This window comes from Dermacentor silvarum, chromosome 3, assembly GCF_013339745.2.
Source record: "Dermacentor silvarum isolate Dsil-2018 chromosome 3, BIME_Dsil_1.4, whole genome shotgun sequence".
Classification (NCBI taxonomy): domain Eukaryota; kingdom Metazoa; phylum Arthropoda; class Arachnida; order Ixodida; family Ixodidae; genus Dermacentor; species Dermacentor silvarum.
In genome coordinates, this window is record NC_051156.1 from 220456501 (window position 1) to 220528589 (window position 72089).

A 72089-nucleotide genomic window follows, 5' to 3' on the forward strand; every position below is an offset into this window, starting at 1 on the left:
CATGGGCGTTATGAATTCGGCCCCACGCGCGCCCGTGGTGCTCGCGAACACCCGAAGCATTCGCGAATCTCGGTCGTTTCTCTTGCTTCCGTTTAAGTTTTATCTGCTTCTTATGTTCCATGCAGCGTGCCGCTGGCGATAAATTTCGTTGCCCTTGTCGGGTGGGGCTTGCGTTTGGCTGCGCGGAGTTGGGCTGAATCGCGCGGAGTTCCTCATCGCATAACATCCGAACGGCGTGTCTGTAGGCTGTAGCGTTACTTGCCAAGTGTGCCCGAAACTGCATTTGTTGTTTGTGGAAATCTGTCAACTTTCATCTTTAGTTCGCATCTCTTGATACATAGGGTGGAATTATATATATAGCTCTACCATTATATAGTGAAACGTGTGGTGAAGGCAGCCTAAACATATGTTGTGCATATTCCAGATCGAGTACACATTTCCAGTATAGTGCACTATTCGACTGCAAATACATCATAAATGGCTCCTGCAAGTCACTGCAATATAGCTGTCGTAGCACATAGCAATTTCGGTATGGCTTCCCAAGAGGCCGCCGTCGGTGGCCTACCAGACCATTGCGGCTTCGTCGGTGCTCCTTCAACTCTGTTATTCAACATCAAGGACGCCGGCTGACCTTCTCCGAGGAACCCCTTCGTGCTGAGACGAAGGCATCGTCGACGCCGGCCGCTTGTCAGTTGTCTCAATCTTTAAATGCGAAGCATTCTTTGCTTCAGTCTACTTTGCGGTACGTAGGTATAGGTTCACGTCTCGCACCACTATAATAACGAGAAATAATGTGTGACCACCAGCGCAATTGAACCTTTGCCGTCAAACACAGAATTCCGGTGCTTTAACGTCTAGGCCACGACTTTTTTATGGTATTTACTTCAAGCACGCATGATTCTTACGTGAAACGAACAGATAAACGAGCTAAGAAGTCTCGTCTAGTGGCACGGCGACGAATACACACAGATCACCACAGTGTTCCTCTTCATTCTTGAAACGTGCTGCTCAGGTTGCGGTCAATCTTCACAAGAAACACTAAGAGAGAGAAACGAAGAGGGAAGAGGACGTGCCCGGTTGGCTACCCTACACTTGGGGAGGGGGAAAGGGAAGCACTAGATACGAAGGAGAGAGAAGTAAAATAATAAAGAGTCAGTCATTCGCAGAGTCAGTTACAGACGACTGTCCGCTGTCACAAGCGTTCGTACAGTCCAGTAGCCTTCAAGAAGTGCAGAAGGGCTTTTGTGGCCTTTCGCATGCAAGAATGCATAGGTCATGGTCCCAGGATCTTTTCTTCCGAGAGCGCTCTATTATCTAACAGGTTGAGTCTAGGTTGTAGAGCACTTCGATTAGCTTCATAGGATGGGCAGTGACACGGAAGGTGCTCTAGAGCCTCATCGCACCCGCATAAATTGCGCGCCGCACTATTGGCCGTTCCTATTAGGAATCAATAGGCATTTGTAAATGCGACGCCCGACCACATGCGACACAATAAAGTTGTTTCGCGACGGGAGAGTCCAGGTGGCAGGCGAAGTCGCAAGTTAGGGTCTACTGAGTGCGAGCGTGAGTTTGTGAAACGCGGTGAATTCCATCGTAGAAATGTGATTTGGCGAGAAAGTGATTGAAGTTGCCGCGCAGCATCCGTTCTTGCGAGTGGTATAGGCACAAGCTGTTGTTTTTGATGAGCCGAGCGCGCAGCTTCATCTGCGCTGTCGTTGCCGTGTCCTCTGCAATGGACCTTGAGAGTATAATAAATAAATAGATTAATTAATTAATTAATTAATTAATTAATTTCAAAGTGGCTCGGTAACCATCGAAATACGTCGTGTCCTTTCTCGAGCGTGCCTTATTTCGTACACCAGCTGTTCGTGTAAACCATGACGTAGGGCAAACAAAATGGTGGTATAAGGATAAGCACCTTACCAATACAGAATACTAATCTATACGAAATTCGATTTGTTCGTTATAATTTCGGCATTTGTGGGCATTCGGAATTATAGGTTCGGCATTTCGATCTGACATGCGTTTATTCCACAGGCTATGTATTCCAATGAGTAGAAACATGTCACAGGCATGCTTCTCTCGTTCCAAAGACAGCCAGCTCTTTGAAACGCTCGGCGCATGCGCCCTGTGTCACTTCCTCGTCTTCTTTCCTATGTGGCACCTCACGCGCTGAGGCGCCGTGTTAGGCTGCACTATCTTCGAGACCGGTCCACTTTCTTCAGTACTTTCCTCGTAACACGCTATATAGAAATTGTGCGACGTTGTACCGACTTCATGATCACCCAAGTTAATTATGCTTTAACATTTCTTCGCCGGAGTACATGTAATCCTCGTTTTACATACACCACATGACATACCCGTAGATACGATTTCATAACAGGTATATTGTCGCTGATGACCTCACGATCTGTGTTTCTCTCGTTTACACTCATCCACTACCTATGTGGAAACCAACAATTATAACCATGCAAGCTCGCGTCGAAAGGCCGGTGTAGACATCATGCCGTTGCCGCCATACGATCGTATTCAACGTGGTCGTCGTCGTGCTGCAGCCGTCACAGGAACGTATACGCTCAGGAGCCACAGGCACAACTACTCAATTTTTAACGTTGGTCCACCCGGTATCGCTTTGCGATTTCCCAAACAATGCTATGGATAGCCAGGGACTTGCAAAATGCTTCGCAAAAAGTTCGTTCCTATAGTGCGTGTAGTGCGTTCCTATAGTGCGTAGTGCGTAGTGCACATACCCAACTAGCTCCACAGGACCATATCAACCCAATCTTCCTTTCTCGTCTTGAGTGCTCCTTACTGCTTCAGAGTGTATAAACGTCCCAGTTGCTCGACGATTATAACATGTGCAAACATCAAGGACATTTTCATGAAAACGCTGTTAGAACTGCACCGGCAGATGACAGGAGCGTAAAGACCGAGTGGCGCCGAGACCACCGTGTTAGTGGTCAGCGGCCACGTCAGAGTACGATGCTGTCGCCAACTGCGCCCCGAACTTCCAGCGGCACGCTCCGAAGAGGAGAAGCTGCGCACTCCGTTACACATACCGATTAATTTCCCGCGTTCTGCGCGAACTTAAAGCCAAGCGGGAAGCGAGGTCATTGGCCCGCCGTTTAAACTCGAGCGGGCTACTTACTCCAGTCTCGGGCGGGGGGGAGGAGAAAGCCGAAAATTAATCGAAAGCCCTCGTGTTGCGATGCCCCTTCAACTCTCTGGCTCTGGGGCGGGTGGTGTCGCACGCCGCGCTTTCGCTCTGCGCGCTCGCCACTTTTGAGCGGCGATCGAGCGAACAAGATGGGCCGTAAATCACGCCGCGCGCCCCGAGACAGACTCCCGTGCCCGGTCATCCAGAGTCATCGCGCGCGGGACTCTTCTTCCGCGTCCTCCCGAAGTGAAGCCGTCCGCGCTGCCCGCCTGCCTGGCCGGCTGATGTCCGATGCCTTTTGCCGCGCGGCGCTGCTCTGCGCTGCAGTAGAGTTCGCCGGCGCCATTTGTCGCTCGCGCACGAGCGGGCACGCGACGACGAGTGCGGCGCGCGGACTCGGGCCTTCGGTGCGGCCGGCTCTTCACTCTCACGCTCAACTCTCTGTGAAGCAGCGGCCGTTTTAGACGTGCGCGCGCGGCGGCGGCTGGCGCTGACCGGCGCGTTGAGGAGGGGTGTCTCCATCTCGCGCCCGGCGCTGCGTGGGAGGCTTCGATTCATAAATCAGGGCCCGCGATGACCGCCTGTCGCGGAGAAGCGCCCTCGCCGGACGACGCTGTGGACGGCGACGATTTCTGGGCCTGCTTCGCGCGCCTCTCGACGTGGCGCGGAACCGCGATAATTCTGTAATTGGATTTTGCCTCCCAGTGGAGAGAGGGAAAGAACCGATTCGTCGTTCACTCGCGCGTCAAACAACGCGACTGACCAGCCGGGGCGGCCGGCCTGCCTCCCGTGCGATCATTTTCGTCCTTTCTCGTTCGCATTTAACTGCAAATATATCCTCGTACCCGCTTTCTTTCGCAATTAGAAATCGGTTAGTGCCGAATAGCCGGGTGGCTGTTAGCGGAAGAGTCCGCGGATGATCGTACGTATTCCTCCTTTCCTTTCTTTCTTTTTTCTTCTTCCTTTTTTCAGCTGTTCTTTTCTTTTTGTGTCGAAGGAGAGCATACAGAACTTGCAACTCGGCATTGCCCAAGTTCGGCGCCGGAACGGCCTACGCAACAGCAGAAATAAGCTAAAGCTGGCACTTGTTAACGGAAGTTAAATCCAGCACTCAGTCGCATTTCGTTTATACATCTCTTGGCGGATATATGCAAAAGCCAACGTTTAGTAACGAGGTTTCGATTTAGTGACGCTGCCTCTGGTCACATTGTGCGTCGCTATCATAAAAGCTGCTGAAACGCGAGTGAACCACGAATTAAACTGTGGCGCTTGCCAGCGAAGTAAGTACAATCCATGCACGCTCCGTTGATGCCGCGCCAATAGCGCGTCGTGTTGGCGTCAATTAAACGTGCGCTGGCTAGGCAGAACCGAGATCCGGGAGTAAGACCACACGTGGCCCGGAAGTGGCAAAAGAAGAAGAAGAAGAAAGAAAGAAAGAAAGAAAGAAAGAAAAAAGAGCCAGAAATCTTCAGTCCGACTTTCGCGTTCCCCCCAGGTTCGGCCGAGGACACTGTAATAAGCGTGGCGCACGCGATAGTATACTCACCGTGTTTTAGGTTTAATGACACTATGATAAGCGACGCTGAATATGCGTGGCTGTATCTCCCAGTGTCCCGTGGCTGATTACCTCTGTTCCCATCGGCTTTTGTTTTCCGACGTCCAGGGGCCTTTGTTCGCGCGCTCTCATTGCGATTCGGGGGCATGCATGCAGCCCCGACGCGGGCCCCAATGTTGCGTGCAGTGACTAGCAGCGACACCCGTGGCGGGGACAGGAGTACACTTACTCGTATCACGTGACCGAATGTGTAGCGACGGCGCCAGGCTTCCTTTCTTGGGGATGCAGGGCAGCAGCCTTCCAGAGGGACAGTTTTCAAGCCGGTATTCAGTTGTCAGAAAGCTTCAAGGAGACATAATGAAACAAAGTACAGTTAAATCTTTATTTAATGAAATGTACAGGACCTGAGAATTATTTCGCTTAATAGAGGACTTCGTTAAGTTGCAATCACCTAAGGGACCCATGCGAATGACATTATATGTCTTAAAAAAAAAGAATCAGTGAGTGGTGATTTAACGGTAAATGTGAGAGAAATGCTTAAGCATTATTACGGCACACCTCGTTGAGGGCGCGGATCCATGATTTAAATGGCGTTCACAACATTGCGAAGTGTTGTTCTGGAGCTCACTCAAAACACGTCCACATACACACACATATATATATATATATATATATATATATATATATATATATATATATATATACTATGCTCCACAGACTGACACGTTTTCCCACTTTTACACTCCTAATGCTAACGCATTAAAAACGAAAAAAAAAAGACTGTGTACGCAAATATCACACACAGCGATCCCGCTAAGTGCGTCTTATGTTCCTTCATGGAGACGGAAAGCGTTCTTAAAAGTTGAATGGCGTGCGTTACCTAAATTGAAACCTGGCATACCACTGGTTCCCTCATATTTTGTTCGAGTCTTCCGTTGAGTTCACTTCCTTGCATCGCGAATTTCAAGTCATCTGGCTCTATGAATATGTGCTGGGCAATAAAAATGAATTAATCGATAATGTCGAGAAATCGGGTTTCGTTAAATCGAGGTTCGACTGAACAACGAGGAGCAGGACCACGGTTACTTTCAGCATTCGATTGCAAGTAGCGAGGTGATTAGAGGGTACATATAATCAGCGCAACAAATTGTTCATTGTATTTTGATGTTTTAACGGGAAGACGGTATATTTAGTAAACACTTCCATTCCTACCGTAAACTTACATGAGGCGCCCGAACAGTGGTTTTCGAGTAGCTCGATGTGATTGGTTGCATTTGCAAGTCACCGTTTCTGTGGCTTTAAAAAGATGCTCATGTGCTATATATCTTTTCTTTTCTTTTTTGAAGCTATAGACATTATTTTTCGCATATCTAAAACTGAACAAATACTACCCATGGATTGCACAGTCATTCATTGGCGATAGAGCGGTCAGCACCAATTTTAGGACAGATGCCCATCATCTCTCTCCCATCTCGAGATTAGTGCTTGACAACATATGAGCCGCAGCTTCAGTTGTCCCCACGATTGTGCCTTCAGTGCGAGAACTGCAAGGTGAACACCGTGGTCACCTTGTTTAACTGTTAATGATGTAGAGAGCTCGCAGAAGCACTTACACATGCTTACGAGAATAACCGTTGGCTTTATATTCACTGTGTCTCGAGAATTTGTTTACTTTCAATGAATATATATACATATATATATATATATATATATATATATATATATATATATATATATACATATATAGATATACATGAACAAGCTAGTAAAATGCAGTCTTACAGTTCATTTCGATTTTTTTTTCATTTGTAGCTTCGCGCAGCTAAGAGAAATAAAAGAAAGAGGTCACGGGTCTGTTGTCCAACTGGGACGGATGCATTCCGATGCTAAATGCAAAAAAAAAAAAAAAAAAAAAAAACACAGAGAAAAAAAAAAAACACCGAGAAAAAAAAAAAAGCGCCTTGTGCCGAGTTTCCAATGCATGATAAGGAAACCCCATGCGGTCAAATAAATTGTGGTGCGTCACAGCTCGCACCTACATGACTTCACTCTCGCGATTTGGTTACGTTATCTATTCCGAATTTTCCGGCTCGGAAAACCGCCGAAGGGAGTGCTTGTAAGCACAGTGTCGCGCAGACCTATAAAAAAGCTATTTTCATAGAATACAACAAAGGTGCACATAGTGAGGCGTTATTTCTGTCTCCTGATCGCCTGCAATGAATATAGTATTGATTGATTCATGGCGTTCAATGTGATCTAAAGTAACTACTAATGCCAACGAGATCAAATTTATCGAAAATAGGGGTGGAGGGACCAGGATAAGTTTTGACCGCCGAGGATCCCGTGACCTTGTACCTAAATCTAAGTACACACGAGTGATTTTGCATTGCGGCCCTTGGAAATGCGGCCGGCGCTGACCGGGATTAGAACCCGCGCCCTTGTGCTCTTCAGCAGGATGCCATATGTCCGACCCAGCCACCGCGACGAGTGAATGTAGCGCTGTTTTGCTGGGTTACTCTTATAATTTCACTGACTGTCTTGATTCGGTGGACGTGCGACGTCATCAAAACCGCAGATGAATGTGGTTTTGAGTTGGTAAGCTTACTGCGTGTTCGAACCGCCCGATGTGCATTCGTGCATCGAGCAATTCACACGAAATCAGAACGTAAGAATGGAGATCACACAGGGAGTCCACAAATATCGAGCCCCGCAAGTAAGTCCTGCTAGCGTTGTACAGCCGCGCGTTTGCCGCTGTCGTGCCGAGTGTCCTCGCGGAAAGCAGGCTCTCGCGTGCGATGTATGGAACTGCCGCCACGCAATCCTGCGGCCGCCTCAGTGTCGGTGACTCCGAGCTGCTCGGATCGCCCTCTCCACGTGCATGCAGGCAGGCATGGTCTAACGCCGCTGGTGTTCTGGATTAATGCCGTCCATTGTTACACGCTCGCCCCTTCATCTAGCAGACATCTTGCGTATACGCGAGAGTCCGTTCGTCACGCTCGACAGAGCGCGGTTCCCTCCCCGGCCCGTCGCTGGTGCACGCGCCTCCTCGCCTACCCGGCAGACATCGAGCCATCCTTGACCCTTCGAATGCAGGGAGGAAGGAAGAAGAAGAGCAACGAACAAACGGCGAGAAACGACGGCGATACGGAGGCACAGCGGGAGAGGAAATTACGCGCGCCCTGTCCAACGTTGTTTTAATGAATCTCCTCTCTCCGTGGGCTTGGCTGCGCCTGTGAAATGTAACCTGTTCGCGGTGTCATCTACGCTTCACCAACTGAACGCCAGATGGCGCAACGTGCGCGCGCGCTGACTAAGGCCTGTTTACCGCTGCGCCACAAGACATTATAGTTCACTGGCTTCTTTCGTTCTTCCTTATCGGGTCAAATATATAGGAAAGGTTAGTTTTATGCGAGGCGGAAAAACGAAATAAACGTATTAAGGACTGGACAACTTTTGAATCGGCGTTTAAGTTCCTGTTTTCGCTCTCTAAAGACAACTCTGATCGCACAATCAAGATTTACAATGTTCCTTCTTTTTTTTTTTCCCCTCAGGATTGTTTGCTTCCTCCTTACAGCTAATTGGAAATAAACTGTAGGATTTAACACCCAAAGCTGCTCAGTAGATTACGGGGGCCACAGTATTGGACGGCTCCGAGTTAATTTTGAGCACTTGGGGTTCTTCATAGGGCCGGAGGGGGGGGGGGGGGGTTACACAGCATGGTACACGGGCGTTCCTGCAATCCGCGCCCACGGAAATGCGGCCGCTGAAGGCCACTACAGTCGAACACAAGACGACGTCCATGGCTCAGCAACACGATGCCAGGGACTTTAAGCTATCCCGGCGGGTCTCACCAAAGTTGACAGAATAACAAGAAATTCGGCATTTGACATTTTGACATTTAATGGCATTTTTTTTTTCAATACAACAAGAACCATGCCTGCCCGCCGATTTCTTTCGCTGATTACTCGGAGAGAACATGAAAATAATAATAATTACTATATAATAATAATAATATAATAATAATAATAATAAAATACTAATAAGTAATAAAATAGAATATATAATATAAAATACTGCTTATTTCCATCTTGAAACGAAAACAAAGCCAGAGGAGCTACAGAAAAAGTTGTCTTCAGCATTATCTAGGCAGCAGCGCAAACAATGTTCATACAGTACATCAAAGTAGCAAATTATACATGCTAAATGAACGGCACAAACCATAGGCTGAAAAATGTTAAATATATGTTTTCTCGTACGTTTCCCTGAACTCCCGGTAACTATATTTAAACAAGTTGAAATTCGCACGCTGACAAGCGCTGAATTGAATAAGCATTGAATAATAAAATTACGACCATAGACCGATTTGACGCACATGCGCGTAGAAGAGGAAGATGAAACAAATGGAACACATCATTATATAGTTATTCAAAAACATGAATCGTTATTCCTTATGCAAAATTGTACGCTTTCAAAGGATTCATTCCAGTGGGTAGCCTATGTTATAACTAGTCGTGGGCGAATATCCGAAGTTTCGAATGTAAATTGAATATTCATCATCATCATCATCCTATTTTTATGTCCACTGCAGGACGAAGGATTCTCCCTGCGATCTCCAATTACTCCTGTCTTGCGCTAGCTGATTCCAACGAGCGCCTGCAAACTTCCTAATTTTATCACCCCATCTAGTTTTCTGCCGTCCTCGACTGCATACGGAGTACGTTTATCTAGTTCAATTACTCACAGGGCGCCCTGATCATGATAAGGAAATTTACAGAAGAATAAAATTGGGCTGGAGTGCATACGGCAGGCATTGCCAAATCCTGACTGGAAGCTTACCACTGTCGTTGAAGAGAAATGTGTACAAGCATTGCATCCTACTGGTGCTAATATATGGGGCAAAAACTTAGAGGTTAACAAAGAAGCTCGAGAACAAGTTAAGGACCGCGCAAACAGCGATGGAACGATAAATGTTAGGGCTAACGTTAAGAGCACAGGAAGAGAGCTGTGTGAATCAGAGAGCAGATGGGCACAGCGAATATTCTAGTTGACATTTAGAAAAGAAATGGAGCTGGGCAGGGCATGTAATGCGTAGGATGGATAACCGGTGGACCATTAGAGTTACACAATGGCTCCCAAGAGAAGGGAAGAGCAGTCGAAGATGGCAGAAATCGAATATCACACACCAGTTATTCGTATTCGTACTCCAAGAAAAACTATTCCGTATTTTCGAATATGTGAAAATTGCCAAATATATTCCAGCAAATTCCAGCAACCGACTATTCAAGTATATTTATTCTTCTCTGTCTGATAAACGAAGTATCGCAATTTATCAGAATTGATACAACGACATAATTTTCGAAGCAGTGCAGAAACAAAATTAGTAATGAAATGCTTGTTTTAGGCCCTTTGTGACGAAGCCTACATGGCAACCTGTGTTTTTTTTTTTTTTTTTGTGTGTGTGTGTGTGTGTGTGTGTTCTGTAACTTAGTGTTTTTTGGGGCGTCTAGTGATGTAACAGTTTAATCTTTTGCGCTACAACCAGTGATAGTTTCCTTGCAATGGGCCCGTTTACTTGTGTCTACAGCAAATAAGTCCTTCCGCAGCTTTTTTTTTTTTTTTCACAACTTCTGATAATTTTTTCAGCAACCATTTACTTGGCGTTTACAGAAAGCTAGTCACAAAGCAACCATTCATTTCTGGAGAGCTTGTTTGCATCCTATCTATAAAGGTGGTTACGTTTTTCGTGCAGTTCTTTGAATAACCAGTTAGTGATCTCTTGTTTAAAATTTATACCTGATATAGTTACCTGTCTTTTTTGCACTAGTTAGTGCAGGTGTTGTACTTAACTATACCGGAATAAATATTCCTGCTTAAATACATGCCTCTGCGCTTGGCTATTTGATATTCGATTCCGTATTCGGCGCTTACTATTCGTATTTGATTCGTATTCGAAAAAAAAATGGTATTCACCCCCCTATTCTTATGACACATCACACAATACACGTATAGGACGTTGTACAAGTCGCACTATTTGGTAGGGTAATAATGTTTTAACAATCGTGCAGATATGAAGAACCAGAGAGATAAACATACAAGCTATAATTGCCCTGTAAACATTTCACTCAACGTTCTCAAACAGCCACTTATACACCAGTCTCCCAGCTCTGCGCATGAGCGCGTGTCGCTTTGTTAGTAAATCTGCGTTTCTGTGTTTTCATGCCTGCAATGCACTTACACTTCGGATAAGGAGTTGCTACACCACGCTTCGTAAGCTAGCTAGAAGATACGTATTGTAAACACAACGATGGCGCACCCGCCTTTTTCTGTACATGACTTGCTTAACCACCTTGAGATAGAGATATATAAAAAAAAATAGGAAAGGTGGGAAGGTAACTAGAGAGAAGTGTGCCTTGCTGTCCTGCATGGGGGAAAAGGAAAAGGTGAATTAAAGAAAACGGAAGACAGAAAGATGAGCAGCGAGCTGGGAATCGGTGCACAATACTCTGAGGCCAACATCAAGTTGGCTGGGCTGCACTGGGGAAGGGTAAATGAGACATAAGATAAAGATAAAAAGCACCCGCAGAGAGAGGGATAGAGATAAACATACATGCACACGCACACACATTAAAGCAGGGCAACTAGGGGCCTATTTGAACGACTTTGACGCTCCTGCTTTATCATCTAGCTTACTATTGTGCTTAGGCACTCGAGAATTTCTCCTTCGAGTGCTACGACATGCCAAGTTTCAAAAATGGCGAGCGTAGTTATTTCCCACAGTAAATGCACAAGTTACCGTCTCTTCTTACAGGCAATGTGCGACGAAGTAAGTTAATGAATGCACCACGAGCCTCGAGAATTTGCTCCCTGCAGTGCCAAAAGCACAATGCTGGGCACGCCTTCCATCTTTTCCGGGCTCGTCTGCAGACACTACTGTTATCAATATCTATCTTCCCACCGTTGCCGGCAAGAAAATGAACCAGAACGGAGGAGTTTCGTATGAATGGGAGCCTCCCAATGGGCTTTCCACCTCCAAGAACGAGAGTAGCTTCGACTCCTGGTCGATATCCCGCTGTGAGTCAGTCAATAATAATCCCCGGGCAAACCGCGCGTGCGACGCTGCTCGTTGATCCGACCTTGGGAAGCGATAGTGTTGGGTGTCTTTCCCGCAATACTCTCGCGCACTGCGCGTAAGCCGCGCGCACGACGTGACCTGCAGCTTCGAGCCGCGACCGGTGCTACATCTGCTGGTAAACTCGCGTCGTCGCAGAATTGCCGATTTCAGCCAGCCATTGCTTTTGCAACAAGTGTCCGGGTTCGCTGCATCGTTATTACTACTTTAATTTTCGTAATAATGGCACAAGAGCGGCTCCAAAGCCCCAAAGATGGGGGCGTATTGACACAAGCTGCTGCCTTCAAGTTACACGCGCCGGTTGCTACGCCTTGCCACTTGTTCACGGCGTTCGCGCGAAACAGAGGAACAGTGATGCGGAGAACAGATCTGCTCGCATGGAACGTGTTCTCGCAGCACTTGATTGTAGTGTGCGATCAGCGTGGAACACGAGGAAAAGATGAAGCGTTTAATTCGGAAGAAGACGGTGTGCTCTGTACGTGCAAGGAAGACTCGTACTTGCAAAGATGAAGTGTGTAATTCGGAAGAAGATGGTGTACTCTGTACGTGCAAGGAAGACTCGTACTTATCTGTTTGTTTGTCAGCCACAAATTCGACCAACATAAACTAATTAAGGTACAGTCTTTGAATTGTGCGTTACGATATAAACACATTGGCGTTCTTTACACTTGAATGCCAGGCCATGTTCTTACAATTATGCAAGCAGCTGCAGAAATCATATGTTGTCATTCTCCTAAAGCTTTTGAGCAGATGCTTACGCTCGCTGTCTACCGTTGAGAGCAAATTTGCTGACGTCCAGGGAGCTCTCGTTGGAAATATCTACAGGCATTGTAGAGGCTGCCTGCCCAGTCACGCCAAGATCGGGTGGAACGTGCGCCCAAATGATTGCTCGCAGTGTGTCAAGAACATGGACAAGAGAGCACACTAACATACAGGACTGGCGCCATTTTTATGTTTCTGTGCCATTGACGTGTCTCTGCGCGTTCCTTTTCCGAAGCCCGTCCTAATTGAGCACGGTCCAGCTTGCTAAAATCAAATTGTTAAAGGGCCAACAGTGTCTGAACAAAGTTCTGAACTTAGCATGTTTAACAGAGCGACGTTTCTCACTCGATTCACTCTTATATGCAGTACACACGCCGCATTTAAAGCGTTGTTTGGATCTGCGTTTTATTCAGTGAACAAAGTATACCTGCTGACCTCAGTACAGAAGTTGCGGTGTAGAGAGGGAAAAATATTTATCTCGGAATGCATACGTTGAGTCCATGACAATAACGCGAGTGATGCAAAAACGTTTGGCGCTGCTAGAATTACCAGGGACAAAATTGAGAGGAGCAATGACGTGTAAGAGAAAGTAGTGTCCACGAACTGATAACGTGCCTCACAGGGCATCGTTAAGTGACTTGAATGCTTGGAAATTGTACAGTAACACTGCAGTAGTTTGTGCCTGTTGACACACGCTGATAAGACCTGCAAAGATACGCCCACCATTTATAGATTGCTTAAGGTTTTCATTGAGAGTTTATTGGGATCATTTCGGAAGCGTTGTCAACAACCATGTCAATGGCTTCTTTGCAAAGGATAAGTTGTCGAATGAGTACGAAATTCGCTCGTGCCCATTTATGCAGATACCCGCCTCGGCGCTTGCATTTGCCATCTAGTGGCTAGACAGGTTGTACAGCTGGCTCACAATATCTTATGTATCGTAGGGCAATGACCTTAACTTCCTCGTCCGACGGCGTTGCTGTAACTGTCTAGTTCCAGACGCTTCGTACCGTCCGAAACTAGATAGTGGAGCGATTGGTATAATGAATAAGAGCATCACGACGTCACACCAGTGAAGGGTATTTCCTTTTGCGGCGCTTCTCTGCTGCCTGAGCGAATCAAGAGGACCATCCGTAGCGATAGGTTTCTTTCCTCGACTCCAGTACGTAACGTTCTCTGCCTATAACTCGCCGCTCCACACGGGGTATTCCTGCTTGAAGCTTGCGGAATCTAAAGCAAAATAATGAACGGCCACTCCCGTATGCAATGGTTGGCAGAAGCGTATACACGCCAAGCCGTTCAATGAAAATACGCGAAGTATATAGCTAGGCAGACTCGAAAAAGCGAGCTTCTCTCGCCGTTCCGAACCTTTCCGCTGTTCGCTCGGCGGGGTGCCCGCTTCAGAACGGAGAGAGTGACCCGCAGGAACGCCGCAGAAAATATGCCTTCGAAAGCCAAGACGGGCAGATCATTTCAACCGGTTTTTCGGGTATCGCGTTCCTCTCATAAACGAATGCCTCGCGCGCATATATGAAAACAACCACGCGCCACGGAGATGGAAGGAGGTGGGGTTGGCTCGGTATGCCCTGAATGGGAAGAAGGCTTCAGCAGCCTGCTCGGGCTGTCAAACTGCCGTGGCGCTCGCATGAATTTCACAATCCCGCGCCGCCGCGGCCAGAGACGGATCCGAGAGCGCGCGTCTTAATCGCAAACGGAGCGGCCCGCGGGGCTCCCGATCATCGCGCTCGCTCGCCGTGGCGGCTGCTGCCTCGCCCCGAAAAAGAACGAGCGCTGTGCTAGCTGCGGCTGCTGGGCCGATCCATTCCCGAACATGTCCGACGCCGGCCAAGCAGCGGCAGCAGAGGCCCATCGACGGCACACCGCACGCGATGCGCAATTACCGGTCGGGAACACTCCCGCGCGCGCCCCGGCACTCGTCGCGGCGCGCGCGCACGCGTCGTTCCGATTTTGAGCCGCCGTGTTTGGCCGGAATCGTCTTGACCCGCGGTCGCCGCGGAGAAAGGGCGGCCACGCTCGTGCGTGTACGCGATGGCTCGATTCGAGGAGGAGACCGATATCAACGCACGGAGTGCGTGGGGAGCCTATGTGGTGGGAGGTGGCGAGATGTGTACTGTATGAATGTACGAGCGTGGCTTGCAGGTGTATTCACCGCAAGCATGCAGCCTGAAAGTAAATGGTACGGCGCCACTCGAGGGAAAGCTTTAAGTGCCACCAGCTGTAACTGGCCCCATGACGGCATGGCTGCTATGATGATGCAGCGACGACTATTGCACGACGTCGGCATGACAACAGCGACAACAAGAACACCGCGGTAGACTTTCTGTGTGCCGGAAAAATCTATTCTCGTAAGGAGCCGCAGACATTGTCTTTACTCTTGCCATCTGTTTGTGTTATTGTTGAGAAAGGAATGAATGAATTCAGTTGGTTATTCATAAAGTTGTTACTGAGGGCCATGGTGACACCGTTCTGATGGCTCAAAATTTTACCTTATGTTACATGGATACCGCATGCTCTACAGCTGAAGTCAAAGCTAATCGACATGGTGTCGACGAAAAATGCAAATTATTTGTCTACTTTGCACGCTGCTTAGATCTGATGCGTGTACAGCCTGCGCTTCAGTCCATGAACACGACGGAGCGGAATTAATTCTTTTTTAGCCCACACGTGCCCTTGTTGGAAGCGAATTAGCGCTATCATTCACACCGTAGTTATTAAATGTATGATAAATGCCACACCTTGTCATTAAATGCCAGTCTGAGGCACCATAAACAACGCTCTAAGTCGGTACCTGCAGTGTGCAATCAGTGGTCTGTTGTTGGACTGCTCAGCTTCTTCCAGACTTGCATGACAAACGACGCACAGTCAAAGGCAAGCAGATTGTGGCAGATATGGGAAGGATTTATCAACGCTTGCACCTGACAGACTGCCGCGCTTCGAACGGTGCTTTCCAACCATGCAAGTTCAAGACAACCCAATGCAAACTGAGATGTTGACTTCACCACACTAGCTTTAAATTAGGACAGAGGGCTGGTTTGTTTTCAGGCAAGTGTTTCGCTTGCTTCTATAGCTGCCGTTGAGGCCATCGGTGGCAATTTCCGGCGGGCGAGGCACGAACGCCGTCCAAGGCTAAGCATATACTATAGTGAGCTTGGACCAGGCACTCAATCAGCGTTATGAACATTATGGAGGTCAAAGAGCTGCCGTCTTGGATACCTTATACCATATTGCTGCAACCGCCTTTTAAGGGACCAAAATATCCTTTCTACGCATTGTTTGCTTAACCATGGCAATTATTCTTGAAGCCAGGCGGCTGACTTGTCACCTACAGTCGTAACGCGCTCACGCACGCTACACCTCCGTTTGCTGCGCGCTGTGCCAGATATTAGAAGCAGGACCGAGGCGCGAGAGTGGTGTGTGTTTGGAGCAAACAAGAGACGCATAACCATAATCCTGCTTTTCTTCTTTCTGTTCCATGCTTCACCTTATGAAGGCAGCACACGCGTATATCGTGGCTAAATCTTCCTCCGCTACGTTCTGACCAGGCACGCACGTAGCCCTCTCAACTTAATTTCCCGTTGCGATAGGCGAACGTTGAACGCGCGAAGGTCACGCGGCACCGCGCAATTGTTCGCCAAGCGCCTAATCAGCGGGTTACACACGGACGGTGCCACAATTGTCGCTCACCCGAAAGAACCGCTTTTATAGCCAAGGCTACGCATGCCGTCGGAGGAAGGTGTCCTGGACCGCTGCCGGCAGCATTCGCGTGTCGTACGCGCGGGCTGGTCAATATCAGGGGACAACAAAGGAAATTAAAAATTGGAGTCACTGGCTTGGATACCTTTGCGAGTCTTAAACTAGTTTACTGCGCAAGGTAGTTTTATTTTTCATTTTATTTCCTTAAACACCCCGTAGCAGGGATATTACATAAGGGGTTGGGATACGACGTGTACAAACAAGTGCTACAACAGTTTCATTTCGTTCAATAAAAGGTTGTTACATCTTGAACAAATTGTGACGAGCAGGTGACGGCAGCGACTTGATGTGGATGAGCGTTCCAATCTTTAGATATAGCTATATATACGTACTTTAACTATATATACGTATGCGCTATGAACAACGTCACGATGACATGTACGAGGCCGCCTGATGACAATGACAGTGACAGCGACGGTGGCAGCGCGACTACGACTACAACGAGGATGGTGACGGCTATACACGACTCTAACACATTGTTGCAAAAAATTGTCCAGTGCTATCTCCGTGTCTTAGCTTGCCTATGTGAGAACGGCTTAAAGTGCGTTACGCCACAGCGTTTTTCAAAACTATATACGCGTGACTTGAATATCATCTGTATAGTGCTCAGTTACTGCGTGTGATGGGATGTGTTGTGGAGTACCTTCTTCGCTCTCTCTCTCTCTCTCTCGGCCCTTCTCCCTTTTTCTCTCTTCTTCAAGCAAGTGGGCGTCGTCTCCCTTTGAGGAGACATTCGCTAGCCCACTTCTCTTTCTCTCTGTGCGGTGTTTACAACACACAGAGAGAGCGCTTGCATGTTTAATAATAATGATGTTTACACAATTATTACTAATACTGAAACAGCGTTGCACTAGCTGCGCAGAGCGCTGATTCTACTCATTATGGCATTTCTGCTTATTGCGCGCAAACAGTAGTGTATATGAAAACGAAAAAACTGACGCAGAAGCTTCCAAGTAGCCGCGGGAAGCTCTGGTATGAATTGGCAGCTTAGGTTCGAAACTTCTCTGTGCGCTTCTTCGGCTGAAAAACGCCCTTGTAGGGGGCTGAGAAAAATGAAGAGAAAACTTCATTTTGTTGAATTTTTAGAAATTATCGCTCTAAATCATTGCAGAAATTACATAATTTGGACATTGTGAATTTCATTGAATTTGAACACATTTGGGTGTTCTTTGTTTCATGTACGACAGAGAGAGAGAAAGTAAGGAGGGAATATGCAGGGAGGTCATCCAGACGAGCGTCCAGATTGCTACCATGCGCTAGTAGTAAATGAAAGGGGAATAGAAAGGCAAGAAGAGGGAGAGAGTGAGCAGTGCGCGCACACAGTATAGGATGCATAGCAAGGCTAGAATCGTTCACGCAGACCGGTGTCCTTCAATAACTACGGTAGCACACGAATAGCTTTCTGCGTCAGTAACGGATGTGGCCAGAATCCAAGAACGTTTGTTTCAGAAAATGCTTTAGAGTCCAGTTGACTTACTGCGGTCTGTAGAAAGATGCGCTGGACGTCGTATTTGGGGCCAAGTGCGCAGCAGGTGCTCGATAGTTTCTTCGGACCTTCAAGTGTCGCACGTTCGTGTATCGGCCCTTCCAATACGGCAAGAATAAGCGTTCATATAAGGGCCGCAGCCAGCCTCTCTCACGGTGATGCAGCGGTGTACGGGAAAAGTCCATGCAATTTAGCAGCCAAAGATTTTCTCTTCAGATGTAAAAAAAAAAGAAAGAAAGCAACAAACAAAAAAGAACAACAATGTATTCCTTTGTTAACAAAAACAATTATATAGGTAGACTCAGCTGGATATTGCCGACATCTGTGACGTCATGCGAGTGCTGTTGTGGTAATTTACAAGAGGCTTTATGGCCTGTCTTTCGTTTGTGTTATCTTTCCGGTATTTCAAGCGTCCGCTCAAGATCGGACCGACGTTTCTGGATCTGCAGAAATGTTCCATCGCAATATATAATTTCACAATTCTCATTAGAGCTCTTTTCAAGTATACTATGCCAACCAGGTGATGTGAATCTTGCTCGGCATGCTATCTTTGCGTCACAGGTTCCTATACAGTTTACGGATGACCGCAGCGACAGATGTCGTCGAGAGATGTCTCAGCCAAACTGAGTGCACAACTGCCGACAGGGAGATTTTATTCGACAGTTAACCTACCATGGATTTTAGAAATAACAAAATGGACATGGGCTTTATTGCGGACAACCGCTGGCTTGACAGAGTTTTCTGCAAGAATTCGATAAAGGGTAATTAATAAATAGTTCTACGGGAACGTTGGAAGACACAAGCATGAAGATTAGACAAATCCATGTAGCCAGGGTATATAGTTGAACGATCGCAGCGCCAGAATTCGCTCGAGTGATTTTTGTAGGAAACTCAATGGCCGGCGAAACCTTTCATTTCGAATGCAACTACGTTTACTTATATGGCTAAACTTCCCCATGCAGGCGGCTGTAGGAAGTGCTATTCTAGAAGTGTTCTTTTCGCCTATAGCTTCTGCGGCTGCAACGTCTGGTTGTGCTCCTAACCTTAAGTCGCTCGATGCATGTCGATGCGCGGTGCGCTGGGACCGGCAGGAGGTCCACATGGAGTTGGCAGAATGCAGGAGAGCGACTCCCGCGGCCTGCTAACACGCCTTCCCGCCGCTCCACGGAGACAGGGTCTGTGATTCCACGAGACGCAGCGGGAAAACATCGCGCGGTCATGCATGCGCCGCGTTTCGTCTCGGAAACCGACGACGCGGACGAACAATTTAGATAGACAGGGCATGCAGCCCGGAAAACATGAACAGCAAGCGTGCGACACAGGCGGGTATATAGCATATAGGCGCAGCCTCGGCAATTTACATCCGAGTAACGCGCCTTTAATAGCGCTCCGGCAAAGCGAACCCTCCGTTTTTTTCTTTTTTTTTTCTTTCCCCTATCTGCTAATGCGCGATTCTTCGAGCGCCACACACAATAGACCGTAAAAAGGGTCTAATTGCTGAACTCACTCCTGTATCACGCAGGTAGCCTCCACGGTCGGTGCGCGCTTCTTTTCTCCTCTTTTTTTCTTCTTTTCTTTCTTTCTATAGTGCGCATAAAAGACGAAGAAATCTTGGGGTGGTGGCGAGCACCATGAGCACACACTTAGGCGACTGATGCAGCGGGTGCGAGATTGTTGTTTCTTAAGTTCATTTTACTCGTTTGATTTGTTGCTTTTTGCCGCGACTGCTACGAACGGGTCATCACCGCGACGAACGCAATTTTCCCTCGGCCTACGATTGTTGTAGTTGGCCGGTGGCGCGCTTGATAATTGCATTGTTAGGCCGCTGGGATTCGTCCTTCGAGCGGCGGCTAATGCAAGACCGCGTCGCGTACGTGAGTCTCGATGTCGCATTGAAGCGCGCGCGCACGTATACATGAACGACGACGGCGTCGCTGTTGAATGGCGCCTAAATGGCGTCGCGACCCGCGACGAGACTGTCCCACGAGGCTTTGGAAGGCCGTGGCCGCACTTCGATGTGGCGTGCAAACAAAAGGAAAGAAACGACAAAAATGTTCTCGCCAAGAGTTGGAGTGCTCGAGCATAATTGGTGTGCGCGCCAGAATTGTGTAGGCGAATTTACAAAGTCGACACGGTTTCTTTCCCTGCCGTCTCTTGGCTTACCTTGGGTCAGATAGAAGTTGATTATTCTTTTGTGTCGAAGCAACCCCAAGGAACGCATAGTAGCCGGATGCAAAACTTGGGTGGTGTAGTTTTGCTTGTCTTGGTGATAAACTTCAAGTAAATCGTTTCATCACCAAAAGAGACAATGGAGGGCTACGAAGCGCTTGCTTGTTTAATTTGTGAGGTTCGCAACAGTGTTTACTGAAGGTGACGCTTGGGTGCATAAATTGTAGGCTTAATCGTGAAGGTTACATCACCGCACCTCTAACCACTGAGCCCCTTGAACGCTTCCTGACCGCCGAATACCCTGCGTATTGTGGCGGTACGCGGGAACACAAACAAGTGCATTGCGTGGAGGCTCGTCCTGATCAAAACGTGTTTGTGGAAACGGAGCCACTTGATGAGACAGTATTGTTGTGCTTCTCTCTTCCGTACTGTTCACGTACATTTCAGGGCAAACGCTGTCCCGTCCGTGCTTCTTCGCCTTTGTTAGTCCTGTGAGTGCCAATTGTTATACGGGCAAATGCATTCACGCACGCACGCGCACACCCACACACACACATAAAGACACACACACACACACGTATGAATACGTACTCAAACTGATGCAATCTCAGGCGCGCGAGGAAGCTTGTTTTCTGGCATAGATTTCTGACTTTTCTGACACCTTCAAACTGACCCTTTATTGGAAAAGGCTTTGATTCAAGCAGAGTGCTTTGCAGCCGCTCGATAAGCTATGGGAATTGTGATTGTGCGCAAGCGCTTAAGAGAGAAATAGAGAAGCATGGGATGATACATGGAGGGGGGAGGGGGGTTCACGGGACATTACTTCCGGTTATTAATAGCGAAATAAATATGATAGTAACGATACTGTTCGCGCGCACATGCCTTTTGAAGCCTCTAGAGCCGACGTCGGTCAGCGTCATTTTCGAAGAAGTTTGCCCTCGTGAGGAAGCACTCGTCAACTTTGTCCAGCTCGGTTACGCGTGATTCTTAGCGAGATGAAGAGAAAGAATCTTACAGAGAAGGTGCGCGATAGTTTCTGTGTGCGCACAAACTTCACGTACGGGGCTGTCGATCACTCCCTTGAGAAGACAGCGCGCAGTTGTGGATGCTATTCTAAATGACATGCAGGCAACACACTATATAGGCTTGAATCATCTCTTGGCAGGCCGGAGGAGAGCCTGAGCTATGAGTGGGAGTCGCAGAGTGTCGTGATTTATGGACGTAGACTCCTCATGGAGAGCTCTGCAGCCTTTGTCGTCGAATGTGACATATATATAGTCTACGTCAATTGGGACAATGACGTCTAGGGCAGGAACGTCTGAGCGCCTGCACGAAACATTCGTGCATCGAGCAGGGCCGCTGCACGCACGAATGAGTCGCCTGCCCGCCAAGGCGTCGTCTCTGAACCTGACTGCGCGGCGGATCGGGAGTGCGCGCCTCGCCTTCCGTGAACGAGCGGCGATGTCAACGCGCGCTCACCGCAGCCAGCAGCGGAATCCCCGGCAGCGCTCATTAGCGATTCCTTTCAGCGACCGTGCGTATTATACCTGTTCGGGGAGAGCAGCCAGGCAGGGCAGCCCAAGCGGCGCGACACGACGATCACTCCCTCCTCGCCTTCTCCCGTGCCCCTTAGCAGCGAGCAACGCGATCCTTCGGAAAACAAGCAGCAGTATAGAAGAGGAGCGTAGTCGCGTCGCGAGCACACGCCGCTAAAGAGCACAAACACCGGCTTCACCACATCGGCAGGCAGGCAGGCAGTAAACGTCGGCGAAGCCGTGGACTCCAGGACTGCGGGAGAAGCGAGCCAACAGGGCGTTGTTTGCTGCCTGGAAGCCGCGCGAGCAGACACGTGCGCTCTTGACTGCATCGCCGAATGGGCGGCTCGCGGTCTCCACCCGTCGGCGCTAATAGTCGCCGTCTCCCGGCTGTCTGCAATCGGGCGCCATCGGCAACGATGCTCTCGTCCTGCGGGCTGTTCTTCGCCCGTTGATATTCGTCGCGCGGCGTTTCGCTGCCGCTGCGTGCGTGCAGCGCTCCCGCCCGAAACGCCACGGGCGTTCGCCGCGCACGCGCCCTCGACTCGGTCGCGAGAGACGGCGTGCCGTTCGAGAGCCAACAAAGAGCAGGCCACGGTATACCCTTAATTCGCACGCGTGGTTGGTTTACTTTCGTGCAGCACAGCGGCCGTCCAAGTTTCAGGACGGTAGCGGTGTTCAGGTAGCGGTGTTCGAAATCTCATGGTACCAGTGCTGTGCAGGAGTGACAGTACTTTAGTTGTAACCTGCAGCTTGTCACTAGCCGTATAGTTGGAGCGATACTCTTCGTTACTGAATGGCCTCTGGGGATAATGATACGGAAGCGTGTAAGAGTCGGGCAAGAGTCGCGATCGCAACAAGGTGAAATGCGATTGAAATGAAGTATTTTGTGTGGCTGGCGGTGACGCGCAGCGAGAAAGCATTTGCATTATTGTTGAAATGAGTCCTACCTACATCAACAATCAAAATAATTGTTAAAAATTGGGCGGTACCATGCCGCTTGTGTCACCTTTACCAGGTTGCCCTCCACAACATAATTGAGGAAGTGCTATTTTAGGTTCTGCGTGTCTAAGTGATGGTACCGTTATAGATACTCAAGACTAGGCTGTTCATATCGCTTCAGAAGATAAAATAAATAAATAAATAAATAAATAAATAAATAAATAAATAAATAAATAATAAATAAATAAATAAATAAATAAATAAATAAATAATAAATAAATAAATAAATAAATAAATAAATAAATAAATAAATAAATAAATAAATAAATAAATAAATAAATAAATAAATAAATAAATAAATAAATAAAAACTGCCCCTTGAGGGTGAGTGTGGGCCGAGTCTTATAGCCAACGAGTCACATATCGAAGTTTCCGGCATCGCTTGGGCTTTATTAATGACAAACAAAAATGGCGCGTAAACCCCCGTCTTATAGAAGCGGCTTTGGTGACGTGAATAATTTTGTGTTGGTGACGTAGCTATTAAGCATGCAAGGAAATCGGGATGCCATTGATGCAGCCACTGGCAACGCTGCAGCCAACTTCCCAGACTGAACGCGCAGGCGGTTCCCAATGAAACGCACGAGCTGGCGACGTGATGCGGTTGATCGGGCAGATGGGTGCGCCTCCGCAGCGCGAGCGGCGCGCTTAAGCGATTTTTCTTTCGATTTAATGGCTGACGATATCGGAGCGCCAGGCTTGACGCGCCCCTGCAGAAATGACACGCTCTGGCGAGGAGAAGGGCTGCCAAATGCGAGCTACAGGTGGATCCCATCTCGGGGCGTTTTCCGTATCGCGCGCGCGTGGCTTTTGCCCGGCTGCCGGCAATGCGCGCTTCTTTGCCTCGGAGAATAAAAAGAAGAAAAAAAAATGAAGTGTTTGCGGAGGATCATTTGGTAAAGGATACGAATAAAGACCCGGCCCATGGAGCGGCGACGCTTTCGTGGCCTTTCTGTTGGCGCAAGCGACCGGTTGGCTATTCACCATGCTTTGATTGCCGTATATAGGTGGCTTTGGCGAACGCAGCAGAATCATGACAGATGACATCGTATCTAGAAGAAAGAGAAAGACAAACAGGTAATACAAATAGCAATCGAGCAATGTAGCGACAGACCGTATTCGGGAAGTCACGTTTATTTGACAAGTTTAGTGGTAATTCTGAAACTGATTCGTTGCTTCGGCTGTACGCCGCATACTCCGATACCGTCCCCCTTTGCTATGGCACTCGCTTGCCAAGGCCGCCCATGAGCATGGAGGCTTGACGACAACTCTGTGACGACGATGCAGTGATGAGGATAGCGTGACAACTGCATGTGGACAATGGGATGACGACGAGTGTATGGTGAAAACGGCGTTACGATGACTGTATCACAGCACCTGTATAACAATGACGGCATGATCACAATGGGTATGACGTCATGGAAGCCATGACAATGATAAAAACGACAGCGTGACGACGACGAGAGTCAGATGGCAAAGCTGGAATGACGACGATGCAACGACCACGGCGGCATCACGACCCCGACCTAGTGGCCCAAGCTATTAGACAACTTGGACCACTCGGTCATAGTAGAAGGCGCGACGGCGACAGCATTTTCAGAGTGAGATCTTATTAAGAGAAGAGAAGCTTAAGCATCCTCCAATTTTTTTCGTGTCCTGTGCGTAAACAAAAATTATCATCATCACCAATGGCTGAAACCCCCTTAAGCAAGCAAAAATGCAATGGCTAATCCCCCTCATAATGCAGAGGCTACAAACACTCAGAAAAGTGAGTCGAACAATGCATACATTCATTGGAACCACGCATACAACGTACAGAACAGCGTACGTTTCAATAAAGAACAAGCTCGAAACAAGCATCCGAACCATCCATAAAGCATTGCCCTCAGACGTTGTAGTGCTGGTTTTGCAACAGCTTCACCAGGCCGGGATGGCGAGCCATTTTTCTTTTCTTCTGATAGTGGTCGATTGTCCAGTTGGTCCAGCACTGTGAACATCACTTGCCTTTCAGCACTATAGCGCCGGCACGCCCTCAGCATCGTATTGAGTTTGCCTTCTTATATGTGTGCGAGCTCTTCGCCATACATTCGTGGCTGTCGAAGGAGCCTGCAACTACGGCAGCACGGATATGCACGGGCAGGCGCGCTCACGACGGCCAGCCACGCAGATGGTGTTGAGAGCGTGCGTTCGAAACGGGAGCTCGGCCTCCTGCGCGGAGAACTGGCCATCGCGGCGCAGCTTGAAAGAGACATACACATCGCGCGGCGTGATCCGGTGACCCTCGATGGGGAAGTGACTCGCACGCGTGTCATTTGCGCCGGTCCGATTGAGCGGTCAATCCGGTACGGCCCCGCGCGGCCCGTGGTACACGCGATACGGATAGGCCGCTGGAGACAGCTGGCGAGCCCACGCCGGCTCTCGTACGGCCCGCTTAATCTCTTCATCGATGCTGCGCGAAGGACTCGGCGCGGCCGCGAATCGTTAGATTGGGATCGCGATCACGAAGCCGAGCCGGATTCGAACAACGATCGCGCCGTTCGCTAAAGAGCCACCCCCCGAGAGACGGGCCCAATTAGGCCCAACAGGGAGTCCCGATCGCCGTCGTAATGGCCACGTATCGGCGGACCTCTTGTCTCATCACCTCGTTCGATGAGCGCCGTTCTCAACACTCGGGGGACATGATATATGCGCCGTTTGAATCGCGCTCGTTATCTGATTGGGGGCGTTTCGACCTGCGCGGCCGGGCGGCAGCTCGCGCTGGCCGCTCGCCGAGTGCGGCCGCGCGGGTCATCTGGGTGGTCCAATTGCGCGGCCGTCGTTTCTGCCGCAGTCGGGATCGCACGCACGCCCTAAACGCGGCCGCTTATGAGACGGCGCGCGATTTTTCATCGCCTCGTTAGGGCGCTACGCTGTGGGAAGGCTCGGGGAACGCCGGGCCTGACGCTCGCTGCCTTCCTCTCTCCAACAGGAAAGACAGGGTACGCACGCATGGAACGTGAGAATATGATACGTGCTGAGGACAGCTCAGACATGGCGTCTAAATTTAAAGCTATATACGTCATTCGATTGTTTAAAGCACCTGCGTGCCTCTTCAAGTGTCGGGGGTGTTGAAGAAAATATTTTTTCTGCGTCGCTCTCTCCGGATCCAAGTTTACGGTATAGTCCTAAAGTTACAGTATTCCGAAGTGAAAGTACAACGTTTTCGGATAACTCAAACCGCTTCGTGCTCTTATGTTTCATCGAGACATACCCTTAGCAACAGAATAATATACGCGATTTCTTTGTGAAAGAAAGAGAGAGAAAATCTGGGTAGTAAAATTAGAAGGGGGAAGGAAAAAGAAGAACGTCTGCATAACGATCCCAGTGTTCCAACGCACCGAACCACTGCACGTCTTCCGAACACGTCTTGGCAAAGCATACACGTATAAAAGGGTTTTCGGAGCGGAGAAGGCTTGCTCAACGATACCTGTAGTATGGCATGCGCATCAGGGGCGATTTATGGTGCACACATATCAGGCTAGCTCTCTTTCGCTGGTTGCTATTACCGCCTAACTACACTGCATCGCACGACGCCGCCAGGTCAATAACAGCTCGTGGTTGGCACGGGAACAATAAAGTAAAAGGAAAACAAAACACACACGTGCACACACACACACGCACACACATCTCTGTTTACTGTTTTACGTATACCATGGATAGGCTGAAATGGCATGCCAGAATGCTGTGTAACCATTAACGAAATCGCTAGTTTCTGGTCCTTGATATCACGATAACGTAGAAATGAGTACAAATAATTTACGAGCGCAAGTCGTAATTATATTTCAGCGTTGTTCTATAGTATAAAAAATTCTGACGGTATAGTTCAAGTTAGGATGACAGAATAATAGCAATATTTTCTTATTTTCTTGTCGGTACCCCTTCTATGCTTTACCAATATCTATCTGTCAGTTCTCTAAACGATGCTAGCAAAGAGATAAAGTTAGAGAATGATGGAAACAAATAAATGCAATTCAATGAGGAAGTGAGATACAGAAAGTTTAATGATATCTGGAAAGGTTAGCCTAGCGACAGATTTAGCCTGCTATACTCCAGCTGAAAAAAGAAAAAAAAAAAAAAGAAAATCGAGAGAATAATTCTATGGTTTTACGTGCCATTACCGGGACCTGATTACGAGGAACGCCACAGTGGGGGACTCCGGATTAATCTTACCACCTGATGTTCTTAATGAGCACCTAAATTTAAGTACACGAGTGTTTTTGCATTTCGCCCCCATTGAAATGCAGTCGCAGCGTCAGGGATCGAACCGGTGACCTCGAGCTCAGCAGCGCAACGCTACAATGGGCTATACCGCGGCAGTTTTCCTACAGATGAGACGGTGGTGGATGAAAGAAAGGGAGGGAGATAGTACTGAAAACAAATACAAGCACGCAAAATGCACACTGTCGAAAATGTTGTTTGTAGACATGAGAAAAGCGGGCCGGACTAACAACGCTAATAACGACTGGCATAAGCTGCACACGTGTGCCTAAAGAGCATATTTAATTGTCGCGCGAAAAAAGATTGAGCACAGGTAGAAGTCGACACACAGAGGCTACACTTGCAAGTGAATTTTAGAAACTCGACTGAGATGTCGTATCTTGACCACAAATGACATCGTTCCTACTTTTGTTACGGCCTCCTTTTTATTTATTTTCTTTTTTTTCTTACTTTATTTTGCAAAAGTGATTTTACTGCTCGTGCGCGTAACACTCTTGGTTTTCTTTAAGCTGACCGTTTCCTAATCAAAATTCACTTGTAAGTGTAGCGATCGTGTCTGCCTCCTTCATCTACTGGGGCTCTGCCTTTTTTTTGCGCTACAGTTAACTATTATTAGTGAAGCTATATTACGAGCTCGCCCATTTTTCTGTTTGGCTGAATACGCGCCTGTTCAGAATAGGCACTCTTCCCCATCCTCGTTCAAACTGAGAAGCGTACACGTTGACCCTGACGCGCTGCAGTTGCAACGTGTTGAAAACGTGTAACCGAACGCCAGGCACCTGAGCTGTCTGCGAGCGGCTCGAGCGAATTTCTCGACAGCGTACTGTGGGTCTCGCGCGAGAGTCTTCCCGGATGGCGAAATGCCATTGACAGGGCGCCGCTCTCAGGTTGGGCTTGTCGGCGGGCATCGCTATCGGGGCGTGAGCCGTGACAGGCGCTGCTCAGCCGGAGGTCTTCGCCGACTCCAGCGGGGAGACGCGTGGCGCTCGCGTGTTCGTCGGGGGGCGCACGTCGCGTGCACGTATAACAGCCTCGACGAGGCAGTGTGGGTTCTTGTAGCATTCCGTGTTTTCATATATCCCAGCTTCTTCTGTACTTCCGCATGATCCCGGCTTACTAGTCTTGGTACCCGCCATGGTTGCTTAGTGGCTATGGTGTTGGGCTGCTAAGCACGAGGTCGCGGGATCAAATCCCGGCCATGGCGGCCGCATTTCGATGGGGACGAAATGTGAAAACACCCGTGTACTTAAGATTTAGGTGCATGTTAAAGAACCCCAGGTGGTCCAAATTATTCCGGAGTCCCCCCGCTACGGCGTGCATCATAATCAGATCGTAGTTGTGGCACGTAAAACCCCATAATTTAATTTTGTTTAGTCTCGGAGCTTTCAGAGTTTTCATGGCATTGAAGCAACGCCCAGCATCATCTTGTTTCAGGATTCATCTCTATTATCAACAACCCCCTGAGCGGACATTATCGCTCATGGAAAGACACTCCGCGGCCGAAGCAGCGACATGAATATATCGGTCAAGTTTTTTTTTATTATTATTATTATCGGCACCTTGGTTTTCATGAAATTATTTCCCCTATAAAATTGTTCTTTTTAGTAAGACTAACACCCGTTTTGAGTTATATTGAAGAAGATTTAGGCCTGTTTTGGAAGTTAGCAGGTACTAGGTATACCTCGTTTACTTTATACTGACAGAATAAATTGGAAGGGGGCGGGTGCGTGTTTGAATATTCTGCATCATATATTGCCAGCTTATGGGGCTTCTCACCTACGATAATGCTGTATATTATTTACACTACCTTTTGGCTACTTTAGACGCATCTATGCCACATTTTATGCCACATTTTACGATATATATATATATATATATATATATATATATATATATATATATATATATATATATACTGCTGTCTATAACTTTGTAGCAATATACATGCCCTCAGCTACTCCGGTACTATTTCTCCGATGTCATATTGAAACGGGAACTTCCATTTCGGAAGCAGAAGAAGGCCTTTCCATGTCCGCTTTGATTTATAGTCATCGTATATACATGTGCTGCCGATGATTTATCTCCAGTCATGTCTGACTATACCAAGCCATTATATGGCCTAACTTGGCAAATTTCTTGGGCACTCTTCGTAGTTTTGAGGCTGGCTTTTGAGTCTGACAAACTTGCTTGATGTAGCTTTCGTTCTGTGCTAAGCGCGTGTCAATGTCTGCTGTCTCAACGAAGGTGTCCGGCTGTAAATAATGGGAACTGTTCTGCAGCTGCAGGCGGTGCCTGATTGGATGCTTGTGAGTGAAATGATTTTTGTTAAGCTGAGTCGTACGCAGCACTTCTTTGGCGGGCGTTCACTGTATCGGTGGTTGTTAAGCATGTGCTGCCAATCGCCGAAACGCTGTGCACGACGTGAGACTCGAAGAAACCGACCGTGCTTTTTGTATCCGGCGAGCAAACGGGGCATGTGACTGTTTCCAGTTCTGCTCATTCCTCGCGGCCATTGAGGTATGTGCGAGTGGTACAAGCGTTGGTGTTACCTTTGCGCGTGTGCAGCGTATTCTGACGTCACCGAACAACGGTTTTTTCGTCGCGTAGCCATCGGCAGATTCGCCCGTCGCTATACAGCCGCCACAGCGGACGGGCCCCGGTGTTGCGGAGGTGAGGCGGCGTCTCTGCTGAACAGGTTCACGGCGTGGCCCGTCTTCTCGGCGGGCCACGGCAACCACACCTATATACGCAACTGCTCGCTCCGCGCCGTCATCTCCACCGCGTATCGACTCGCCGCGATGAAAACGTCGGCCGCCCACACAATCAGGCGCGCGCGGGGCGGCCGCCCGCCGTGGTTGCTGCCGCTGCAGCTGCAGGGTGTTGCCGTATAGTACGTGGCGGCGGGGGGAGCCTCCCGTCAGCGTGCATCAAGCGGCAACGCGCGCAGCGATTTCCGCAAAGACGTCGCTCCGGACGAGAGAGGAGCGCGCGCGCTCGTGGCAGCGGCCCCGCGCGAAGCGGATTCGAGGCCCGTCGGTCTCCGCCAGAGTCACCGACCTCGGCGCTTCAGTCTTCTGGGGCCTGACTGCTGCGAGCCTGGCCGCGTACGCTTTTGTGTGCGCGCGCGCATCATATTAAAGCGCTCACTATCGAGCAGCGCCGAGGACCGTTCGGACGCATGCGGCTCGCTCGCCCCAAAAGGCAGCCTCTCCCGACAGACAGTTCAGCCAAGGATGAGGAGAAGCCGGATGAAGAAGAACAAGGAGAAGCACGCTGTAAAGGAGTGCTGCTAACGCGTTGCGCGTGCGCGGCAGTCGCCGCGCCGAGAACGTCAGGGCGAATTTGCAAACGTCAGGGTCGGCGCGCCTGCAGTTTCTTTGCCAAAGAGCGTGTACGTATATATACACTCTCACATGCGGAGGGGAGTTGATCTCGCGCATCGCGCGCTCGCTTAGTAGGGGGCGCCGAAAGAGGAGAGACCGGAGCGATCAATTGAGTCCTCGCGGGCAGGTGGTCTCGGGCTGGGCGCTCTCGGTTCGAGACTGCCAGGCGGGGGTGCTCTTCACAGCCCCAGTGGGGTGCGCCGCAAGCGTCAGGGGGCGCCCGGTGTCAGTTTGCATCGGATCGGATTGCTAGCCGATCACCGGGAGAAGTGCGTGAAGAATTACCGGAGCGCACCATCTGCTGAGGCGGTTGCCGCCTGTAACATTACAAGAAAAAGGTAACAACCGGCGAGAATTTTTGTTAAAGCTGCAAAAGTGGTCATGCCGGTTGGTCGGTCTTGCAAAGTTTGATTGGCTGGCCTTGTACAAGTATTGTCGGCATTTGCTCGCCTTAGTATTCAACTCCTCCGGCTCTTAGCATTGACCAATAAGGGCAGTGCAGTCTAAATACTTTAACATTACATGTGTTACGACATGTGTCTGCGAGCACATTGTCGTTTCACATGGCCACTTACGTGCGGCGGGAAAATGCCTCTCCTGCTCCAAGGGATCCGCTATGAGGAAGCCAGGTTCTATCACCAGAAAGCCAGGTGATGTACTATCGCTGGCCATGTTGAGAAAGATTATTATAAATTTGTTTGAATGGCTCGTCAGAATTAATTCATGAATTTCAAAGCTATGAAGCCATAAGCACAGTCAACAATTCATTAGACGGACCTTAATTAATTTAAGCTTGAGGCCCTCATAGTTTAGGGCAATGCGAACAAGGGCGGTGCAAAAAGATCGCATAGGACGGGCGCTATGTCCCGTGTTCGTGCTGTGTAATCCCTTCTCTGTGCTCATTGTTCGCGCTGCCCTAAATCATAAATCAACGTCCCAACATGTTCAATTTTAAACTATACTAAGGGACTAATTTTCTGTGTCTCGACTCTCGACCATGTCGATGTCGTGCTTCGATGGCACGTGGATTTCAAAGCCACCATTGCCGTGGCTGCTTGTGAAACCAACATTTTCGAGCAACGACTGCGAAGGAACCCGTACTGACGATCCTTGTCACCATAGAGAAAGGCTGGCAGCGCAATGCAATTGTAGACACTCGCTGCTCTGTCAACTTTCAAATTGCTACGATGGAAGGCTTGGCAGGAGCACTTTGTGTACGGCGTATGGCTGATTCTGTTTCCTCGCCGGTGAGCCGCAAATAGCCTTGGGCGGTTTTCTGTGCCCCTACCGCCATGCATCTCGACATGACCAGGAATATCGCAACGTCTTTCAAATTTATTTTTCGAGGCTCTCTGAGTCAGCCTTCTGAATGTTACCGTTGGGTTTCGGTGGCAGTATAATTCTTCTACATGATTTAACTGTGAGTTCTTCATTTGCAAGTGGTCGTCAACATCTGAGTGTACTTTCAAATGGTAAAGTTTCTGAAGCACGAGATTTGTAGGGGAAAAAAAATCTGCGCTTGTGTAGTTCAACTCCAGCGCTAATGCTGCCCCACTAACGTGAAACCTGAGGAAGTGCGAAGCAGTGATGCGCCGGTGTTTCCCTTATGCTATTATTGTGCTATTCTTGCACAAGTGAGGAGGAATCGAGCGCTTGTGGGGTGGTGGCGCCCTCTCTTGCACTGCGCTGGTACCAGACTGGCGTTACGGAAGCAATTTTCCGCAGTTTCTGCTAACTGATGCACTTAATGCTTGATTATTCGTGTCTTTTCAATTATTCTGAATAATGGTAGTTTATTTTGAAGCAGATTTGATCAATTCTGCACTTGTTCTGACCCTGTTTTGAGATCTTCTTTTTGCGCTTGACCACGACGACATGACATATCCTTAGACGCCGACATGACCGGGCCTCTAAAGTGCTTCTCAATTAATAAAACAGAAGACATTTTCTCCTGGCAAGCGCATCGTTCCAGCAATGAAAACAGTCCGTGAAACCACGGACATTTCAAACCCGCTTCACGCGTTAAATGGTAAAACGGTGAGGATATCCAACATGCTTTTGTGCGTGCGTGCGTGCGTGTGTGTGTGTGCGTGTGTGTGTGTGTGTGTGTGTGTGTGTGTGTGTGTGTGTGTGTGTGTGTGTGTGTGTGTGTGTGGTGTGTGTGTGTGTGTGTGTGTGTGTGTGTGTGTGTGTGTGTGTGCGTGCGTGTGTGTGTGTGTGTGCGTGTGTGCGTGTGCGTGTGCGTGTGCGTGTGTGTGTGTGAGTGTGAGTGTGAGTGTGTGAGTGCGTGCGTGCGTGCCTGCGTGCGTGCGTGCCTGCGTGCGTGCGTGCCTGCGTGTGACCGTACAATTGTTGTTTACCCTGTTTGCTTGCTTACTTGCGCGAGCTTTTTCGTTTTTTTCTATAGACTTTATGAATTATGCTAAAGGTTTCCCCATGCTTTCCCTGGCGATTCGATGGCAGACAAGCATGCGATCAAACAACGACGCGCCGCCTACCTCACAGCAGTGGGCAATCCGTGCACTCTCTATCCCGTCGCTTCCCTCGAAGGTATTCACACGGCGAGAGTCAGTCTTGCTTCGGAGAATTCAGACAGGCATCCCTCCTTACTCCTTTCTTGCTGAACCATTTCCACAGTGGATGGCACACCACCACCCGTGACTAGGTTCTGTTCCACGTGCAAATGTCGTGCTGATCTCAACCACTTGTGTTGGGAGTGCCCCCTCTACATGTCTACCTAGGCTTCGTGCCCTGGCCACCATAAAGCGGGGACCCTGGCCTTCTTCTCTTCGGACTTGGGCCTGCCCGGACCCCACGCCTCCGGACCATGCCATCGAGCTCTGGCGAGCACTGCTCTTGTTCCTTCAGGACCCGGCGGCACCACCGGTCGGCGATCGGCTCCGCGACAGCCACGAGTCATGCGGCCCCCACTTAGCTGCCTCCAGGACGTTAGTTAATAAAACGGAGGCAGCCTCACCCTTCCCCTTTGCAATAAGACCCCCCCCCCCCCTCTTCCCCCGTAGCGCCCTTGGCGCATTCTAATGTGGAATAAACGTGGTTTCATTAATTCATTCTGGCCTCTCTGTATCTTGCTTCATATGGTTGGATAACTAACAAAATTGGTGGTGCATCAATCCTTTAGAGATGAATGGCGACTTTAATGCTATAGCAATCTACCCTACGGTGTATGGTTGATGATATGTTTTATGTAATGGCTATTATGAAATGTGCCACATACCCCGTGGCAAAAACCTTGGTACCCACGTTGGCGTCAAAGAGGTCCATCGAAGAGTGGCACATACACAGTGGCACAACTGTCCTTGTGCCTATAGCACGTGCCAGAAAAAAAAAATACTGTGGCGCCAACTACACACTCGCACTTTTCTTACCCCGCGCACTTCGCACTTATTCTTTCCCGTCTTCCACAAAAGAACAGACTTGTGGATGGAATAAAGTTTTTTTGTTTTTTTAATTGATTAATTAGTAGCGAAGAGCTGTGGGAGACTGCCCTGCGCAGCTCCGATCCCACCCTACAGGACAGAGTCCTGAGGTGGGCTGAGGAGGTAGCGGAGGCCTACCACGACTGGTAGGCGGACGCCTAGCCACAGAAGGTGGTGACGGACGCCTACTGGCACTGGAACACAAAGACCTCCTTCTCTCTCCCCCCCCCCCCCCCCCAGCCCCTCCATTTCTTAAGAAGGGAAATAAACGTTTATTCATTCCTTCACAGTGGCACATACCCCGCGACTTAAGTTGGTCCGATGGTTGGTTCCCTCGGACAGCAGCCCGGTGCTCTAGCCATTTGACCATGGAGTACTTGGTGAACCAAGTAGGCGGGAAAGAGGTTAGGTGCGGATGCACACCGCAAAATGGGTGAAGTTCTCAAAGACTGCTAACAACATTAAAAATCAGGCGCCTCATTTCTTTTTATTCTCGCTCATTAAGTTCATGTGTTGTACGCAACCGTGGCCGAGCATTGCAACGATGAGATGTCACAACTCGCACCGCATGAAGTCTACTCGCTGTCGTAAGTTCGAACAAGCGCTTACTTGTTTTGAGACAAAGCTAACAAGAACTAGCTTGCCATGCACCTCTTAATTAGTATTTCCCGGTTCTTTGGCGGATACTCCTCCAGTGGCTTCCTGAGGCACCAGCGCGATGAAATTTGGTGGTTTGCAAACGCTCGGCGACGTCGTTAATTGCGACTACAGTGTACGCACCATTGCTGCGCCATTCATTCATGGCGGTAGACTCGAAAGCAATGGCTCGAGCTATACGTGCTCTTCAAATCATTTTATCTTATGAGGGTACATCTGGTGAAATTTTGCAGTGCACGGGAGGGGAGTCAAAGTATTTCAACCAGTGCATATCCGTTTTTGTCTAACACGGTCTTTATTCTCTGCCCCTTTGTTTACAGGTAAGCATACCCCAAGCATCGGCAGGTCGTCGAGGTTCGCACGATGGCGCCCGAAGTGGTACGTCGCTGCACTTGTGACTATATTCGCTCGTTCTTAGTTCTTTTTATTCGTTGTTACTTTATTTTTACTTCTCAGAATCTCAGATAGGGCCACCGAGTTTAGTAGCCTTGTGTGTCAATAATCAATAATAAACGTTTGTATACGTCACACATACACGGCGAAAATTTAGGTTTATCCTTCTCCGGCATCGCGTCTGCTCAAGGTTATGGGCAACCTGAAACGTATAATTTGCACGATTTAATATGCATCTACATACTAGCGAACAATGAAGGGCAAACGGCGTGTGGATGCGCCGTGTGACGAAGAAATATGCAGGGAAGGCATGCAATAAGCAAGGAGTTAAACCCGGAGGGCAAAATGGTAGGGGTTCACGCCTGGCTGTCGACGCGACGTTAATTATGAACCTGCAAGTGGATTAGAGAGTAACCGATTCTGACACACCTGTACTGAATGGCATCAGCACCTATACATCGACAATTGCATTGGACATTGTGCAGCGGCGCGTCGTGTCAGCCTACACTCCGGATCTCGTCCCTATCTATCACTTGTTCTCCTTCTTTTTTAATAACTGTAAAAAAAATGAGAAAGAAGTGAAGTTTGACCCTAAGCGTGGCCAGCTATCCGAAAATCAGTGTAATGATTTACGGATAATCCCAACGCAATGAGTTAATACATACACTGAGTTGTGAGAACACCTCATCTTCGTCAATTCAGGCAATGTCAGGACGCGTTTGGGTATGAGCTTCGAGGTAGAAGTCACTCCTTTAGCCAGTGAGTCAAGGAGAGTTCTTTTTTAACTTTGTCTCGTCAGAAGCAAGCAATAAGTATAAACGTCGGTCCGTTAATTAACGACATTGTGACGAAGTAGCAGTCTAGCCGTCACTTTGCTGCGGATATAGTCGATTCTTGACTAATGTACACCGGTCGAAGCTTCAGCAAAGAATCGCCATCGCGCTCTGCATTGCATCATATTGCGTTGCTTCCTACAAAGTAAGGAGCCGGAGAGGGAGGTGCCGGGCAAGCGGTGCCAGGCGCTGTAATGAACTGCGTGCGTTGTTGAAATAATGCAGTCACTTACATACTTTAGACGCCCAGCTCGGCAATTTTGTTATCGTACTGAGCCGAATGGGATCAGAGGCTCTGGGCACATATGCTTACCCCGCGCATCTGGTCGAAGTTAGGAGGGGGCAAAACCTCGTTGTGTGTACCTAGATATGTGAAAAGATTAAGATGAATTGCAAAGCATTCAACCTCCCGTTTGCCCTCTATATACTTACGGCGTGGAGAAGTAATTATCACGCATCGCTGTGCATGGTAAAGCCAACGCTCGTCTTGTTTACGGCTCGTGAGCCTCCTTTCCTAGAATTGTTGCAGGGATATCACTCCGGCAAACGGTTGCAACGCTACGCTGTTTCCACGGCCAACAATAAGCTCGGTTAACAAACGAGTAAACAACAGACAACCAAACAAAGACAAGCACAAAAAAAAAAGAAACACGCATGATAGGCAGGGACGAAAAAGGGGGGGGGGGGGCAAGAAAGAGGGTGAGAGAGACGTAAACAATGAATGCTGTTAACATTCAGGCGTGTACCGACGACTCCAGGATGCGGAAAGTTCGCCAAGTTCAGCATCCTCACACAGTCTAATGCAACGGCCGCAATATGTTTACTTTCTTCGACGCTGGCGTTAAAGGGTAGATAACGATGCTTATTAGGCAGCAAGCATTTTCACCCTTCTTTTTCCTAAATCTTTTCCTGCAACGCTATGCATAATATCCCAGATACGAACAAAAAATAATAAAAGAAGCACTTTGTGTTGGTGCATCCGTTATGTACTCGACGAATTTTTATTTACCAAAGATGCATGAACTATCGTATTTACGTTCTTGCAAGCTTAACAACGTGTAAGATCTGGATAGTCAGTATTTTGTTTCGCGTTCTTTTAGCATATAGTAATAAATGCAAAAAAGGAAAAGAAAAAGAGAGAACACGAGGCACCGGAGATATCACCCGGACCATTTTTAAAAGTTTCTGCGAAGTCTTTAGAAGGAACCTCTATTGTGTTTCAAGATGTCTGCAGCTCAAGCTCAACGGGAAATATTCGAATCAATTAATCAATCAACAAACCATTTCAATCAATCAATCAATCAATAAAAAAATATGGGGTTTTACGTGCCAAAACCACGATCTGATTATGAGGCACGCCGTAGTGGGGGACTCCGGAAATTTGGACCACCTGGGGTTCTTTAACGTGCACCTAAATCTAAGTACACGGGTGTTTTCGCATTCAATCAATCAAATAGTTGTTCAAACAATTAAATGAACCCTCACTATCAGCTGAAGCGTTGCAGTGTCTCGACATTCGTCTGTCGTCATGGCACGACACTCTATACAGTTATTCAGCTCCGCAGGCTAAGCTCTGCGATATTAGCTTTGTCAAAATAATAGTTAAGCACTGCTGATTGGTGAACGAGTGCTATGCCGGAGCCTTATTCTGGGCCAGAGTCACCAGGTGCAGTGAAGATACGTACAGGTTTTTTCGAACTGCTCTATGTAGTGACAGAAGATAATCACGACGTAAATAGTCGACATTTTCTATGTGGTCAAGGAGTTGCCCTTATGAAGGCTTACACTACACTATAGTTGAGATGACTGACATTGCTGCATGCGATGTCTGCGGCTGAGAAGGGTACATCGACCCATTATTGTGCTCGATTTGGATTACAAACAAGAGTGACGCTCTCCAGCTCACTGGGACGACTGGACGATCGTTGGCCGGGCCGACATTAATGGTAGATCCTCCCCAATCATCGTCGGTCCACAATGCAGTGAAGGCACTTTTGTGCTTTTTGAGAACGACCTTCCTGTGTGAATGTCTTTCACTACGTCCGCGCGCGTGCATACATGCATTCACCGCGTCCTTTCTTCCTCTCTACGGACAATGAATAAGTAAATATCGGGACAGTGTCGCTGTCACTGTCGCTGTCAGTTTGGTGATTCGGAACACTATCTGTTACTAAAACCTACCGTTGTACAAACGAGGCCTGTTAAGTCAAGCCGCACAATATTATTGTGACATGTGGGAGGGCTGATCCTGATGGCAGCCTCACACGGACCGTTGTGTTACGTGTCGACGTATATAATGGTGTGCTTTGCCAAATAAAGTTAAATTACGTGAGCCAGATCAACTGGATTATAGCGGATTTCTTGTTTTCCTGGAGTAGCCGGCCGTCTCGCTAGTGGAATGGCGACCCCTACTTTCACTATCTGTCCTACTGAAAGCTCATTATATAGGTTCGCACATAAGCGTGTTAACAAGCGCGTTCGACGTAAACAGAAAAAAGTGCACAAATTTGATGCGATGGAAAACGAGAGCAAGGTCGTAAATGACGAATTTTTGAGTCTTATTTTTGAAGTCTTCTTCTCACACACTAAGACTTCATACTTGCAGGTGCAACTCTTCAGCTGCACGACATAAATGCATGAGGTTGTCCAGTACAGAGGTGCTTCTGCAATAATCCACTGTGAGGCATTTTGATTTTCTTTTTGTACCACTTCATTTTTCAGAATGATCGAAAAATGGAACATTTTCCTCTTTTCCGCTTATATGCGAAACGCTGTCTCATACCTTATGGGGCTGGAATATTTAGAGGCCGGAAATGTCGAAAAGTGTGTATTTTTTCCTCGGATTTCACGGGCATGATAACGTATTTTACAGTAGAATGTTTCTGGGTGTTTGTCGCTCAAAGCCAAAAGTGGTAAGTTTAGTCATAATCCATCGGTTTGTAACATGAATTACAGTCGAACCCGGATACAATGAATGCGGATAACACGAATTATTCTTCCTATCGAGCGCGCGAAGCTTTGCTGACCGATACTTATGCAATATGAGCCCCTCATAACGAGCTGGACATTGGATATATCCAATTCGGGGTGCTTGCTCGGGACATCGGGGTGTCGCCCGACGCTTGAGAACGCACTTTCTGCTGTGGACGTGCTGCGCCGGTGCTGTATACCGACACTGAGGGAAGTAGAATAGACTGAACGGAAATGGACGGCAGAATCTCGCGCATAGTGAGCGCGATTCTCAATAACGCTGAGGAGGCATGGACAACCATTACTACTTACTACGCGTATAGTTCTGCGTTCAATAAATGAATTTCTTGCTTACTTCTTTTATCCGCTGGAAATGACAAACCTGCATGTAACGAACGCATCACTCAAGTTCGTTTGGTTCGCTTTGGGTGAGCTTGGGTATGTAGAATTAACCGATACACCGAACTATCTTTTAGCTCATATGTTTGCCCGTATCTTGAGGTGCAACTACAGATCTGACTTCTATTTCGTGCTTTCATTTCTAACTCCCTGATCGGCGCATGCGCCGACATCCATCGTTGACGCAACCGACGCGCTCGTCTTCCAGGCGCGGTCACTGCCGCGCGGTTGTTCCGCGTGTGTGTTGGTGCCGGACTCACCTTTTAATACGGAGGCTGCAGCAAATCTCGTTTCGCTGGGCGAAGACGAGGCGCGGTCGGACGCTGCGGTTCCGGGCGGCGCTGCCGGTAATTGGCGCGGCGGCGGCGGCGCCCACCTGAGATTCAATGACCGCCGGCGCCCTTGAACGCCCGCGCTAATCGGGGCGGCGGACTCGGCCAGCCGCGCACACTCACTCCCTGATGAACGCCGCGATCGGCGCATCATGCACTCACGGCCCCTGAAGCGATGCCTCCACCCATCAGTGTGCGAATGCTATCGTCACGACTTGTAACCATTGTCACCCTAACGTCATTGCACGCATGCGCCAAGTTGCACTCGTCTGTACTGATTGTATACTTTAGTACCTAAAGAGACAATACAGAGAAAAGTAAGATGAGCTTATCATTCTGCAATACCAAGAAAGCCACCCTGACCATGACAGGAGGCCCGGTGAGACCAATAGAAAAAAAAAAAGAAAAAAAAAGAAGAAGAAATAACGAAAGACGGTTGGAGACGCCGCCTTGAAGTACAGCTCGCCGTGACCATCGTGGATTCTGACCGCATCTACTCGGGCGTAGTTAATTTTTTTAATCGTTTAAAGTGGACTACTTCGAATTCTAAAGGATCACTCTCCTGAATCTAGAAAAATACTTCGGAATCCATGACGTCACATGGACATTAGATACAGAGGCAGTCTATAGGTGCGAAATTTAGTTATTTAAAAAAACATAAGTATCAGTTTAAACTGATTTAGTGTTTGTTTTTTATTGTCCCTTTCAGCTTTAGAATGAAATAATCTATTCTAGTTCTGCCCCTTTGCCTTTTTCGGGTCACAAACAGGTCAATAGCACTTTTATCGAGTAGAGTTATGGAGGCATGTCATTAAGAGGTTTGCAGAAATAGGAGACACAAAGTTCGGGAACGCAAAGCCGCTTGGGTAGGCTATTTGTAAAAGTCCCTATTGTGCTTGTCAGCGATGCTTTTGTCAAAATACCGCTGCCTTGGAATGGTTCAGGTGTCTGTTTAAGAGCACGCGGCAGTCACATTGTCCCAGCTTTTTCGGTCTTCCCTCATGCTTTGAAACTGCGCAGCTCTAGAAACCAAAAGCACCTCAGCTTGAAGGAATTTGTAAAGCCAACGAAAGGGTGCACAAAAATGGCGATTGCGATCATACTTTTGGACGCATATTCTTCATGTCCCTCTTCCTTGCACCATGCGTCAGGGTTCATTGGCTCAAGGAAGATTGTCGAAGCGCTTGATGATCAAGCTGTGAGTTTAGGTCACAAAAACACCATGCACCTGTCTTATAGGTATAGCTCCGCAATCAGATATTTTTTCTTTTTTTCCTTTTTTTTCCAAACACACTTACAGCAACGAGTCACGAATGACACAGGAAATTGCTGCTTGTGGATAATCGATGACTCTGCTGGGGACAACGTTACGGTCTCTGTCCTGAACGATTTCTCGGCAGAACTGCAGTAACGAAAGGGTTGTTGTTGAACTTTCTCCGGGTAAAGGAAGCATTTATTCATTAGGACTAAAATATGCGCGCGCCTATGAAAGAGAAATTAAGCATCTTCCCACCAGCGTGTGTGTGTGCCTGTCCGGTTAACCTTCCTGCCTTTCCCATCCCGCTTACCTTCTTTATCTCTCTCTCTATATATATAAACCGTCATGAAGGACTGTATTTTATTCAGCTAAATATATCATTTTACCATTACAAGGGAGCAGCCCTTTGTCTTGTGGATTTACCTTCATGTTCCCGTATACCCGAGCCCCAGCGAAAGACAGCAATCCGTACGTTCTTCTGGTTGCCCTTCCTGTCTGTGTGTGTGTTTTTTTTTTCTGTAATCGCTCTGCTATTCTCATAATGGCACGCACTAGTGACGGTAAGGCATTTGTGGAGGTGTCCTCACGGCGAGAAATAGCTACAAGTGCAACGTAAGTTCTCCCTTTTTATGAGATCTCACGTACAAACGTTGACCTAGCTGAGATACGCACACGCGAAAAGAAATGCGAGTTCATCTGAGAGTTGCTGTTTGTTGCGCAGAACTCATTTAGATCACGGATTGACTTCGCTGCTGTGCTGTTAAACTTTTTCGATAGCCGGTGCCTCAAATAACGGGAAGGCGAAAACTGCGAAGTCACGATTCACATAATTTTCTTAGCTCTTTTCGAAACAGCCATGGTACATTCGGCAGTATAGAGGCAGCTAGTACGCGTTCGGTTGATGGCGTGCTTGATCGTAGAGTCCGCATGCATGGGAGTGCGTGGAAGTCATCGAGAGAGCAGAACGGTCAACAAGATGGGCGCGGCGCAGCCGAGCCTTTTCGCAAACGCGAGCGTCACCGCGTGTATATGGCCTTCGAGGAGGTGCCTCGTGCACCGCGTCGCAGGTGCGGGCTCCGCAGCATTAGGCATTCCGCGTGTGCCGCCGTCCCGAGCCCACCGATCGCGAGAGCTCGCCGCTCCTTTGCGATGCACACACGTGCGGCGGGCGACACGCCGAAAAGGGTTGTCGCACATGAGCGACTCGGCGCGCATGCGAGTGGTTTCGCTTGTTTACGAGGTCCCCGCCGGCACCGGAGGCCATTACGGGAGCGCGCCGCGCTGTCGTAGCGCGGCCGATGACACGGATGTGCGCGTCGGGAGCTGCCGAGCAGCCTCGCGTCTTTACGACGCTGTCCGCTGACGTTCACGAGATGCATCCGGTTCGGGACCCTTTTGTGCCGTGCTTACACGAACAGTGCAGCGTATGTGTCGCCCGCGCGGTGTGTAAATATATACGCGCACACGTCACGGCCGCCGACGAGTAGCAGCCGCGCACGGCGATGATTGACGGCGCATGCGACGACGCGGGCGAGTCGCACTGCGCGGTGGATCGCGATGCGACCTGCGCTCGCGCGGGACCGGTGGGCAGCGGAGACTTTGGAGCGAGCTTCAGACATCGCGCGCGTCCTCTCGCCTCGGAGTGCACTTGGACGTTTTTCAGCCGTAGGAGCCTTTGTATACACTTTCTTGTGTACAGGACATAAGTTGATTTTTGTTTTCGCGGATGGAGAACGCGTACAGCGAGGTCCACTGTTAAAGGGAACACTCTAATGTGTGGCTTTCACTATGATGACGCTGTAGGTTCCAGTGACAACTGAAGCTATGTGAATGCATTGAACAGGTGTGTAGAAATATGCCGGCACCACTAAGCATCTGCTCCAAAGTGGGTGATTGTACACGTACCGGCGGGTAAAATCCGCACGTGATATATAACACTTATGCGTTCCATTTAACAATGGACCACAGTGTACATAAGTGACGTGGACAATCATATGGAAACTCTGAAGCAATACCGTGCGCACCGGAAACACGTTCGGGGCCCCTATATGGCTTGTAGTTGCGAATATAACTTTCTTTAGGCAAGAAAGTTCAGTCAAGTTGTAACTTAAGGCAATGTTTCGAAAGCTGCACTGTCGACATTTTTTTTTTTTCACTTTTAGATGAGGCAAGTTTTTCAAATGGTAACTAACTTACTTTAGGTACTTTTGCGTCGTCGCACATGCATGGGGTGTCGTGTGATGTGTAAAAATGTCTGTTAGTGCTGGCCGCAATATGTTCGTTGTTCGGCCGCAATACGTTCGTTAGTGCTTGCCGCAAAAACAGGTGTTGTTTGTCCCCTCTTGTCACACTACGTGGCCTCCTCAGGAACCCCAAGTTTAGCACATCCATCTGACCGCCTTTAATTTCAAGAGTATACGATTTGTAGTGAGTCCTTCTCCAACACATTCTTGCATGCATAAGTTTCGCAAACAGGGTTATCTGCCTAGGAGACATAGCCGCACACATGCCTGCCGAGGCAGAGCGGCCAGGTGCCCAACCACGAAGCATTACATTCGCGCAGCCTTGTCAGGAAAAGTTTTCTGAAGTTTTCCCCCAACTATGCGAGACTTCCGCAAAATTTCATTGGGGCATACATGCATGCAAGTCGCGTGAGAACGTGCGCTGTTCACCAACTTCTCTGGAGGCGAGCGCGGTGCGCATCGCCGTGTCTGACCCTCTACGGAAAGAGACACGACGCGATCCACAAAGGCCAACGAGCTCGCGACCGCTGACGTGCAATTGCGGGTAGGAGGCTCCCATTCGCGGGTCCGCAGTGCTATATGTGCACGGTCCTAGCCGACCACGCACCGGCACCCTCGCCAACAGGCCAGAGGAGCATTTCACCGGCGAGAGTGCTATGCACACGTAACGCTTCGCTCGCGCTCGAACAGAGCCAGCAGAAGCCGCAAGGAGCTGTTGGGTCGTTTTTCGGATAGGCTGCGCGAAGAGCGCCAGTTATGCAAATCGCTTTGTGCCGAGCAAGCGGCTCTTCCCCGCAAGGAACAGCGAGGTCGCGCACTTTTCACGAGTCGGCATGGAAATGGTGGTGGCGGAGAGGCGGCTGAACAGCGACGCCTCATATGTGCGCCAACTCGCGCCCTCGTAAGACTCCGTTGTTATACTCCGCAGAGCTCGCACCCGGGCAAGGAGACAGACTCTGAAACTTGCGCACCGCACCGAACGAGACTCGCAAAGAGAGAGGGGATATGCCTCCCGGGACGGCAAACCGCACTCGATGGGGAACTATACGGCCAGAACAGAAAAGGGGAGCGGTTGCCGGATAGCCGCCGCAGGAAAGCTAAGTTTTCTGCGCCGTCTCGGCAGTGTACAGCGGCCTCCCGAACGCACCTCCCACTATACGTGTGCGCCCGATGCGAGACGCCTTCGCGCGACACACTGTACGCACGCACGCTCGAGTTCGCGTCGCGCAGAACCTTCTCCCCTCGCGCTCCATTCGAGATTCCCATGGTGCACGGGAGAGGGACCGCTTTCTCGTTTAATTAGATTTTCGAGTTAACCGCAGTCACCTTCGGGCGGGCCGAGGTTTGTGCAGCGAACGGGGGCCGCCACCGCATGCCCCTCGGAGGACCCACGCTCGGTTGTCTCGCGGCGTCCGCATCGGCGACTAATTAATTTTTGCGCCTTTCTCGCTTCGAGCACCGGCGCGTACATGCGCGAGGCCACGAAGGAGCACGCGGTTTAGTTCGGAGGAAGTCGAAGGAGTCGCGCGCGCGTGCCTTACCCCCTTTCCCACGCTGCCACACACGCGCAGACACACCTCACGTCTTCGGGAGTCAGTTGCACAGGAAGCCCGCCGCTGCTTCGGGAGGCAGGTATACGCAGCGCGCGCCGATGCTCTTTATGCTGAACGGATTCGGGCGCACTTCGTCGTCGTGCGGGGAACGAGACGGAGGGGGCGACGAGTCGCCGCATGTGCTAATAAGTTTGATCGGCTCCCTCTTTGTTCTTCGGCGCGACGTCGCTCGTCGTAATTTTCCCGACCACGTCGCTCGCGTTCGGTGCGTGGGAGAACGGGGACGCGCGTTCGGGCGCGCCTGCTCCCTTCTTCTCCCCGGTGCGGTGCACTCGGGAGACGCGCTTGACTGCGTTCCCCCGGCTGCTCGATCAGCGGGAGATGTTTTCCTTGTCTGGATGTTTTCTTCCATGTTGATGCTGCGCGGGGCCCTCTCTGCCTGCGCGGCGGAGCCCCTCCGAAGCTGATCGCGACGTGGCTCATCTCGCGGGGACACGTGTGCGCAGTCACCTCTGTCTCTCTCCGTTTGGCGTTTTGTTTCCGTGCTTTATTTCTTTTGTTATCTTATTCTCCAGAGTAGTGATGCTCGTCTGACAGCTGTGTCTGCTGTCGCGACCAGCCAGGACGACTGGTCTTCCGTGATTTGCTAGTGGCTAAACGTGTACCTTGCACATATAGGACGATGACGAAGGCAGGCGACCGATTTTGTGCATAGTTGTGCATAGCAACTCTCTCCCATAGGCATTCGGAATTGAGAGGGCTGATACTGGCCATCCAAAAAATTAAACAAGGGAGATGAGACCGCAGGAGCAGCTGGTGAATGCTTCAATTTTGTTAAATATTGAAAAGTAAGACCTTGCCTAAATAAAGAAAGGACGGCACGTTATTACTATGCTCAGTTCATTTTAAGCGTTTAGAAGTCATTATGTTATCGTAACAAAATCTGCCACTGCAGTTTCAGGCGCGTTGCAGCACACATGATGCTCTGAAGCTCGGGAGAGTAAGGAACACCGTCTCTGTCGCTTTCATAGGCTTTTGAAGAAACGCAACTTGAATACTGGCCACACAGTAAGTGACCCGACGACAGATCCGCGCACGAACAAGGTGGCTTCAACACTTTTTACAAAAAGCATACGCACCATTGGCGCATTCCGTTTTCTTTTCCTCGTTTTTTTAATAAATCAAACTGGGATTATAGGCATCTTTAGGGCTGGCTACCCTATAATCTCAAATACACTACTCAAGAGTGTGCTTACATGTCCAGACGATCAGCCAGGCTAACATCCTCAACTTATCATTAAGCCTCATCATCTCTCAGGAAAGAAAACAACAAATAATAGAAACCAAGGTTAAAACAACGGGTAGTACACACACACACACACACACACACACACACACACACACACACACACACACGCACACGCACACGCACACACACACACAATTCACAAGCATGCATAAGGAGTCACCATTGATACCATCACCAGAAACAAGATCTATGCTCGTTCAGTATAGTCACCACAATTTGTACAGCCACTATTAATATAAGCTGCAAGTATGCTTGCTGTGTCGTCACGGGCACCAGCACCGAAAAAACGCTAAAGTTGTTTGGTACAATCATACCATTATCATATAGAGAGACTGCCACACAACTTTTATCTCAAGTATAGGCGGCATTCAAAGTTATACATAGACTTAATAAGCGAGAAGTATAAAATATCGTCAGCCAGAAACGCATTCCTAAACTGATTTTTTATTTTAAAAGAGTAAAACTGCTCTCTTATTGTTTCGCAAAATGCAGTAGTGAAACGGAACCTTGTCAGTACAACAAAGAACTAACTTTTCTTCAGCATTTTCGATGTGACTTCGCCGATGTAACAAAAACGTGTAGTACGTAATTGGCGAATAATCATTAATGCTCATGTTATTCGACTGCGTTCATCAGCTGTGTTGATTCATGACCAGATACTGTGGAATATACGCGCATCCGGTAGCCTGCATTGAGTGGCGAAAGCTCGGAAATATTTTAGGGTGTTTGTTTTGTACTGATTTGTATTTTATGCGGTTTATAGCTCACTGAATGAAAGCTATCTAATGTGTTTTAATTAATGGGTGAAGTGGCCTAATGTGTACATAATAATTGTTTCTTATACCATGTGTACAATTTCCATCGTTTTCTTTTTAATATCGCTCGGGTTGTTTGCATGAATTTCTCCGGCAGCTTAGGTCATTGTCAAGACTTAGGCAAATGCCCAGTTCGCTTCTCTTGAACGCGCCGCTACAGGAGGGCTTCACGTTCTGACTGCATGCTGCATATTTCTTTTTTAGCATGTATTATTTATAGCAATAAAGATTACATCAAGTTTGGGTGGTCTGTTTCCAGATTTGATGCTATTTCACAATCTGGAAGTGACAGCTTTTACCTACTGTTCCGGTTAAGTTCACATATATTCACTACCTTTAGAGATGGAACTAAACATTAGTAAGCAGTAATTGTGCTTTCTATAAGCATGCTTCATGAGCATACCGTTTAAGCAAAAACACGCGAAGAATGAAAGATTTCATTTTTGTTTTTAATTTGTATATCACGGTAGGGTCTCCAAGAGTATTTGTTAGTCATACTGGTTTTTAAGTGACTTCCTTTGATTCTATTTTGTTTCGTGTTACAGAAAAAAAGCGCACTTTTTTACTGCCTCTCTCTCTCTCTCTCTTTATGTGCGTGTGCCGGATGTAATTAGCGAATACAATCCCTTGGCCCGGTCCACGACTGATGTCTCGAGATAAGAGCCCTGTTTTCTTAACGTTGTTTGCATGAGTTTTTCCTCTTCTCCTAGCAGACGCTGGCTGGATACCATAGCTTAAGCTTGATTTGAATGGCAGCCTGCGTAATCCTGCTTATTAAAAAATGACCCGACTGTGTTGCTGGCTTCATTTCGTAATCTGCCCAGGCGTAGGAGGCGAAGCGCAATAAGCTTGCTAGCAGGCTTCGTTAAACAAATAAGATCCATCAGAAAAGGTAACCTTAATTTGACGACGTGTATTGTTTGTATTTATTTTTTACTTCTCAGGCGCGGCCGTCTGAAAGCTCTCTTTATTTGTTTAATGCAAGGGCACTGTTATGTTACTCGAATGGAACTAAGTACACCGTTGAATTTGGATGCCTTGTAATGAGTGGCATGTTTCGCATGCTCCTCCCTGTTCATTTTTTCGCACCAGAAATGTGGCAGCTTGCTCATGATTCAAAAACGAGTCTTCCTTTTCCCAGTTGGTCAGATGTCTCAACCTTGCTCAGCCTCGGGGCGCCGAAATCTTCCTCACTGGTACCTTGCCACGTTATAACTAAGTCGACCTTGCTCCGTGATCTCGTACCGTTCTTATTTTTTTTGTGTGTGTGATGCTAGTTCTGTTTTAGGGCTCTAACCTTCCACAGCACCTTTATCTGATGACGCATGCAGTTGCGATCACTGACCGAGTCAAGGTGAAAAACACGGAGGCCCTTCGGACCCGTACGGATTAGTTGGTCACAGCCACGATAGCCAGACAACTAATGCATCTTTCTTGTGGTAAAACACGGCAGGTGGGAGCAAAAAAGCACAGGCTGACTGCCCCTGACACTGACAGAATCGGTCGTCGCAAGCCGCCTCCCCTCTTTTTTATTTGCCCCGACTTTCTGCACTCGAGAGTTGGCAACCCTATAGCATAAAGCTACAATATTTTACCCTTTCACCATCCGCCGTGGTTGCTTTGGCGTTGCGCTGCTAAGCCCGAGGGCGTGAGTTTAAATACCGGCCTCGGCGGCCGCATTTCGATGGCGGCGAAATGCAAAAACGCCCGTGTACCATGCGCTGGGTGTACGCTAAAGAAACCCAGGTGATCGAAATCAATCCGGAGCCCTCCATTATGACGTGCTTCATAACCATATCGCGGTTTTGGCACGTTAAACGCCAGAATTTCTATAAATGTTCCTTTCCTGAATTTTCCTCTATCTTGCGGGCTTCAACAGAACTGATTTGCCACATTCGGGGACCTTGCATACCCCTCATCTCAAATCTATGATAAGTTCTGACTTGTATGATAATCAAGAAACTGCAATACATATTGCGCTGCATGCACATTATGGGACCAGGTCGTATAATGCTATACCAGGGAACTTCGGGGATATGTACTGAACGCGACAAGCTCCAATATTGTGTCCCGCTGCCTCGTCCGGGATTCCGCAAAAAGCGATGGGCTCCCTCAGTTAGTAAAACGGCATGTCACTTTGGTTCTGCGTTTCGTGAAGGTGCATTAGATGTAACGTTAAAAGACGGCGTTCTTTCTTTCTTTTTTTTTTCAAGGTGAGAAATTCTTACGTATACAAAGAAGGTGCTGTCTGCTTGTCTACTATTAAATTTAAAGAAAAAACGATAAAAGAAGGAAATGCACGGAAACTGTCGCAAATGTCACAAGCGAAAAGAGAAATAACACAGAAATTTGTACTTTCAGTTACAACAGAGCTAGCTACCTATGCTATCCGCTGAACACACTGAGCTCGGCATTACCGCACCTATACTGTGCGAGCCATACAGCGGCAACGACCCCCGCGGCGCGAGTCGCGACGTGCAGCCTGCGGTTCTTCAGCGCCGTTTCGTTCCCGACAAGCAGGCACGGCGCGCGGCAAATAATCCGCACGAGCGGCGTGTCGGGGATGAGCCGCAGGACATTCTCTTCCTTAAGAATGCGCGCCCTTGTAAGCCGAGCTGCTCAAGATTTGCTCGCGATTCCGAAGGCCCGCAGCCGCGGCGCGGCCGCTCTAATTAAATCCGCGGTGGCCCCGCACGCGCAACGGGTGCCGTGCGGCTTGCCATGCGCCCGCCACCGCAGCGTGGGGTTCGGCAGAGAAGGCCGCTTCGGTTCCAATTACGAAATTTGAATAACGATCTCGCCTAATTTGCATGGGCCCGACTGGACACTGCTCTTCTGCGCCGGCCATCCGTCGCCGATGCACGCGGTGGCAGCGTCCACGCTGTGCCCCTTCTCCCCCCCCCCCTCCCCCCCTCCGCTCCCATTGCACTCCCACTCGCAGTCCCTGTTCGTTACCTAACTCCACTGGTCCGTGGTGTAGTCGCGGTCCGAGCGCCTCCCTTGCTGTCTCTGGACATAAGGCGATGCTCTTGCTGTTCCCTGCAGCTCGGATGACGCTTCGCTTGATGAGATGGCTTGCCCCTGCTAGCGCCACTCAGATGGTTCCTGTTATTTAAAAAAGAAAAGACCTGAATGCAAAATAAATAAATAAAAATAAATAATACAAGTAGAAATAAAAATAAATAGATGAAAAGGAATAAATGGCTGGGGGCTGGAAAACAAGACATCTGAGATCTGTGTGCTTATAGCCGTCGCTGTAATGAAATTGCTTCACTCGAAGAAAGCTTTCGCGACTTCAGGGTATTAAAAATGTTGCACTCTTTGCTCTCAAAGGAGAGACTACACCTTTACTTTTTCATCTTCGAGAGTGACCCACCGCGGCGGCTCAGTTGCCACTGGCGTTCTGCTACTGTAAACACGAGGTCCTGGGTTCGATTCCTGGCCTTGGCTGGTCGCATTCTGACGGGGCCACAATTTAAGAATGCTCGTGTACGCGCTCATGTTAAGGAAACTAAAGTATGGTCGATTGATCGGGAGTGCACTGCTAGGGCGTCTCACACAAAAGCAGTTTTTTTTGTTGGACGTTAAACCAAATCAATCAATCAATCAATCAATCAATCAATCTCAGAGAAGTATGAAATTTTCACTTCTTGAACTCATGACGTTTAGTCTTTATTACCTGTGATTGATTGTCGAACAGGCCAAGGCGAGATTGTTGGCATTATTGATACTCTACTTCCACAACGAACACACGAACGAGCCAGAAATGAAGGAGCGCTCGTTTTGTGCACTGCATGCTTGTCCGTGTGCTTACGGTGCTGTGTGAGTGCAACATCTTTCATGATTCGTTTTTCTTACGATCGGGAACGCTCTTCCAATCATACGTACTGGTCACTAACACACGCGAAAACAACATCCATGAAAAAAGCGAGCACCTTGTGCGATTATTTTCTTCAAGACGGACGGCTTAGTCCTAACCGCCGAATGAGTTCCATTTCAACATTAGCGTCATGGTTGCAATTATGTTTCCCACCATCGGCTTTACTTTCGCGGTACCTAACATTTTCGTAAAGCTTGTATCGTGCACCCTTTGTGAAATATGGCTCTCCCTCTTAGCCCAAACCATGTTGTCTTTCTTGACTCGGTTACCCACTCTCCACTGCCACATGTTATACACCCTTAGTCAAGCACGCGCCATTATCCACGCAGTGATTTCAAGTTATCACTCACGTAATAATTTCATGTCATCATTCTCGTCATATCCTTTCTTGCTTTGGTTCCTTGCGCTCCACGTCTGTCGTGCATCGCCCACTCTAAAAACGTGGCTGCACTCTAGCCACTATCTATGGAGCGGATATACCTATGAAAGCTTGAAGGCTCCGAATCTTATCGGTTTCTGTCTTTTAAGACCCGGAACGTCGCATCTGCATGTGCCATTGCAACATCCGGCCACGGCTATCGTGACCGATAAGCTTCCAGCAAAAGCTGTACATGGTTATGTCCACGTCGTGTTGGATGCGTCGGCTGCCATTGGGACACATTGGAGAGACCTTATGTCCACTCCTTAACACAGTCCCTCGGTTTTCCCTTGCTATATACATAGTATGCCTCCCGTAGACACCTCACACAACAGCCCACCTTTCTCTTTTTGTTCTCTCCGCCTTTTCTTTCTTGTCTTTTCTCCAATCCTTCTTTTCTCACCCTTGGCAGGAAATGCACGAACAACAAGACGAAGCCCGGGCGGCACTTCCCGGTTTAATTACGCTAGCTCTCCTTGATGAAGCAAGTTGAACGATTTTCTCTTGACGCGCTTCTTTCGCGCCTCTTCGCCCTGGGAGCTCTTAGCATCTCTGTGTTTTTTTATTTCGTCGTCGCCTCCTTTTCTTTTTTTTGTTCACGAGCTCAGTTTCCTCGGTAAGGCGCGGCTCGATGCGCTCTGTGCGTTGTTTCTGTTCTGCTTGTTTACGCGTAGCAGCGTTTGCCGCTCGCGATTGTTGTCGCTGGCGTTCGTCGAACCGAGGGAGGACCCGGCGTGCGTGGGAGAACGCGAGGGCGCGAGAGAAACAAGAGCGCCAGGCGTCGAGCCAACGAAGGCGTAATTGCCTTCTTAGTCTTTCAGATTCTCTCCGGCCTTTCCTTACTTTTCCGCCGCCGCCTTTCTAGTAATGGCTCGTTGTATCCCCCCCCCCTTTTTTTTTTCTCTCTCCTCACACGCAAACACTTCGCCTGTCGTTCGCTGCATCAGAAATGCACCGAGCCCTTCGAGAGTTTGTTGTGTTTCTTGGCGTTGTTGTTGCTTTTGGTCGAGTGAGGCGATTGCCATGGCATAGCTAGAGCGTTTTTCTGTCCCCGTGGTGCAGCAAATCTGTGATGGGAGGGTGATGACAGGTAGGAAGAGGGGGTCGGGCATTATTAACGCGACGCGTAAACTGGGTGAGTGAAGTCAGGAAAGCGCTTATTTATTGGCTGTTAATCTGCTGTCCACGGAACCGACCCGCGCGCTAGAGTGAGCTCGAGCTGCCAGCTGTCATGCCGCATGCGTGCGTGATATAGACTCGACTTGACGGCTCTTACCTCCTCGCCTCCTGCATTTTATTTTTCTGATAGTAGTTCATACTCCTTACGGGTCCACGTCTCAACGACTCTGCGAGGTGCAAAGTCAGCTTTTTTTTTTTTTTTTTTTCTTGCTGAGTCTTCAGGTGCATGCATTTTCTTCGTTGCCAAAGAAAGCTTGTTTTATAAACTGCCCTTAAGGCTTCCCTCATCTCCCATCGCTCCCATTCTTTTTCTTCTTCTTTTTTAAAGATATTGTGTGTTTTAAACTAATGCGCCGGGGAAGTCTAGCGGTAATTCCAGTTCTCCGAATGATAAAACTAGGGCTAAGCACTGCCACGAGCCTGACTCTTGTCGACTCCCCATCCGCGTATTTTATTGACACGAAGGTGGCGGATTTTTTCATGCGTAACAGCGGCAGAAACAATCTTGAGTTCATTATTATTATTTTTTGTGTGTGATTGTCTTGTGGGGTTTTTTGTTGTTGTTTCAGGGGAGGAGGGGGGGGGGGATAGGAAGGTGAGAAAACAAGGATTAGTCGGCTATGACGCTCATTCAGTTAGGAATGAATTCGGTTAGCGTTCAACCTCTGCGGAGGCTCAGTGGCTTCGGCGTTCCCCTGCTCAGCACGAGGTCGCGGGTTCGAATGCCTGCCGCAGCGGCTACATTCCCATGGTGGCAGAATGTGAAAGTACTCGTGTGCTCTGGGTGCGCGTTCGAGAGTGCCGGCTGGTAAAAATTTGATCGGCAGCCCTCCACAACGGCGTCCCTCATAAACCACTCTTGAGTTTTGGGACGATAAACAACACAATTTAATTTAATTTAATTTAATTTAGGTGATCGTTAAGTAGGAACCAATAACTATAAATATGAAAGAAGAAGCGGTAAGGGCAGAAAGGGTGCACGCAATCGCAGTATAGCGAACAGCACAGCACTGTGAGAGGCTATCGTGCGTGTGTGCGGGCGTGTGTGTGCGCGCGCGCACGCATACACGCACATAGACGGAGTCGTGAGGCGCGCTTGATCTAAATAATACAGAGAGAGAGAGAGAGAGGGGTGGGGAGGGGGAGGGGAGCTCTTTAATGAATCCTGGATAGGTTTGCCTGGCAGCCCCATCTGGAGTAGCACGCCTAGCACGCTGCTCGAAATGGGAGTGGTGAGAAATTTACAGGCACACTGGACGTCATCACAAAGAGGATCGATCATGCAGAGCAGGCAGGGTCCTGCGGATGGGCTGGCGCTAAACGGCTGAAGCATACTATATACAGTGCTTGGCGTTCCGTACACTTTGCGCCGGCGTAAATTTCTCTCCTCTTGGTTCACCTGCTTTCTCACCCCCTTTGCTGCTTAGCCGGTAATGTGGGATAGCCAATATGGCTCGATCGTGAATAAGCTGAGTATAGCTTAGTACATTTCCTTCGTCGCTTCTCTCCCTATAAGCCCTTCCCCTTCCCATCTGACATTGTTACTCACACTGAACCATCTACTATCTCTCTTTTTATTCTTTCTCTCTCTCACTACGTCTTGACAAAGTGCGCGTGCTTTAGACGAAGGGGAAAACACGCGAATGCCCACATGCATCCCATGAACGCCGTAACCCTCCGCAGAATATGCCGAACATGGCGCGCTCGGATTGCAGGGTTGCACTCGTTGAACACTTACACCGTGTCCCCCTTGGTTCCTATACGGAACAAATTAGGTTGTACCAGCAAGCTATGGATATACTGTCGGCTATATACACGAATGCTCCCGCACGTCGGGGCGTTTTTCCTCTGAGACAATGTAATTACCTTGAAGGCTCTCTTTGTCTGCCGAGTTCGCCTTGTTCTCGATGAGAATGGCACTGCTTCTTCTGAGGCGCGCTCTCACGCCGTGCCGTCGAGTGTGGATGAAGTGAGAGAGAAAGGCTCATTTGCATCGGAATGCCAGAAGCGCCAGTTTCCGTCGCACGCGTTGGTATACATGCAGCGCCGCGTTCCTCCTATATACACTGGTGGTCGAAACGGTATCGCCGCGGGCGCCGGCTGCGAACGCGCGCAGACAAACGCAGCAAGACCGAAACCATTAGGGACGACGCTTGCAAGCAAACCGCGCTCGCATTGCGAGCGAGCTTTGTCTCTAATGCCGTCGTTCGCGCAGAGATGACGGCGCCGCCGGAGCCCGTTTCGGTAAACTCGGCCGCGAAGAACGTCGGGCATTTTAACGACCAAAGACGGCCGAATGCGACGTGCCTATACTGTTGCGCTTTTACGTGCTCGCGGTGTGGCTTGTGTATTGCTGCGCCTAATACGGCCGTATTAGGCGCAGCAATCGAGATGAGAGAAACTGTTTGGCGCGCCGAGAACTTCATGCGCGTCAGAGTGTGCGGGCTTAAATGAAGCTGGAAACGAATGGGGAAAAAGTTTGTTTCGTCTACAGTCTTTGCTTCACTTAGATGCCGCAGGCTCGCGTGAACCAGGCAGTCAGTTGCTTTCTAAGCAAGATATTTGATTGACGGAAGCCTATATAGCGACATCGCAACCGCCCCGAGCGACGAGGCACACGAGTAACGCAAATCCTCACGAAAGCCGTTTCTGCAGAACTCGTGTTCTATATGGACACAGATTGCTGAAGTTGCTGAGGTAGGTTGCTCTTGTAGGTTTTCGATTAGGCAGCCACAGCAGCAATCATGGCGTAACACCGGTTTTATAACCTTTGTCCTGGGCAGATACCATTTCAAGATGTCCCGTAATGCTTAGTTTCATGCATGTGGCCTTTATTTCTACTCAGAAGGAAGCGTTCCCCCGCGTATAAGCATGTCATAAAAATCGCGAGTAAAGACGGCGGTTAGTTAAACAAATGGCACTGTTTCGTGTCTTTTATCGACTTATGAAATCTGTGGCAAACCAGCGATGTTTCCAGCCGTTGCGCTCATTCGGTAAGGTATTTGTAGCACTTAGAAAATGCATTGATATGTTGAGCGATCAGGACGTTGCGGGCCTGGATAGGCCAATATCCTGATAAACAGATAAACAGTGCTGACTGGTCCAAAATTTATACTTATAGCAGTGTAGATGAAGCGTACAATATTTTTATAAATAAATTTCGTGAAATATATGATGCATGTTTCCCGTGGTCCACAAAGCGCCAATCTAAAAAAAATTAGAAAACCATGGATTACGCCGTCTCTTTATAAACAGATAAAAAAGAAAGAAAAGATGTATCAAAAACTTTTTATCCAGCCGAGATTTGGCCGACCTGGCTGCATTCAAACATTTCAGAAATAAATTAAACAGTCAGTTGCGTAAGGCGCGTAAGGAATATTATACGAATATATTTGAAAAAGACGGGCGCTGTGATGCGAAATTAGTTTGGAAAACAATAAACGCAGTCATTAACACGCCCAAGCCATCAAATTCTATAGGAAGTCTTACAATAAACGGTGTAACCTTAATGGGTACTGAACTAGCGGATAGCTTTAATAAACACTTTATATGTCTCCCTAAAACAGCCTACAACAAAGATGCTACCTGCCTAATTTCTGTAAAGACACCCGACTCCTTTTTTCTCCCCCCTACACACCCATTCGAAGTTTTTGCTACACTAATGGCTTTGAAGAATAGCTGCTGCAGCCTTGACGCAGAGGGTCTGTCAGTAAAACCAATTAAATTTGTAGCTGACCTTCTTGCGCCTCACTTGTCGTATATATTTAACCTATCGATTAGAGCACTGCACGGGCCGATTTTTGCGGCCCGGGCCCGGCCCGGGCCCGTTTTTACATTGGGCGGCCCGCCCGAGCCCGATCAAAACATTTATGGCGAGACCCGGGCCCGGCCCGGGCCCGGAAATAATCTACGTTACCCGCCCGGCCCGGCCCGCCACCCCTTTACCTTAAGCCCGAGCCTGGCCCGAGCCCGAGTAGAAACCGGCCCGAGCCCGGCCCGAGACCGAAAAATACATGTTTTTCAGAGTTGAGAAGCCCGAGAATAATTCGCAGAAAGCCCGAGCCCGGCCCGGGCCCGCGTCAAAAAACCCGGGCCCGGGCCGGGCCCGGGTCAAAAAGCACACGCCGTGCCCGAGCCCGGCCCGAGCCCGTGAAAAAACTCCTCTACCCGGCCCGGCCCGGCCCACGGGCCGGGCCGGGCCCGGGCTTTCGGGTAAGCCCGAGCCCGTGCAGTGCTCTACTATCGATATCCTGCTCTGCCTTCCCAGACAGACTAAAGCTAGCCAAAGTGATTGTTATCCATAAATCTGGGGCGACACAAGACATGGGTAACTATCGACCACTATCTATTCTGCCACTTTTCTCGAAACCACTAGAAAAAGTCTTTCTCAAGCGTTTGGAAAATTACTTCAATGATAATCGCCTGTTTACAGATTCCCAATTTGGTTTTAGACAAGGCTTATCTACAGAATCTGCGCTACTTAAACAAAAAGAACTAATTTTGCAAAACATTGAAAATAAACTTTTAACACTGGGCATTTTTGTTGATTTCAGCAAAGCATTTGACTGTATTAATCATGACATTCTTTTAGATAAACTTTATGCATACGGTATAAGAGGCAATCCGCTTAAGCTGATAAGGTCATACCTTGAAGAGCGGCAGCAATCTGTATGTGTCGATGGTTGTAGTTCCAGTTTTGAATACATACGATGCGGAGTACCGCAGGGCAGCATCTTAGGTCCGTTCCTTTTTAACGTGTTTATAAATGATCTCGTCCATATCTCCAAGAAAGCTAATTTCATAATATATGCCGACGACACTAGTTTATTTTTATCTGGAAACTCATCGAATGAGCTCCTGCTTGAAGCTAACGTCATATTAGAAAGCCTCCATAACTGGTCACATGTAAACAGCTTAATGATTAATTATAATAAAACAAAGGCGGTCATTTTTCGTTCATAAATCGGAATGTTACGGTATCAATCCCACTGCTTATTGGAGACTACGTCATCGAAATCGTAAATAAATATAAATCTCTTGGCGTAATATTTGACGAACATCTTAAATGGGCTGATCACTTTCGTTATCTCTCTTCAAACTTGTCAAAATCTATAGGAGCTCTTTCACGAGGGCGCGACTTGTTTCCCGTGAAAGTAAAAAAAATTAATATATCATTCACTATTTCATTCTCAAATAAGTTACTGTCATCTTGTGTGGGGAACTGCAGCTCGCATGCATCTAACCCAACTACTACTTCTGCAAAAAAAAAAAAAAAGCTATCCGCATAGTTTCTGGCTCAGACTACCTAGCTCATACCAGACCATTGTTTATTAAACATAGAATACCTCCCATCCATCATCTAGTGTCATTTACCATACTTCGCGCCTTGAATAACTTGATCTTACCTCGGGCTAAGTTCATAATCCAACTATCATCGATGACACAATCGCACACTCTTACTAGCACCAGACGCAAAGAGAAATGGCATCTACCCCGACTTCGCACAACGTATGGCTCCCAAATGTTGCATTTCGTGGTTCCAAACACCCTAAACACAAACAAATGGTACATAGAAAATATGAACCTAAGGTCAGCCCTCCAACCCAAATTAGGCCGAGGTAGGCTGCGGTATTGCAATCATGTAGTGAGTTAGTTAAATTGTAATTCTGTATTGTGTACGCTGATTCATGATATATGTAAAATGTATTTTTCCGCTTCACTGCTGCCATTTTGTAAATGGGCCCCGGACCCTGCTGCTTCAAGGCAGCTTTTTGTCCGGGGCCTTTTTCTCTGGATGCTTGAATCTTGAATGCGAGATCAATGTCATTATTCTTCGTCTTACTCTCCATCTATAGCCACGATTCATGCGCTTTCTCGCCATAAGATGTCGCTTTTCTCAGATGTGTGAGCTTTATTTCACCTTGTGTATACGTTTAGTCCTTCCTAACTTATTATAACTACGTTCAGTGGTCATCCCCTTTTATTTAATTAGAGTCCGGCCCCCTGCACAGTCCGCTGTGTTGTTTTGGGACGTTGAACGGTACCTCCAACCTCTTCTCCTTTTACCGTTATCAACGGTATCAGCCGGCCGAGCAGAGCGACAGTCCGCTCACGTTATCAACGGGATCAGCCAGCCGTGAGCGGTGGATGATAATACTAGCATATGAATAAAGCATAAGGTATCGCTACAAAATACCGACCCTAGACTCTCTCTCTCTCTGTCATCGTTATTTTTCACTTCCATTTTCCCCTGTGTAGGCAGCCTACCGGACTCGGTTTCGCTTGGCCTGCCTACGGCCTCTCTTTATATTCTCTCTATCGCAATCATTTTCCCCTCCCCGGTACAGGGTAGCCAACTGGAGATATTCTCTGGTTAACCTCCCTGTCTTTCCTTTGCCTTTCTCTCTCTCTCTCTCTAAACGGCACTAATCCCACTCACTCACTCACTCACTCACTCACTCGCTCAATCAATCAATCAATCAATTAATAATCGACCAGCCCCCTGAAAGTTGGTTTTATATAGGTGAACTTCCTTACTTTCTATCTGGTTACAAGGTTTTCTAATCGACTGATAACGGCGTGGCTAGTCATCTATTGTAAATGGACATTTAGGCACGATGCAGACGTTTCAAGCGAAGAAAAAAAAAATAAAGGCTAACTTGACGACAGATCTAACGTTCACATATACACGCCAAGCAACATAAATTTAGTCTAAGATATACCTCGATGCTTTATTCGGCAGGGCTGCGCGCTGAAGAGGATTACGCTGGCGATGATATGAGTATATATACTGACGAAGAAGAAGGGTGAATATAATGCTCACCGGAGAAAAACTAATGTTTCTGTCCAGTTCACATGCTTGCAAATGTTTTTCGCCAAAGTACAAATGACGCCCCTCATTAGTGCCACGTTCCAAACACAACACTCATGAAAACGTGCCACCGGAACACGGTAGCAATTGGAAACATGTGAACACGAATGAGCGCAAATGGCGAAAAAAAATTACACCCCCTTATAAAATGCTTTAATCTGATCAAAAATGTAATATAGAGATCTGTAAACATTCAGGTATTCCTCATTTTTCAATAATCTCTGACTTGGCATACGCACACGAAACATTGTATTTTTTTTAAGGAGAGGTGAAAGGAAAAGAGACATATTTTTTTTTTCAAGCAAGAAATTAATTTATCTACAAGTGCTAGATAAATCTCGAACCAACCGAACTTAAAAGATCTTGCTTGAGAGCACTGTATGAAGAGGAACATATTCAAAAAATTGTTGTGGCAGTATACATACAACTAGCGCGCGCGATGAAGAAGCGCATGTACGTAAAACGCGCTAGGTGATACTCCACTACCGGAAGGTGTGTACTGAGCAAACTAAAATGTATACCAACACTTGCCAAATCAGGCTGGTACGTGCATGCACTAGATTTCGCTTCAAGAACGCGCGTTTCACGAGTAATCTAATTTGTCTAAACCTCGCACCACTCTTGATCCCCCTATGCGGCGTGCAAGAATGCTCGCGTCGAGTTGTCTCCATACTTCACGCGAAGGCAGAGCTGACGTTCAAGTCTTCCGGTTGCCTGCGGACTCGTGCGAATTCGTTTCGGTGCCGAATTGGTTGGCGAATCCCGAGGCCCACGCTGCGTTTGAAGCGAACATTGCTTTTCCGGACAAGTTTTTTTTCGCCGCACGACGTTCGGCGCACTCGAGCGGAGAGGAGCTCAGAATTACGACGTGCACGCGGCTCCGTGAAGAATGCCTCGCTGTCGAGAAAACGCCGCGCTGCGCAATTGGAAGTTTGAAACCTTCCGGCCCAAATTCATGGGAACCGCGTAGCAGCAACCGGAGAACGCTTGCCGTCACACGGCGGTAATTTCAACCACCGCAGCCACCCCCGTATAACAAATCCGCGCATTTCGTGCAGGCACGTGCTGGTCTGGCTTCGTTTATATTTTTTTAAACCTTTTCTTTGGGTGCAGAATCGCCCGTGTGAGCTCGTTTCCGCAGACACGAGAGAAACTCGGAGTTTGCTAAAGACGACGGCAGCGAACGAGTTCCCACCGTTCCTCCCACTCCGGTCAAAAGGAGACAAAGAAATGTTGTCACACCACAGAAAGAATAAGGAAGGCGAACAAGAGAAAGACGCGCTAGAAGACTTCCTTAAAGACGGCGAAACGAGCTTCGCACGTGCTATAAGCCGCACCGCAGCGCGTGGGGGCTTCGGGTCCGTAGCAGGCAGTTACGGAACGTTCGCGGGAAATCGTTGCGGGGGCCCCAGTCAAACATTTCGGTCGCGTGCCCCGTTCAACTCAACCCGATCCACGGCCCGCGCAGGATTTCGCGGGAGCGAAGGTGGGGCAGGTGAGATGTAAAAACGAACAGAACAAAACACGCGGAGGTGGCGCGGGAAACCCTATGCTTATAGGGATACGGCGCTTCGGGAAATGACACACCGTTAGCTCCCATCACACCTCTGCCGACGGAGCGCGCCCTCCAATCTTCCGCGCCGTCCTTGCTTCCCTTAGCGAGCAGAGCTCCCCCAACCAGCACCGGTTCGTATCGTCTTCCTTTCTGTTGTTTTTCTTTCTTTCTTTCTGTCTTTCTTATCTTTTTATTCTTTCGTTACCGTCCCGCGTTTCCTGCCACCCATCTGCAAATTTCTTTGCCTCAATCTAACTCAAGAAAACGTTGCCTTGAACTTGTATGGTTTAAGGTTCGCGCGTAAAAAGAAGAAGAAAAAGAAAGGAGCAGATGAAACCCCTTGACATTACTTGGGGTGAAATCAGGGAGTGAAACAACGAAATGGGTAGCTTTTAAGTGCTCCCTGTTTGAGGCAACCTCTGCAGGGCGTTCTCGAAAGCATTTCTCGTGTTTGCTTCTCTTTTGTCGTGAAATACGTAAATGTTCTCCTTTAGGGCGTTAAGCAGCAATTTCTTTGCTCGAAACCAACGATTTGAACGAGTTCACTTCCGTTAGGTCTTTCTCCTTTTTTTTCGCTATTCTTGCTTATCCTGCTTTCTAGACCCCGTGTTTTCCGGTAGTGGTCTGAGCACACCTTCTCTCTGGCCGTGGTGTGTCTTGTGCAGAGCCGATGCAGCGAACTCGGGGAAGTCGATTTCGCAGCTGAACACTCGTCGCCAAGCTTATGCCCCTAGGGATGCAGCAGGTAAAAGATTGCGCTCGTTTCTGAAGAACGCGCTGCCGGTGACAGGCGAAGGCAAACTTCCTAGCTTTAATTTTAAAAATGGGATCTGCTTAGCAATGTTCAAAGCATCTCCGTCAGAGCGGAAACTTGGCTTTCTTTTTCTTGCGCGTTGGTGGTTTTGCATTGAAGTGATTCCCGTTTCATTTCTCGTCGTGGCTACTGTGATAATCACAAAGTAACGCAGCAAAATCTCTTCCACTGCAAAGTAAGTCCTTGATAATGAATGTATCTCGAAACATCCTAAACATAACTGCTTAATCATGCTCCACGATTAAGCACCGCTGCTATCTATTTGTAAAATACTGAAGCAAGTCAGGGCCCTGATTCAGAAAATCTTCTTACGTTAGAATTGTTCGTAAGAAAAGATTTCAGCCAATTCTGATACTGGACATATTATTAACGAAGGTGACCGGTCCAATTTCAAAGAGCACTTTCGAAAAAACGAAAAAAAGAAGAAGAAAACCTTTTTGAATTCAAATCCATTTTCTGTAGGTGTTAATTATAATACCATTAGCTATATGTCATATAGAGGCTGGCGCGTTGCACTTGTTTTCTTTAATTTATTAACTGCCACAGCGTGGGAACTTCGGCTACCGAAGAGCCCATTCATATCAAAATTGTAGCCATGGAAAGCATTAAACACTACACGATGCCTCTCTGGCAACATCAGCGAGCAACTTCTTGCACGACCTCGTCGAAGTCTCAAGCAGTTCATTCACGTTTGTTTGATATTGGATTGAGAGTGCGGGAGAAATATTGATAGGTGATGGTGACTCCGAAATGAGTAATCGGCTACTCCAACACAGTATAAGCTATTGGGGTAAGAAGAAAAAGAAAATAACAAATTACGGATATGTTACTGCTACAGAAATTCGCGCCCTGTTAAGTGGAAGTTAAATGCGCTTACTCCGTTCTATCAAAATATACGCTGTACAATTTTGATGAAGTTTCTCCCGGCGATATTCATATGCAAGTTGTATATTTTTCTTACATGTTCACCTGCAATAAGCAAGCAAGATCTCAGATCATAACTACACTTTCGCAATAGGGCACATTCTTCGAATTTATATCCACGCGTATTGCGGTGATATTTATTACACTAATTGTTCTACACTAATTACACTGAACGCATGTGGCATATAGCACAAATGTATACTTGTGCTATGTGCTGGATTGTGCTATATGCAAATGCATTGAGCTGGATTACTCGAAGAGGCGGACATTACTTACATTGGAAGTGAAAATGCATGATCAAGTATTTAACGAAATTTCCCATGTACTCAACTTTCTAACGATTTACTTTAGCGCGCATGTTGCGATATACAAAATCAAGCTATTGATTTCACAACGCACATCCACTTGGAACGAATTTTCAAAACAAGCACCAGCTTGGAGATAAGCGCTGTGAAATTTGCGGTAAAAATGCGCTATGACTCCACTTAGTTTTTTTTTAGGAAAGTGCCCTTTTATGCATATAAGCTCAAAAATTACGGGAACACCAACTCATTTCGTCGCAAACTTTGCGAACGCATATCTCGAAACTCGTGTCATCCTCAGAATAAAGTCCAAGTGGATGTGACTATTAAAGTCATCGGCTACAATTCGTAAATTGCAGTAGTGTGCGAATAGCGATTTTTGAGACCAAATCGAACAGTACCAGAAGCGAATCGAATCGAATATCGAATACTTTCCGAAAAGCTTTCGAATAATGAACAACCGTTACCACAATTGATATAAAACGATGTTCACATTCCAGTATTCTTAAAGTTAGCAAGTTTCTGTCATTGCCAAGTTCGTTATGAAGCGTTGTTTCTTAAAACCACAAATGAAGCATTATAGAAGCAGCAAAGTAGTTTCTTCGCATGCACAGGGCTCTTCAGAGAGTGCGAATGATCGCTGTACAGCCTGTAAGTATGACTACCTAAGTGAAGTAGCCTGCTCCACTACGCAATAACGTGGCTGTTTGGGCGTGTTGGTAAGACTTGAAAGAATCTTCAAGCGCACAACCAGACGAAGGCGGCAAAAGAAGACTGAGACACACGAGCGCTCGTGTGTAGCGCTCACGTGTCTCTATGTCTTCTTTCACTGGCCTCGTCTGGTTGGTTGTGCGCTTGAAGATTTTGCCACTACGCAAGTTTTCACGTTTTATGTATATACCATGCCTGCGGGGGTGAAATTTTACCGTACTTTTGTTCAATTTTAAGTTTATTTGGGTGCAGTTGACATTTCGAAATATTCGAAAAGGGAATAATCGATTCGTTGTTCGAAAGTTTCGAATATTCGCGCACCCCTAGTAAATTGCATTATGTGCGGCAAAGTAATTATTTAAAAAACAAAATTCAAAAGTTAGTAAACGAAACTTTGTTAATTAGGCAAATATTCGCCTTGATTTTTTTGCAAATAATGTCCACCTCTAAGAGCAATCCAGCTGAATTAGCAGAATTGTGATACACGCCACGGGTGATTTTTAAGAATTCTGATAACGATTTAAAAAAGGCACTTTGTATATGCAAAGAAGGTAAAACGTAAAGACCTATAACAATCGAGAGCGCAGCATTAGCTATGTCGCCAGCCAGTTGTGCGCTAACGCGTTAGTGGGAAAAGGAAGGAGGCGATCGCTGCCAAATAGAGAAGAGGAGCACAGCATGCAGCCGATTCCCGGAACGAGCATCAGTAATCCCCTGCAATTCACGAAGCGAATCCGGCGGCTGCCGTATATAGCCGCATAAATGGATCACGCGGCTTACCGCGATTCCCGAAGGTCGTTCATGAATCTCTCTTCCAGAGGGCGCGGTCGGCTTCGACTGGGCGCCATCGGCTTGAGTGGCCGCCGTTTGTTAACTGCGCCGAATGCGTAATGTGCTGGGGGGTGGCTGCGATCGACGCCGGCTCTTAAGTCGGCTGCGTTTTCTGCTCGGGGCGCACACGAGCAACGTACGTAACTGCGGCCGCGGTTCGTGATAAATCGCCACCTCTCCTCTTGGGTTAGCAATGTTTTATGTTGTCCGCCAAGTCAGGGGTATTGCCCATAAGGCCGTTATGCCGTGCATCTCTTATGGGCTGCAAGGCATGACGAAGCTTTGTCTTCATTACATTGATTGCGTGGAGGATCGTTTCGACGATCCTGCGTTCGTTGAGGCTCCAACTTATTTTTAAATATATATATATATATATATATATATATATATATATATATATATATATATATACATCTGCCTCGCTCAAGAAAATGTCTGTTTCATGTACGATCGTCGCGACCAATCTTCAACGATGCCAAAGAGGGCATTGCGGTAGCATAAATTGAATGAGGGATTTTGCGAATGAAGAGCTGGCACTGTTCTTCTTCTTTCTGGGGCTTTACGTGCCAAAACCAGTTCTGATTATGAGGCACGCCGTAGTGGAGGGCTCCGGATTAATTTTGACCACCTGGGGTTCTTTAACGTGCACTACAACGCAAGCACACGGGCGTTTTTGCATTTCGCCTCCATCGAAATGCGGCCGCCGGGGCCGGGATTCGATCCCGCGACCTCGGGCTCAGCAGCGCAACGCCTTAGCTGACTGAGCCACCCCGGAGGGTAGAGCTGGCACTGTGACCAATATGCTAATTGCAGAGGCATCAATGCATAACGAAATGGCGTTTCATTGCTACAGGTCCCCTACCGAATGATAAACTGTCTTCACTGACTTAAAACGATAGTTACAGCAAATAATTTTTGTGAAATGAAAAATAAACTGATGGTTCCCTTGTTCACCCGCTGCTCATTAACTGGTGTGTTTACACTAACCCCTTTACTTGAGTTGCGTAAAATGCATAAGAACACGATCGTCGGTATAACTTCATTTACAGTGTTGAATTGGAACTTTGTATACCGTATTCTTAACAGAATTTCGCAAGCTTAGTTTTTACTCAAGAAGTAAGATCGACCCGCCGCGGTAGTCCAATGGCTATGGCGTTGTGCTGCTGAGCTCTAGGTTGCGGGTTTGATTCCATGCCGCCGCGGCCTAATTTCGATAGGAGTGAAAAGCAATACGGCTAGTACGTATACCTAGATTTACGTGGACGTTAAAGAATCCCAAGTGGTCAAAATTAATAAGGAGACCTCCACTACAGCGTGTATCCTAATCAGCTACGTAAAACCCCCAGAATCATCTTTTTATTTTTACTCACGAGATAATCTCTTTGGTCATATTGTGAGGAGGCATTAACTTGAGCGACATTCGACGTATGGTGGGCAACTATTAAAGGTTACTAGACCGTGTTTATAAGATCTAACATTTGTGGTGGTGTTTATTGTCTTCGTATTGCCATTACTTATGTCGTCAGCCGTGTTTACATCGTGCTTTTGATGCGATGTTATCACATTCCTGTTACGACGCAGGCCACGCTCGCAGTTTCAGATTTAACGTTCCTTGGGGTGCGAGCAGGTTTATTTGAGGTGAGCTGTGCAATGACGACCATAAGTAATGGCCAGTTCTTGGCACTTCATTCGATGACTGCAGACGCCGCTTGTCGACTTCGCTACCACCGAGCTTATATTTTTGCACGGACAAACCACGTACTTGCTTTTCATATAGCTTGACTATATCTGAGCAGAAGGGTGCATTTGCTTTTCGCTGTAGTGCAAAGGGGCACTGTGCAGCCGCCTGGAGCCTTTCAGCGCAGAAGGACGCACGTTGCACGGTATGGTATCGGGCATGCGCGCAAGCACGTTAAGCAACCACGGCACGGTTCAATGTTACCTTTCATCTGGACATGTTACCTGCACATTTCTGTTGCGCACACAGCTGCTTAAAGGCTTCCAACAATGCGTGTCTTTGGCAAGTATGAGTGCGTACATAGCCTTGTTGTCAAACATCGCCGAATCCTAGGGAAATCCAGACGCATTTCATAAACGGTTTAGAACAGCGCTTATAGTGAGCCTGATCAGCTAGACGCTTCGGAAAGCGAGCGCGACGGCGCTTGTCATTTCCGGCAGGGCGTTTGTCATTGCTCGTGTCCGGCCCTCGCACCGGACGGTGCGAATCGTGCCGAGTTAATGCCGCGCAGTATTATGCGGTGCCGTTGGTGCACAACTTCCCCGGCATTATTGGGTCTACAATGGCGGGCCAATTATAACGAATCGCGCGCCTGGACCACGGCGCGCGCATGCGCTCAGGCGGCACGTATCTTCCGTTTCCTCCCGTTATATATTTCACTCCGTTGCTGCCGGTATAGCCGGTCGGAGAGACAATAACCCCGGAACAGGACTAATTCCGCGAGCGCGGGGAAATTCTGTTGATTGCGCGCTTCCCGCCCGCTCGCCGCACCATACAGGCCACTCCCTCTCTATACTCAGGCGTCGCGGACGTTGGTGCGTCCGTCTGTCTCCCTGTCAGTGCCCGCCTGCCCCGTCCGCTACTAGGCCGGAGCTGGTCACAACGGAAGGACGCGAAAAGCACAAAGTTACGAGGCAACAGCAACCATCGCCCTCTCGGGCGAAACAAACGTGCCAGTGGAAAGCGTTGCGCGCACACCGAAAGGGAACGAACATTAGCGGCAGCAGCGCGGGCCAAGTTGCCAATCGCTCAGTGCATCAAACGCTGGCGCCGCCGGCGTTTATGCTGCAGCGGATGGAGACAAAGAGCGAAGCGGGCTTCGTGTCCATAGAGCAAGAGTCAATAAGGGGCACCCCCGGTTCTGTGCTGGGTGGCGGTGGTACGAGGAGGAGGAGAGAGCCGAGAGATCAGCCGGGTCGACGGCGTATAGCTTCGTCGCAGTTGACGCTGCAGGAAGAGCAACGGGCATTTTGTCAATTGCGGTTCCGCGCGGCGCATCAAGAGAAGGCGAGCGTTCCCGGAACAATGCGTTTTTGTTTCAAAGACCCCCCCTACCCAACTGGCGCAGCGAACGTGGTTTCTTTCTGGTTTTTGTCTGTGTTTCTCTTTTTTCTTTTCCTTTCAGACGGCCCGCAGCTATATAGGAAGCCTGGCCAAAACGAATTCCTTTGTTCTAGCCATATTTTCGGTCCCTCCGCCGAACGGAAAGCCCGTTCCGCAGACCGTACCAATTGTGGCGCGTGATTCAGTGGCTTACAGCACGGACGATGTACTCTGCTGCCGGAATGCGTGCCCCGCTGGTTTCCCGTTGCATGTGGGCTGACGTCGAGGCGGCGCCTCGATCGCTTTGTCGCCTTGCGCGCGATGACGTGATGTCGGGACGTGAATGGCGCTTGTTTATATATGTATAGCGCCATGCGTGGCCCGGATCGAGCGAGCCAGCTTTGAGGTTTTTTCGATAACAAGCAGGCTTCATCGCGTGCTCCGTTTTGTGGGAGAGCGCGCTTTGCGAGAAACAAAGAGCGGCGTTGAGCGAAGAGTGCAAACATGCATAACAAAACCAGTCGTCTTTGTCCCTCTCTCCAAGTCCACCAGACCGTTTGACACGTTTTACTTTTCATTTAGCTCTCGCTCGGGTCTCGCGTTTTTCAACGCCCGCAAAAAGCTTGTGCAGCCTTCGTTGACGGGAGCAGTCACTTTGCTCTGTTTCGAGAGTTTTCGACGCCACTTGCGCGGCTTTTGTTTTTCGCTCCTTTGTTTATGGGGGAATTCCCATCTCCCACTTTTCTTGCTTCTATACGTGCTGGCGCGCTTTTTTTTTTTTTGCACACTTTCTGTCGTTGGACCAGGGCTCCCGTGTTCCTCCTTGTGACGAGCACCGTGTCACTCAGAGTCGCTGGCGCTTCCTAGAATCTGGAAATAGCGTCGTCGCTTGCTGGTGCAGACAGTCGGGTTTGCGGGCGCCGCTTCGCTCCGTCGGGCCGGCTTTTCACCTTCCCGGACACCTCGAGTCGACCGCCGTCCGTCGCGCGCCGACGAAAGCGAGGAGAAGACGGGGCGCCTCGTTTTAAGCACAAAACAAGGAAAAGATGGAAGAACGAGGAGGCGTTGGGAGAATATACCGAGCACACGCTCTCAAACCTCGAGGTTTACGCCTAGCGATCTAGCTATACCCAGGGTCGGGCCTCCTTTGCCGCCCAAACGGCGCGCTTTCCTAGCTGTATAGCTGTGCTCATGAGGAGCCTTGAGATGAGTATACTGCAACGCCTCGCGTCTCTTCTTTGAACACCGCTTAATGAGCCGGCGAGTGCCGCTCTGTCCAGGGAACCGTCACGACAGTGACGCGTCCGAGTCGCTGCGCTCGCACCTGCACTTCGTCTGTGCTGGGCTCGGCGCCGCGCCTGTCAAACTTCTGCGCACGGGTAGGGGCACCTCTGCTATCTCTTGCGCGTTCTTGATGCCGCGGGAGACAGAGACTGATTAAGGACTCAAGAGGTCCAAACACACCGCATGGAAACCATAGAGATCTTATTTTTTTTTATTTATTAGGCGGATGTACGCACCGCTCCTACAGGGGATTGGTCGGAATCAGTGCAACTGATTCGAGGCACAATGTCCTTCATGCACGCGCAGAAGTTATAGGTAACGAGACTACCAGAAGTACAGTATTTATAGGTTTCGGTAACACATGGCACTTGTTCCCGCCACCTACAGATAGGCGTTCTATGCAAAAGTGAAGGCGGCTAAATTTGCTTGTTTATGCGATTGCGCTGACAATCACTTTTCCACAATTTTCGCAATGGTCTTTAGCGCGCGCTACAGGGAAGCCTGTTGAAGTGCGAAGATGGCATCTTTTTTTGCTGAACTCACTCACTCACTCACTCACTCACTCACTCACTCACTCACTCACTCACTCACTCACTCACTCACATCACTCACTCACTCACTCACTCACTCACTCACTCACTCACTCACTCACTCACTCACTCACTCACTCACTCACTCACTCACTCACTCACTCACTCACTCACTCACTCACTCACTCACTCACTCACTCACTCACTCACTCACTCACTCACTCACTCACTCACTCACTCAGAATCTGTCGTTGAAGACTCCTCATAAGATGAATTCACGAAGCTTTCCGTTAGCAAGCGCTGTTTGCCATTGATCGGCTCTTTTTTGGCATCTTTTTTTGCTGAGCTCACTCACTCACTCCACTCCACTCACTCACTCACTCACTCACTCACTCACTCACTCACTCACTCACTCACTCACTCACTCACTCACTCACTCACTCACTCACTCACTCACTCACTCACTCACTCACTCACTCACTCACTCACTCCACTCACTCACTTACTCACTTACTCCACTCACTCACTCACTCACTCACTCACTCACTCACTCACTCACTCACTCACTCACTCACTCCACTCACTCACTTACTCACTTACTCCACTCACTCACTCACTCACTCACTAAATTGATCACTGTGAACTTGATTCGAGGGACTCATCCTTAAGTCAGCGATATACCCGCAGGTCGCCATTCTGGAAGCGCAGTCTGTTGTTCGAAAGTTTGCGACGAGAGGTAAGGATGCGAAAAGACAAAGCGTCGTCATTTTAAGCCGTCACTGGTGCATGCAACAACGAGTAACTTAATATTCTTCCCACGAACCTTTACACGTATTTGTTTTATTCTCCTATGCCTCGTTCTCACACACGATGGGTGCATAATTTTTTTTTCTCATCGCCCAGGTTCGGACGCCGTGCGCGCGCAACGTAAACGTGCCCATTCGCGCATCCATCCGGGACTGCATGCGTCGACAGAACAGCGAGCATTCATACAATCGCGGAGTCATCAAAGTGGAGGATCTCATTGTCCGCAATTTGGCCGGCCTCTCCAACGCCGCGTTGGCCATTAACGCCGCAGAGCCGGGCCGTGTGCCCTGACGACAAGAATCAAACAGCAGCGCCGTCTCATGCGGGACAAATTGTCTCCGACTCGCGATAAGCTCAGCAGTGGCGGCGGCCATCATTCCATCTTCCCTAGCTCCGCCTAAAGACCGGCTTTGCTTTTTTTTTTTTTTTTTCCCCGCTCTGGGAAGCCAACGCGCCAAAGGCGGAGCAACCCAGGTGTTCTCGCCTAATCCGATCTTGAAGGACGCGCAGATGAGCAAACTCGGAGGCCAAATGAGCCAGCCTGATTGTAACGCTGCTTATGCGGGGCGCGTCATTGTCTCCCCGCCGCACTGGCACAACAAACTGCTCGCCGCGCGAGAGGCAAGGAACCGGGCGGCAGCGGTAGCTGCTCTCGCGGACGCGGGAGGAATATACATCGTCGTCATCGGACTGCGAAGCTGTTATGATCTTAATGGCTCGCCCATTAGGCTCTCTCCTCCTCGGAGGCGGCTCTCGCGCGGTGACCAACGGTGCGCGTCCTGCCAAGCTTGCGCGAAGCCACTGCGAGTGGAGGGCTCAAGGAAATTCGGTGCGCGCGGCGTGAATTTTCTCACGACCGCGGAGGAAGGAAACGATCGGCCCCCGGGCAGCGTCGGCGATGACCCGAGGCGCTCGACTCCGTTGCGTGGCTCGTTTAATAAGCATTCGGGTCAAACTCCGGGCCCGCGAAACGATAGCAAGTTGAGCCGGGCCCGCGAGAACGTTGGAGAGCAAAGCGTGTTCTGTCTTGCTCGCCGTCGTGAGAGTCGCGCACCTAGCGAGCGAGGCAATTACAGTGGATTCAAGGAACAAAATGGCAACGATTACAGAACTCCCGCAGGCGATATGGAAGCCTTTGTCCCTTTATGTTCCGGGACCGTCGCCTTTGTCGTGTTCCACTGGTGTCAACGTCGTTGTGAACTTGTGATGTTAAGGCCAAGAGAGCGTTTTGATCGTATACATTTGGTGTACAACTGGTGCCTGCAGATAATGTAATAACCGGCTATTCTGGTCTCAGTTAAGTCTTCAAGGTATCGAGGTCATGAATTCATGACATGAATAAGCAAGCTGACGAAGCTAGCGGTGCTCTCAGCCAGAGATGGACCGACAATAACGACGAGAAGAAGGTTCACAGCATGCTGAAACATCTACTGGACTCGTGGGCGTGTCTGCTGTACAGGGGCTTGCCGTATACTGGAGTCGTTCATTGCAGCTCTTCTGTGACAGCTTACAAAGCTCGGATTTCATAAGTGTTGCATATCTTGGCAAGCGACCACTGACGCAAGGAAAGGTCCTTAAAGATCTGCCGGATATCGATACGAAGCAAAAGGACCCACTGCACTGGCTGAGCCTCGTTCACGGGTGTACGAAAGGCTCATATTATATGCATATACAATGATGGATGTTCTGGAACGTTTCCGCAACATGGATGTGGACCCGTGTCGTTAGCAGTACCGCAAGATCGTCCGAAATCTGTCCTCATCAGGTCTGATCCCTTGTTCCCCTTTTACCCTGTGCAGTGTAGCAGGCTAGCCAAGGCCGACCTCTCTGCCTTTCATTGAATAAAATATCTGTCTAAGGTATCCATGAACGTTTCGAGATTTTAACACTCATATGCATGCTCACATACGTCCACAGTGGCCGACATGTATTTTTTTTCAAGAGCCAATGAACCAACCGCGCTTTCATAAAATAACTTATTTTATGAAATAACCTGACATCATATGACTCGGTTAAAAATCGTTATCGCTTGTGCGCTTGCAATTGGCTGCCGGAGAAAACAAACCCTATAGGGCGAGTCCTGTCCTTCATGACTTCTGCATTTTATAGGATGTAGGAACCACTTTGTTCGAACACTTTAAAACTATAAGTGGCTTTTCTCAAGCGCCAAATCACGCGCCAATTCTGCCGCAGGAACTTCAAAACCGCTTAAATTGTTACCTATAAATCGCGACAAGCATGAAGTGTTATTCCATGCCATGTCATGCAATTCCATTTTGTTAGCTACGCTTGTTGAGTCAAAAGTACCGGCATTTGTTCACATGGAACATTGACGTCCGTGTCGTATACCGACCTCTAAATCTGCACCACGTTTCATTCCTCTGTCTCTCTCTTCCTACTTCGCAATATATATATATATATATATATATATATATATATATATATATATTGATGAAGCTGTCAAGCCGAGATACACAGTACGTCCACGTGTCTACAGAAAACAATTAATGGGGAA